Consider the following 72,089-nt stretch of genomic DNA (forward strand, 5'->3'; position numbering starts at 1 on the left):
CTTGCTGTTTTTGCCAATTTTTTAAACTATTATTTAGCCTAGTGTCAGCTGTACTTCTTACTCTTGAAACGAGTGAAATATCCGCTATTTTTTTCACAACCAAAACCACTCAACCTCGTTCCCAGGTCTTCTCGGTAACGGTGCCTCAATCTGTAGCGGGCTGCATTTTTGACTTCATTTCCTCGTTAAACACAAAATTCTCCAAATTTGGTCATCAGTAGCTGGTTATGGTGAATTATGCGTGTGCTTTTAGCCAATCAGAATTGGGGAAATATTTTGAATGAATAATAATAGCGCACTAATATTGCGAAGAATATAGCAAATAATGTGTATCGATTAATTCCATCATCTTTTTTTATGAACAGTTTATTAATTAATTAGTCAAGGTTTTTTTTATCTATCTGTCTCTTCTAGTAGACGTAGTAGCTGTATGAGTAGAAGAAGTTGTAATTTCTCTAATACTACTACTACTACTGCTACTACTACTTGAAATTGAGATCGTGTCAGAGATTTGCTAACCTAAAATTGCAAGCGTGAAATGCAATCGAAAATCATGGACAAAAGTGTTGGATGACAATGTGAGAGTTTGATTAAGCTGAACTCACAAAAACAGTTTTGAATTGCGAGAATCCTATCTGCGTGGAAATGTTCCTGAGCTAGTTGTGTGTCGTACACATTACCGATTTAAAAGCGCAAAACAAATAGTATAATACGAAACGCTATCACATGGGAAATGTTGATATGTAAAATTTCATTAAAAGTCAATATCTAGCTATATCTCGATAAGTGGTACAGTATTAGTGAGTGAAAAGCGATGCAGCTGCTCTTTTGAAATCCTGATATAGAACTATTTATATGAAGTAATCTCAACGGGAATTGCACTTCACTTTTTTTTTAAATCCAAGCGTCCTATTTTATGTTTGGCTTAAATTTAATATTTTTTCATTCCTAGCTGCAACATTGCCTGGCTCAGTAATTTAAGTTTAAATTTCATTTTCCCACGCTCAATCAAAGGCCAGCGCCGGCGTTTTAAATCAGTGGTATCAATACGACCTTTATGGGGGCACAGTTATTTAATTTCATGTTGCCCTTTGTTATGCCTTGTGTAAATATGTTATTTAACACAAGTCGATGAACCCCTATGTCTTTAGTAAATTAATTTTGTAGGCATACTCTTGTGTTTGTTTTCGAAAGTTACTTGAGCTTTTGATGGAAGCCGGATTTAGCCAAGACTAAATGCGAAGCTCTGTTAATATTTGAATGTTTACTTCAATTGCAAAGAAATTCATAAACTCTATACTTATCTATAGAGAAGGAAAATTTAATTTCTAAAGTAGGAGATGAGTGATTCATGGCAAAAAAATAATCTGCAAGCACACCTGGAACTCAAATATCTTGCATTAAATTTAAACCACAAAATAAGGATTAAAAAGAGGCCATAGTAGTAGGCTTGAAAGGTTTTTGCCCAAGGTAAATCTTATAATCCTCTTTCATCCTCCTGGTCTGTCGCTGACCTCAATGGCAAAAATCAGATGTTGCTTGCAGTACTCTTTTGCTCGTTCGTAGTCATACATTACTACCGTAAAAATACTAACTATAAATAGATCTACAAAATGGCTAAAAGCAGAATCTAAAACTAAAGCTATTTACAAAATTTACAAGCACTACACCTTAAGCCATGTGAGCTTTTTTTTAAGAGATCGCTTAAATGACGCAATGTCTTGTGAGTCTCTGACTTTTGGAGGTAACGCATTCCAAAGTTGCTGGCTAAAAATGTAAAGGATCGATGCATAAATTCCAGATTAAAGGGAGGTAGATCTAGCCTTGTGCTAAGCCCACGTAAGTTGTACGGTGCATCCTTAAAATTAAAAAAATTCACTGATATAAGGTGCCACCTTGTCATACAAGCATTTGTACAACATAACTAAAGATTGAAATTGCCTACGTTTCTCCAAGGACTTGATATCAGCCATCTTGAAGAGGAAGTTATATGACACAGACTTCGAATAGCCTAATTTAGTTCTTAATATAAAATAATTAGTTGTCTCTATTTAGGTGGTCAGATTCACCAGGTGGCGTATCTGAGGAGTGACCCTGGGAAGGGACTGGTCTCTTATCTTCACTTGTCTTCTCGGTGCGTGCCTGTCATGAATGCCATTGAATATGGTAACCCATGCCCAATAACTGTCATCGCGAGATCATCAAAAACAGAACCGTTTTTTATATCACGGATAAATTTAAGACTATTAAATCGATGTAAGATTTGTTAGACTGTTTGCAAATTATTTTTCTCTAAAATCACCTAGCCTTTTCCTAAAAAGTCACCTGAATGTTCCATAAAGTTAACTGATTTCTGGATTACAAGTTTACCGTAAAATTCCGAAAATAAGTCCCTCCAAATATAAGCCCCCCAAACTCTAACGCAAAAAAACCCTCCGATAAATCGCCCCTCCAAATATAAGCGCCCCCCGGGGGGGGGTTGTACTTGGAAATTGCCCTCAAATACATGGTAAAACAAAGCAAAAAGGGTAAATTTCCTTCAGACTATAGGATAGCCTAATTGATTTTGGAACGCAAATTTCCCTCTGTAGATAAGCCCCTCCAAAAATAAGTCCCCCCAAAATAAGCCCCTCAAAAAGGGCCTTTGAAAAATATTAATGAGAGCTTAGTTTACAAGCCCGTTACAAGTCCCCCACTGCGGAACCAAACCACGCCCGCCCCAAAGGTATCATCAAAGCGTGCAAAATTTGGTCAATTTAAAATAACATTAACATTAATAACATTGTTTTAAAAAACTATTCAAGAAAGGAACTATTTTTTCTAAGATGAGCTGAGATATGACATAGTGTATTTGGATTAACCCGTACCACAAAAACGGGGTAACCACCTTATTGTCGTGTCACCGTTGTTATTTAACATAAGCATAACACATATCTATTGACGAAAGCTAAAGGAAAAAGAATATTTCGCAAAAAGGAAATTCCTGACTGTGCAAAAACCAAGAAAACAGTTTTGTGACGTCATAAAATGTCACGTGATCGTTTTTTGTTTTGCTCAAATATGCGCTTTTGAGTCAAAAAACAAAAATATGAAATGAAAAATCATTGGGATCGTTTCTAAAGGAAAAAAAATGGTTCCGGGGTGTGCAGTTAAATATCTTTTAAGTCCGATGATAGTACTAGTTTTACGTGTGGTGGTGAACAACGTTTTGCAGTGTTTTTACCCCTTTTAAATCTCTTTCAGAAGATATAACACTTTGAAGTTCATTTAACCCATTTTGGTGACGTTAGCCTTTTTTTTCGTCAAGCAAAAACTTAAAATTACCCGGTCAACAATCTTAGTCTATCTGGCAGGTTTGGTCATGAAATAAAACTAATGTAAAAGATTTGTAAATTTAGGCTTAGTGATCCGTTTGAGGGGTGGTTTGGCCCCACCATGCTTAGCAATCACAATTCAATCTTATCCATAGTAGCATTTTCCCCTCTCCAGTTACTAATCGTTACCAACATAAAGATACCATTGGTGGCTTTTTAAATTTAATTCATGTCGCAGTGATCATCTGCAAAGGCAATATAGAGCTTGTTACTTCCACTTTTAAACTCCTCATCTTGTTGCGTTTCAAACCTACGTTTGAAGTAAATGATTTTGCGCGAATGATAATTAATGATTTTTGATTAAGGTTGTCAGGGTTTCAAACCAAAAGGCATTTATCTCACGATAGAGGCGGTTTCATTGCCTCAAGTTTTGCTTGCCCTTGAAAGGGCAATTAAAAGACATTTACCTTTTCATTGCTTCGATGGTACCATAAATGATAGTACAAATGAGGTATTTTAACATTGTAGGTACAGTAAAATGTCACTTGTGAAAACATTAGTGCCTTTTTACTCTTTATTTGTTCTTTGATATATTTTTAGGAGTGGAAGAAGTCAAAGTAGTCATTTCGGCATGTATGATTGTTTTACCGTTGGTTATTTCCGTAAACCTTTACGACTCATGTCAAGCTGAATTCTTGTTGTATAGGAATAACATGGTTTGTAGTGATATTTGGCATAAATACCACGAGTGATATTTCGAAATTGTTATACGTAATTTAACGAGCCGTTGTGCGAGTGAAATTTGAGACAATTTTGAAATATCACTCGTGGTATTTATACCAAATATCACGTACAAATCATGCAATTATTTTTTTGTACTACTACCCGCAAAAGTTTTGTAATTTTCACATGTGGGTACTTCAAATCAAGCTGAAATACCTCTGCTCTATAAGCCAATCAGTTGTAGAAAATTCTAACGTAGTAATATAACAAAAATATAATAACACTCTAAAACCAAAATTTTACCAAACAGCTTTAAGATATGTCTACCTATTCATATTTAGGTAGATATCTTCCGTAATTGATCATAAATTTTTTTTTCTTGCTCAACTGTACCGCTTCATTCATCGTTTTCAATCTGGAATGTAATAAACAAAGCATGGCGAACAATTTCGTACAGTCAGCGGTTCGATGCGTAGGCTCACACTATCATTAATAAATCTGGTAAAAACATCAGAAATTACCACAAAGCAACTAAAAAATATTATTTTACACACACTCAAACAAAAACAAACTCGAAAGAAGACAAAAACCCAAGTTTTCTTGTTATTACATTTTTGCACAATCAACAGCCGTAATGTCACATCACGTTGTCACGCGAAGTCACACGTACACGTACAATGCGAAGAAATACTGTTCCAAGCTTCTTGCCAAGCCGTACAGCGGACTTTCAAGTGAAATTCAAACTGTTTATGTAAGAGTAACATAAACGGAACACTTTCAACATGGCGACCGATGTTTTCTTCGGGAAAAAGATTTACAAACCTTTCATTTTGTCGGTATCTCCACATGTCACAAGAAGACTTCTTTCAACCCATTTTTCTCGTATTTTACATTAGCTGGGAACAGCGAAGAAAGGCTTACAGACCTCCTCATTTATTAGCTTAAAACGACCTTTGTTACCTGCACAATCGAACTGGATTTGTGGACTTCAAACAGAAGATTTTGATTTTGCCGTTCTGCGGGAGCACCTCGGCCCAGTTTTGAAAAGACTTATGGCGGATTTCCTCGAAATATAGCAAATTTTACACCACGTTAGGAATCTTCTGTCCACTGTGTATTTGGAAACTACACTGCTCAAAGGCAAAAGTATACATGCATTTTAAGAACTAGATTTGTGGACCCGAGATTAAACTTGCCCTTGAGGCGCTAGAGGACAATTTTTAACATGGTAAGGCAAATTCTCATACATTTCTTTGTAATTTTATTCACAGCGTTTTGAAAGCTAAGTCCAAAAAGTAGCGCTTTTCGCATGCGCGGCCGCCATGATGTACGAAATTGTTCGCCATGCTTTGGATAGCTCATATTAATATTAAGTTTCAATTCAATAAAATATCATCACATACGTAACAATTTCATCCCATTATAAAAATAGCAGTTTTCAGTTTGGAGTCAGAACCACTTCGATGTTATTCATTGTTGATACTATAGGCGAACGTCTTAAGCAATTCGCAAGACGTTTGCCTGTGGGAAGCACTCACGTTTTGGCATATATGATTGTTTTACCGTTGGTTACTTCCGTAAACTTTTACGACTCATGCCAAGCTGACTTCTTTTTAAAACTATAACAACACTATAAAATAAAAATTTTACCAGACAGCTTTAAGATATGTCTACCTATTCATATTTAGGCCCATCTAGCTTTTGACAACATATGCTCACTTTTAGATAACGGCAGTCACGTTGTTACCATCTACCTCTGGCGAAGGCCTTCGAATATGTTAGCCACAGACGCCTCGTCCACAAGCTAAGCTTAGCCGGCTTCGGTGGCAAGCTGCTTTTCTAGTCCTACCTATCGGGTCGCCGCCAATGCGTCACGGCACTCGGTGCCACTTCGAAGGATCTTCCTGTTACCTCTGCAGTTCCTCAGGGTTCTATACTTGGACCGGTCCTCTTCCCCCTATGCGTTAATAGTCTTCCCGATGTTATTTCTAGCAGTCGAGTGTTAATGTTGGCCGATGACACAAAAATATTCAAAGAGATTAGGACCTTAGGCGATGCCTCTTCCCTCCAGATTGACCTTGGAAGGCTTGAAACATGGTCCCAAACATCTGGTCTCGCCTTTAACGAAGCAAAGTGCAAGGCTCAGCGAATAACAAGGAGAACAAAGCCCAAAATGTCTACCTACAAACTTAACAACACCCTGCTCGGAACGAGCGCCGCAGAAAAAGACCCGGGTGTATGAATTATTTTAAACCTGCCTTATTCAATTCTCGTCTGCAAACTTTAAATCTTTAACCGATTTCCTACTGTCACGAACTATTGGACCTTATCTTCTTTTTCAAAATAACACATGGTTTGGTCAACTTAGACTCCTCTGTCCTACCTGATGTTTGCAAGTACAGACGGACAAGATCCACTATTACCAATATTAATAGATACATACCTAACAAATGCAAGACCACTACTTACCAGACATCTTTTTTCGTTTGAGCATGAAGATTTTGGAACTGTCTCGCTGACGAACTTGATTTTAGTTTAGTGTCCTTAACTTCATTTAAATCGGTTTTGTTTAATTATTACCAGACCTCGTTAGCCCCTTCTTCACTGCGATGACCCGCGTACGTTTAAGACTGTTTGTGTGAAATGTAATAGTGTCCGTCTGCTATCTCGTCCGATAACTTGTTGCATGTAGTTAGTCTCTTTTCTTGTATTTTGCCATTGTTAATAATGCACACTCTCTTTATTTTACCTGGGCCCGCTGTTAGGGCTGTTGCATTGTTGCCCGACCCCCTTCTTTTGTTTACTTACGTTCTATGTTTTGTCAGTTGTTTCTTCAGCGAAGCTAACAAAATAAAATAAAATTAAATAAAAATAAGTTTACATGAAGCACTCGATTTAGGATCAATTAGCAGTACATGTAGTAGCCCATTTGAAATAAAGTCAAACAACTCGGCAAAACTCTCTTAAACCCCTTCCGTCATAAAATAAAGATTACGGAGAGGGGAACCATGGATATTGCGCGCGTTTACCAATTTTGGAAAAACCCGGTAATTCTGGTGAGCATTCAATTGGAATGGTTCATTCCGGTGGATATATTACCTCTTTCCATCAAGAGAGAGCAAAAAACTCACCGGTATTATTTTTTAAATGGTACAACTCAATCCCATTCCTGTTTCCTATGCGAAAAAAAAAATACCAGTACCATATGTGAGAACGTTTTCACCCGAATTTCCGCACAAATAGTAAAAGATCATTGTTCTAAACAGATCATTGACTAAACAGGCCAATCTGAGGGAGACAGTCTTCGTCGCAGAAATGGCAACTGTATGTGGTTTCAGGTCTGATGGTGGGATCCTTTCTACGGGCTCGCTGCTCGTATGCGTTCACTATCAGGTTTTGTGGACGGAGGTTCTCCAACTGCCGCGGTCGACTGCTAGGTCTTCCCAGGACTCAGTCTTGATGTCGAAGGCCCTCATGTCTCTTACAGACATCCTTGAATCTCAGGTGCAGGCGGCCGATTCTTCTTTGTCCCGTAGCCAGCTTTCCACAGAGGATGTCTTTTGGATGCGGCGGCCGTCTTCCATGCGACGAAGAGAAAGTTGCCTAACCTACACAGCCGACGTTGTGTCAGAAGGGTGTACATTGTGGGGAGGCCAGCACGAGACAGGACTTCAACGTTGGTCACTTTGTCTTGCCAGGATATGCCCAAGATGTGGCGAATGCTTGTTAGGTATAAGGTTTTGAGCCTGGCATACGTGGTCCATGTCTCGCTGTATTAAGTGTCAGCATTTACGTTTTGTTATTTCTCTTTTTATACCGTCTCAGTGATAATGTACGGTTATGATTTAACATATCGTGTCTTCCGGCACTGTAATAGTAGAGTTCCTCGAGCGAATTGTCATAGCTAAGAAAACTTGGTAAACTATCCGTCCGAAAAATTTTTGTTATGACGTCAGCGTACACGGCACGTACGTACGTTGTTTGGGGGTGGGGGAAGGAAGCACCACAGGGAAATCAATGTTTAATCTACTTACACTTTCTAGCTACAGTTTGGAAGCCTTTAACCTGACATTGCACATCCATGTTGGGATCAATTAACGGCTGTCAAAACAGGGTATTCGCTGACCAGTAACACCTGACTGTATCATGGGCTCAGGTTTGACCCGTCGAGGTCGAGTATTTTTTTGAAGTTATCTGTGGGATTAGCCCTTATTCCTCTTACTTAGAAGCCACGCTCGACCTATATATCCTAATGTGATTGTACGATGAATCAGTTGACCTTAGGCCTTGCTCATGTAATCTCCTTGAATCATTAAATTATATATTCTTGAATATATATTGTCTTGCAAAATTGTGAAAAACTGCAGATTTTTAGGTTTAAATAGGGCAAAAAACAGCAAATTCTGTCCGACTTCTATATGAAAAACATCGCCTCGTAGTACTGTGTATTTCAGATGTGATGTATAAAAAGTACAAGAAGGCTGCTTTACACCACCAGATTTGTCGGCAAGATTTTGTAAAGTAAACTTGTCGAACACAAAAAAATCCGGCCTGATATAAAATATTCTGTCCTCCCTTTTAGACAGAGGAATGCAACCTTGAAACTACAACGTGTGAATTGGTTGCCATCCAGGACTATAGTGTCTAATAATCGGCCTTTGTAGCATAAAATTATATTTCCGGGGTGTCCAATTATTACTGAATTCATAAAATAAAGGTGGTGTAGGTGGGCGACTGGGTTATTTTGTTCAGAAAGAATTTGTTTTCCAGGCCTTACCCACTGTGATCGAAGATGATTGCTACGTTTGGGTGTACATACGATGTAAAATTTGTTTAACCCTTGAAGTGTTTGCTAATTCTTCTAATTCTTCTCTGAAACCACTTAGCCTTTCCCTCGAACTGAGTCACTATAAATGTCCCCTAAAGTTAACTGATTTGTGGATTATAAGTTTATTGTTTGATTTAAATTATAAATTAATTAACGGGAGCTTCGCTTTTATTACTGGTTAAATCTAATAACCGATATTACATTTTTGAGTTGCACGTTCACAAATTAACACTCAGGAAAATTCCCTTAGAGTATTTTGTAACGAAGAAAAAGAGAATATAGTTACCTTGGATTAAAAAAAATTTCACACCTCTTGGTTGACATCACTAATAATTCTCTTCTTTAATATTGAGTGACACGTAGAGAGTGGAATGCTTCGTACAGCGAGCGGATAGGCTGTTCTCGAAGAGGCCCTTTGTAGCTTGCCATTCACGTAGTACAAAACCGCTATGCTGGAGAGCAAACGTCGCACTGGGACAAGACAAACAAAGGAAATTACTATTCAAAATTATGTGTGCCTTTTGTTTTTCTTGTCCAAATGCGACTTTTCTTCTCCAGCACGGTGATTTCGTGAAAGACTAAGACCTGTTCCTTTTTTTTTTACTTAATCATAACTGGAAAGTGACAAGAGTGACAAGTAAGATTGCTCTGACTATTGGTCACTTGTATTTCTGCCTTTCTTACAACTGAAATGATAAAATTGTATCATGCGCGATGCTCGAACTGTCAAGCGATCTAGTAACGTTACTGTGACCTGTAAATTCGCGCTGCTAAATGTGCAAAGAAAAAGTTTAAGACCCTTTCAAAAAAGGTTTCTCATCGCTTATCTTCTAATTAAGGTTTTCTTCGTTGACAGGTAATCAAGTTTGTGTCAAAAGAGTCCACTTGTTATTACCCTTCTTAAAACGTACAGTTTCAGGCTTTGTATTTTTTAATGAGTGTCTGTATTGAGAAAAGCACTGAGGGAAGACTAACTTAAGCCTGGTACCTGCATGAAAGACACAACGAGTGACAGGTCATAGAAGACACCGTGTCGGTCAAGTTCTCCCATTGCTAAAACAAAATTGTCTTCTAGTACAAGCAAATATAAGGCGTTTCGGTTTTTATCCGTCTTACTGACACTCGTAACACCTGGTGGTAAATATATAATAATACATACTAGAACACAATAAAGTTTTTATGATTTAGTATTGCTATAACGTTTGCCTAGTGTTGTGTATATTGTTTAGCTCAGAAATGATGTTTCGAGTAGTGCAGTGATTGTCTTGGTATTAATGTATTGTTTCTTTATTATATTTTGTGAGTTTTTTTTTAAATTGGTGCACAAAAATTCTAAAACAATCTGAAAAAAACAACGTTAAAAGCAAACAAAGAAAACAAGAAAGTAGTTATAAAATGATGCCATCCCACTCACTCACTTTTATTTCTAACTCATCTCGCAAAATCGCTCGCTTGTTCACTCATTTCACATAACTTATTCGTCAAACTCACTTCATTCACTTCATTCAATTCGTTCAATTCGTTCAATTCGTTCGCTTTCGCTCACTCATTTCACTCATTTCACTCATTTCATTCAGTTCATTCAGTTCGTTCAACTCATTCGTTCTGTTCCATTCGTTCTCAAGTGTCGCTCTTATTGCTCGAAGATTTAGAAATAAAAGTGAGTGAGTGGGTTGTCATCATTTTATAACTACTGTATAATAAAGTAGTGAAAGTTGAAGTGAATCAGAAAAAAAAATTTAATTTATTGCTTAAAGATAAAAGAATAATTATACAAATGGGGTTCAAATCAATAAACAAACAAACAAGTCAATCAAATAATTGTAATACTTTCAAAGTTGGAGGATTATTATTTGATAGTAAAGAAGATTATCTTTTGTTTAAAAATATTGATAAAAATATCAACGACACAGTTAAATTAGTGAAAGATGGTAGCATTGATTTAAATAAAGTTTTTAATGATGTTAAACCAATAAGTGTAAAAGAATGTTATTATGATGCAAGGGAAGAATTGGATGGTTTGTTTGAAAATGCAACAGGTTTATTATGTTACGAAGGTACAAGATTTGTTATTGAGTATAAAGTTGGTTGTTGTTTTTTTGATAAGATTAATGTAATAGAATATTGTGATAGTGATAGTGATAGTGATGATTTCTAAACTTATAACATTTTATGTTACAAGTTTTTATACATATATATAGCTATAGTGATGTTTTCTAAACTTATAACATTTTTTAAAAATGTTTAAAGTTATGTTACTTAATAATAAGAAAATGACAACTATAGAAAAAATAAAAATAAATTTTGACAATTTTTTAGAAACTCGTGTTTACAACTATTACAGAGCAAAAAAGAAAAGTAAAGCTATTAATTCTGATAAAAGAAAATATATTTATTACTGTAATAGATTAAAGGAGATTAATAGTTTAAAAAAAATTTTAAATAGACAAATATTAATTAAAAATGAAATAAAAAAAAGTTTTATTGATTTACATTTTTTGAAAATGTTAGAATACTATATATATCTTAGATTTTATCATGAAAATATTAAAAAGTTATTGTATAATGAGAAACTATTACGTTATTTTGAAAAGGTTATTAGCACTAAAGGTTTTGATCCAACAGAATGGGACTCAGATTATAATTTAGTAAAATTAAAAGATAATATTATTTATTTATGATAGTGATGATGATTTCTAAACTTATAACATTTTATGTTACAAGTTTTACTTTAATATATTTAATATAATAAAATGTATTGTCGTTTAAATAACGAGTTTGATTGGTTGATGGAAATGTTAAAAAAAGGTGATTGTTTTTTTGATTGGGAAGATGTTGCTAATTTTATAGATGATTCTTTACTACATTTACGTTATATGAAAAAACGATTTGGTTATTTATTTTATGATGATTATAAATATATCAAAAAAGTTAATTATCGTAATGCTATTTTTGTTAATAAAGAGTATCAATATGTTTGTAGAAAGCCTGAAGAACCAACATATCATGGAATTGATGAAAATGGAAAAACTATTAATATTACCATTCCTATGGAAGACAAAGATCGTTATGAGATTAAGTTTTTAGACAACATAGATAGAGGAGATCCTTTTATTACAAACGATGAAAAATACCAAAATGAAAAAGTAAAACAAACTAAAAATATTCTTAAAAAGATTAAACTAGTACAACCTGAAATATTTAACAGTAAAGAATTTTATGAAGTGTTATATTCAGAAGAGTATGATAAAATCGAAATTGAAAAAGACAGAAAAAAGTTTTATGAACAAGTAAAGAAATTTGTATTAGAGAATTTTTCCTACAAGAATTAATATAACCAACTAATAAAAATGGAATCAAGTTCTAGAGAAACTACTCCTACAAAAGAGGATTTGGATTTTATAGTTGATGATAAGGATTCAGATTACATTCTTACAGGACAAGATTTTAAAATATTAACCAAAAATGCTAAAAAACTCGGTGCTGAATCACTTGATTATTCAACACGTAAAAATAACAAATACATGGCTACACTTCCAGGTGGAAAGAAAGTTCACTTTGGGTCTCCTAAATATCCAGACTTTACTATTCACAAGGATAAAGAGAGAAGAGATAAATATTTGTCTCGTGCTATGAAGATTAAAAATAAAAAGGGAGAATTAACCTATACTAATCCAGAATCTTCAAACTTCTGGTCAACAAGGCTTCTTTGGGGTGGAGGTAGCCAAAAAAAATGAAAATAGGCTTAAGAATTTTAATAAAAACAAAAAATGACTAAACAAATAGTTTTAATTGGTGCTAAGAAATATTATATTCATCCTTTGTTTACTAATTATGCCTCTTCAAAGGAAGGGGAAGTTATAAATATTAAAACTGGAAGAAAAATGAAAATGTGTAAAAATCATGCAGGGTATTACAGGTTTGATTTAAGACATAAAAAAAGAAGAAAAACAATATTTCAACATAGGTTTGTTTTTGAAGCAATTAAGGGATTCATTCCTGAAGGATTTGAAATTGATCACCGAAATGAAGTAAAAACTGATAATAGAATCAACAATTTACAATTATTAACACATCAGCAAAATATTGAGAAAAGTAAAAATAAACCAATTGTTTCGATTAATGTTGAGACAAGTAAGAAAAAAATATTTATAAGTAGTAAAGCAGCATCGATTGAGTTACAAATATTTCGTTCAACTATTTCTAATATTTGTAATAAAAAAAATTACTGTAAAACAGCTGCTTCCAAAAAAGATGGGAATAAATACAGATTTGAATTTTTATAATAAAAAATGATTTATGGCTTAAGGATTATCTAAATATTAATAAAATGCAGTTGTCAAGTTACGAAAATATTACTCAAGACAATATCATCTTTAATAATAGCAAAGAGTACAAAGTAAAAGATAGCAAAATCAAATACAAACGTATTCCAATTGAGATTAAGTATCCAAATAAGAAAAAAGGTCCTCTTGTAATAGAAACTCCAGTTCTTTTTTCTTTTGGAGTAAATGAGAAGAAAAACCAAGATACAAAAAAGTTAGTAGGTTACTCAATACCAGTATGTCTTTGGTCTCGCGATAGTGAACCTAATACTAAAGAAAAAGAATTTTTTGATGTTATTAATAATATAACAACTGCATCACAACAATATTTATGCTTCATGTTCCTTTACATATTACGAAAGTTATTGATGTTGGCGGAGTCTCGCTTTGGGTGAGCTCTGTTTGCTGGGACACAAATAATCACAAACCCATTATGGGATATTTTGGCCACGGGAGTGGCCGTTTATTAAATTAAAGCATATAAAGCTGGGAAAACCAGATACATAAGAACATTATACCAGCAAAGGTGAGGGCACACCCGCCACTCCCTAGGGTAAAATAAAGCTAACGGGAGGGAAGGGAGGGAAAAATGTTTCTGACTGTCTTGTAATGCGAGGAAGGAGGCCTTGTACCTCGCTTCTGTGACCTACATGACCCGTGACATAAATGACACTTTCGTGACAAATCACCCGGATGACAGGAAACCCTCCTTTGCTGGTAGCTGGAGAAATACAATAATGATCAGTCACATTAAGCATAAAACCATTTATTTCTTTTAGAAATAAATCTCATTTATGCTTCATGTTCCTTTACATATTACGAAAGTTATTGATGTTGGCGGAGTCTCGCTTTGGGTGAGCTCTGTTTGCTGGGACACAAATAATCACAAACCCATTATGGGATATTTTGGCCACGGGAGTGGCCGTTTATTAAATTAAAGCATATAAAGCTGGGAAAACCAGATACATAAGAACATTATACCAGCAAAGGTGAGGGCACACCCGCCACAGCCCAGAGCAAGGAACGAGTGAAAGGGCCGCCCCACCCGAGGCCAAAGCAAGACGACCGCCAACAGAAACTACTGGTACCTACAAATCAAAATGTACAATGGAAAAAGGTGTGCGCCGCCTGATACGAAAACCCGAAAAACCACATGGGAAAAATTGGGAACGTATCCCCCAACCAATGCAGTCACACAAAACCTCTGGGGGTTAAAGGTAAGAAAGATACCACATTAAAAATAAAAAAGGTCAATGTGCGAGAGCTGAGATGAATATACATGTATTATAATCATCCAACCGTGTACACCTTACAACAATAGCGTCAACTAGCGCCATAACGGCTCATGTGTGTCCATAGCAATAGGACATTGTATACATTCTTTGTCACTGTCACTCACAGCTTAGTTCCACCAGTTTAGTTCAGTGGAGGTTATGCACGTAAACATATAGAAATAGAATGGTAAGGCTGTTTACCAAGCCCTGCTTACTGAAATGGATCAGTGTAACCAACAGAAATGTACAAGTTTGAATGGCCCTTGCTCACACTGTCATTGAATCTGATACAGATTAAAAAGTGTGAATCACTTAAGTTAACTAACAGTTTAAAAGTGAAAATGAATGAGATAACTGTATGGCCCTTGTTCACACAGCCATCATAAATTGCACTTATTCACTAAGCACTGGACACTAGATGGGAATAAAATGGCCTATATAAGCAAATGAGTTTTAAGTAACGTTTTCCTAAGTCTTGGATACAGAAGTGGATTGATGTAACCAACAGAAATGGGCTACTGTAGCTAGAATAAAGGAAATGGCTGCATAGCCTGTCAGCTCACACAGTCAACTTATAATATCGGCCTCACTAATGCCACATCGATACGAAGCTCAAACGTGTTTAAAAGCTGTAAAGTTAAACCAGGTGGAAATGATTAGAAGTGAAAATTAATCAGTAAGATGGCTGTATGGCCCCTGCTAACACAGTCACCAGGAATTTAAATGATAACAATTTAGGCTGAATGGTCATAGCTCAGTGACATAATGAAATGATTTAATTTAAAAAACTGTGATCTGGCTGTATAGCCCCTGCTCCCTTATCAAAAAGCTGAAATAGCTTGTTAATGTAACTGATTAAAATGAAATCGGTAAGATGGCTGTATGGCCCCTGCTCACAGAGTAAACATGAATTTAAATAATAACAATTTACTCTAAATTGTCATAGCTCAGTGACATAATGGACGGATTAAATTTGGAAATCTGTGATATGGCTGTATGGCCCCTGCTCACACAGTCATGCAAAATTATACTTATCAAAAGTCTGAAATAGCTAACTGATGTAGCTGATTACAATAAATCTGTGCGATGGCTGTATGGCCCCTGCTCACACAGTCACCCTGAATGATACTAATAAAAAGTCTGACGTAACTCACTGATGTAACTGATTCAAATGAAAATCTGTGAGATGGCTGTATGGCCCCTGCTCACACAGTCACCCTGAATGATACTAATAAAAAGTCTGACGTAACTCACTGATGTAACTGATTCAAATGAAAATCTGTGAGATGGCTGTATGGCCCCTGCTCACACAGTCACCCTGAATGATACTAATAAAAAAGTCTGACGTAACTCACTGATGTAACTGATTCAAATGAAAATCTGTGAGATGGCTGTATGGCCCCTGCTCACACAGTCACCCTGAATGATACTAATAAAAAGTCTGACGTAACTCACTGATGTAACTGATTCAAATGAAAATCTGTGAGATGGCTGTATGGCCCCTGCTCACACAGTCACCTTGAAACTATACTGTAAGCAGAAATCACCTAGGAAACTAACAGGTGAATTTAAAAGTGAAAAAATCAATATACTGTAAGATGGCCGAATGACCCTGACTCATGTGGTGAGAATTCTACATATTACAATGTCACTGCCCATATGTCCTGCACATAAGTATCAAATGACATACATGTCCTATACACTTGAGCTACATGTATACCCAATCACAATGCCCAGCAAGCCAAAGTTGCCTGAGGAAAGTTCTGCCCAAGTAGATGTACACGTAGGTGCCACGTGCCAAGGGACGCAGCAGCTGCTCTTGAGTAGCCCGACACTAGAGATGCAACTCCTGGAAAAATGATCAGCAGAATGTGTACAACTCTTTGGAACATTTCTTGCATACTATGTTGAACTGAATTGAGGAACCAAAGAGAATGCAGAGCTATTGACTTTCTTAAGAGAGATGCCAAGGGAAAGCTGAAGATGGTTGGATAAAGCTGGTTGGTACTCTGCTCAAGACTGGCTTCATTCAAAAGGCGTTCATGAAAGGGAGCTGCATGTGTATACCTTAGCACCTGCAGTAAAATGAAAAAACTATAAAAACAACTTCTTTAAAAAAGCCAGAATGTGCTACCATTAAAGAACAATGTGTAACCAATTAATAAATCAATCAGGATCTCCCAAACAAAACAAATAAACCGTAAATTCCTCAGAAACAACAAAGCTAAAAGCACTGATGTGACGTGGAGAGTAAAGCATAAAGCAACGTATAACAGTGTCTCATCACAATAAATGCAGGACTGTAATGTCCACACATATCAAAACAGGGGAGCCAACAAAACCGGAGATTAAAGTTAATGTAGCTGCATGTAAACCAAAATAACGGATTGCATGAATAAAGACTAAAAAATAGACAAAAAAGGCAAAAAATGTGAATAGAAATTCAAACCAAATAATATTGGCATCTGGTTACCCTAGACAAAAATACAACAACAGAACCACACACATATCACTGCAAACAAATCAAATAAGCAGTACAAACAAAGGAACAGGGGCCTAGAACAATGAGGACCAAAGCCTCAAACTGAGGAACCTAGCCTCAACATAAAATAATGAGGACGAAACCTCAATATAAAATATGAGGACAAAGCCTCAAAATAAAATATGAGGACAAAGCCTCAATATAATACGAGGACGAAGCCTCAAAATAAAATATGAGGACAAAGCCTCAATATAATACGAGGCCAAAGCCTCAAAATAGAATATGAGGACAAAGCCTCAATGTAATAAATAAAAATAATGGACGAATCCACTATATAACACAATAAAAATGTGGCAGGGAAAGTCTGTCAGACATTAAGTCGACGCAAAAAACTCCCCTATAAATGCCAAAATAATAAATAATGTAATACGAGGCCAAAGCCTCAAAATAAAATATGAGGACGAAGCCTCAATATAAAAAACAAGGACAAAGCCTTGATACAACATGAGGACAAAACCTCAACAAAATGAGGTCAACGCCTCAAATACAACTGGAGGAACAAAGCCTCACACTGAAAAAACGGCCCAGAAGTAAGCACTGGCAGACAGAATGTCGCCGACAGCGACTAAAGGAAAACAACAGAACACAACGATACACAATGCAACAGGATAAAAACACAATATGCAGACAAAACTGACATATGAACAGCAAACGATAAACCTGATATGCTGATACAGTACACTGTACCTCTGAGGTAACTTTGTTAGAATGGTTGCAAGTGTTAGCCTGTAGGGTTTAATAACGCATCGTTTTGTTTGGCTTTGTTTTGTTGTTGCTGTTGCTGTTGTTGTTTTTTTTTTTGTATTTTTATAATACGGTAATATTAATTATACATATAAGCTGCGTCCAAAGGTCAAAAATGCTCAAATTGCATAAAGGTAAACTCAAAATAATTATAAATAAATAAAGTGTCTTTCCAAATCACAAAACAAGATCATAAACAAAGAGACCCAGCTCCAGGCAACTGAAGATCGGGCGAGTGTTACTGATTTCAAATATAGCGCCAGTTGGCACCAGCGATACAAGTAGCTGAAGAACACGAGGCACAACCGGTCTGAGGGACAACGAAACTGTGCTACGCACACCGAACGGACTAGCATACACGCCAGTGTAACTGAAAACATAAAAAATTAATGGTCGATCGGATGTAAAATTCGATGTTACCAATAAGCAATGGCATTTCATTAGCATAAACGACCGCAACGTGTATGAATTCCCGCAATCAACAAGACGATCATGTGCACGAACATGACTGTGGACATCAATACAGCACCGAGAGTAAGCGGTGAGCCATCGGGCAATCTTCACCACTTTACCATAAACAAATAGAATACACAGACAATAAAGGAAAAAAGAAAACAAAAGTTGATGATTCATCAGCACCAGTTCTTTACGCAAAACTTATTTATTCAGAAAAAACAAAAAAAATTTTATCTTTGTTTAAGGGAAAGGGTGGTCGTGATGTAAATCCTTTTAAATATCTTAATCAATACTGTAATGTTAAATTGGCTCTAATAATTGAAGGAATATTCATAAGTAAAACTGTAACATCTTTACAAATAAAAGTACATGAGTGCTATGTTAAACCACTCAAACCTAGAGAGTCTTTACTAGCAATTGAAGAGGAAGAGAGTGATAGTGAGAGTCTTGAAACATTACTTGAAAAAGTTAGTGATAGTGAGAGTCTTGAAACATTACTTGAAAAAGTTAGTGATGAAGAGTAATAATAGTATTTATTTTTAATACATTTTTTTTGTATTAAAAATCAACCAAATCTTTTAAACTTACCAATGAGTTAAATTTATCAGGATAACCACTCCATTTTACTAATGCCATTTTTTTCTTATTATCTCGTCTGATAATCTTTTCTATTCTATACGTCTGTTGTTTTGCTTTCTGTAATTCTTGTTCATAAAAAGAACCCTTGATCTCTTCTCCCATCAAATCAACAATGTTATACGTAATAGGGTTTGTTGGAAGAATTTTATCAATTACAAATATTTCCTCTGTCCAGTTTGGTGTATAACCTTTATCAAATACCTTTCTCTTATATTTTGAAATTCTAACATGATCACCAATTGCAAACTTTGGTTTACCAGGTTTCAAGTAAATCAAATCACCGTACAAATTAGACCAAACTTTACGCTCATTCTTTTTTTTACTTGCTTCAACAGGAGTCATTTTAATGCTAGAGTGTCTTGAATTATTGTAATCATTAACTAGTTTATCTATCTTATCCCAGTAAACAGTATTGTTATTTACAGTAAACATCTTCCACATTCTGTTTTTCATTGTTTTATTCCATCTCTCAACAACACTTGATTTCTCTTCATTTTCAGTGTGATACAACTTAATTCCCTCTTTTTTAAGAAAATTTTTAAACTTTTTACTTATAAACTCAGAACCTTTATCTGTCCATAACATTTGAGGTTTACGTTTACTTTTGAATATGTCATCAAATGCTTTACTTACAGTTTCAGTTTTCTTATCTTTTAAAGCTATAATCCATCCATACTTACTAAAAACATCAATAACCATTAACAAATATTTATTTCCTTTATTCCACTTACTATACTTTTGCATTTCAACTAAATCAGCAGCCCAGATATCATCAATTCCATTTGAAATTACTGATCTCTTTTGAAATTTTCGTGTGATTGGTTTGTGAAGTTCGTCAGCTAATTGTTGAGACCAATCACTACTCAACGCTGAATCGAGTTTAAACCAAGTCCAAGTTTTTGTTTTGTATTAATCAAGAATCTAGCAGTTGAACCCCACTTTGGCATTTCTCCATATGGTAAGTCGTCTAATGATTGTACCATCTCTTTATCACAATCACCTTTGCTTCTACCCATGTCGTAACAAATATCGTGATAAGCTGCTATTTCATCAACTTTGTTATAAGGTTTAACTTTCCAATCTGTCACTTTTCCAGTTTCAGGATCATAGCTTAATTGTTTTTCTAGAGGATTGTATGGACCCATATACTTATATTTTCCAGGAGTCCATCCTGCTTTTGGTTTTGGAAGTTTTCCAATCAATTTGTGAACATCAAATCCTTTTCCAGATCTACCATCTAATTCTAGTCTATCAGTTTTATACTTTTTATTCGGTCTAACTTTTGTTGACAGTTGATTCATTGCTGTTCCAACAGAATCTTGAATAAATGGTGTAAGTTTATTTATTCCGTAGTTTACAGCTTTCTTTTGAACGTTTTTATTTCTCATTAACTCACTTGCTCCATATTTACCCATTTCAACTGCTTTTTTACCCATCCAAGGTAAACCAAAATGTACAAATCCATCAACTGCTGTACCAACTACAGTATCAAAGACGCCCGCCCCTTCAGACGGGCTTACTAGTTTTTTGACTTTTTTTTAGTTTTTCTTTTTCCACTTCCAGTTTGAGTAGCTGTTCCAGTTTTTACGTATCTAACTTTTTTAATTCCACAAACTGCACAATGACAGAAGAATTGAGTTCTACCTCTTTTATCTTTTTGGTAACCACTTGGTTCTGTGCAAGGAGTTACTCTTTTATCTTTAATGCAATATGTTTCTTTCATTTAATATATGCTTAGATAAAATATGTCTATTAGATCTAATTTTATTAAAAGTGAGCTTGAAAAGATATATAGTAACCTTAATATGAGTTATGAATATGCTGATCATTCTAGATTGGAAAATGATAATAAGTTTATAAAGATATTTGAGTTGCTTATGGAAATAAGTGAGAAATCAATTACTCTTAACAAAGTTGTAAAAGGAAATTATCTGTTTATATAATAAATGGAGGCTAAATTCTTTTCTGAGATTGAGAAAAATATTGATGTTAAAACAATCAAGGATTTTGAAAAAGAAGTGAGAACAAAAATATATAATGAGATGGAGACACTTAGAAAGAAAAATGATAATCTTTCAAGAGTGCTAATGGTTAGTGAATGTGATATGTGGAAAAAAATTAGAAATGATGAATATTCATGGTTGAGTATAAATAGTGATAAAAAGAAGAAACTTTATAGACTTATTGACATTTACTCAAATTTTGTTGACATAGTTGATAGTGTTAGAGATTTAAACACAAAAGTTGAGAAGGTTAAATTACTAAAGAATACACCAGTTGATAGTGATTAAAATGTGTATAAATATAATATTTATTACAAATATTATATTATATTATTTATATTTATCCTCCAAAGTATGCTTTTATAAAATCACTATTGTCATCATCAAAATGAGGGTTATGTATTACATCTAGAATACTATTACCTCTCTGTCTCTCAAATAAGTAGTATAAACACCAATATCCACAAAGTACAGTATTTCGATTTTGTATTTCATCCATTGAGTAAACTATTTGTTTTCCAGAAGTATTAAAATATCTTAATGCTTCATTTGGCATTATTAGTCCAAATGGATCAAAATACTCAACTAAATTATCTATATTTCTATAACAAACCCAATGTGTTCCAGGTCCTGTAATATCATCTAGATTAATTATTCCACATTCTTTTCTAATTTTTTTTGGTAGTCTATCACGACTATATATTCCTCTGAAATGTTTAATACCAAGTCTTTTTATCCATTCCATAAGGTCAAAGTTGGATAAAGGTTTAATTACAAAATGGAGCCGAGAATGGGAATTGAGTTGAATGGGCTGTTTTTTCCTAGTAATATTCCTTTTCCCCTGGATTTGGGCTTTTTTTTTTTAACTCCCATTCCTATTGGGTTGTTCCATGTACCTATAAAAGGTGGTGAGTGATAAGGATAACCTTCACCATAAGTAGATGGAGGAGGTGGAACGTAAATATTAGACGTATTAGATGAATTACTTCTATCTACTTGTAGTCCAGAACCAAACATCTTAAATACTAAACTAATTGCCATTGGAATTCCAATAGATGCAAGTGTTCCAAGAAATCCTCCTTCTATTTGTTTACGAGTTGGTTTAATAATTAATCGTCCACCTGTTTGATGTGCTTTATTAATTTGGTTTATTTGTGATTGTGTAAATTCTCTTACAAAAGGTGGTAGCATTGGGAAAAATTTATGGGGGATTGTTATTCCTTTTCCAAATATTTTATTTAATCCAATTTCTCCAAGTGCAGTGGCAGCACCAGTAGCCAATGCAGGAACAACTTTTGATACTCCTTTTACCGCGTAAGGTAATACTTTTGCTCCAAGAGATGCGAGTGATGTAAATAAGTTTCCACCATGTTTTACAGAACGACTAATCTGTGTTTTACTTATCTTTATATCCGATCCGGTACCATTTGAAATAGATTTTTTTATTTTAGAAATTTGTCTTTTTGTCAGCATTAACTCATCAGAACCTCGAAGATGTTCATGTTTTAACCGAAGAGTTAGTGGTGATTTATTTAATATTGCAGAAGCCAATTTTGACTTTTGTCCATCTGTAAGTTTTACTCCGTATTCAATATAAGTTGACATTTTTATTATAATATTTATATTATTTTGTTTTGGTGGTTTTATGTACCTGCTGTAATATAAATATCGTATGACTTTTTTTTTATCATTCTTTTACGCTTGTATTTAATTTTGTGTAATCATAACAGCTTGTAGAAAATTCTGTGTAATTATAACAGCTTGTGTAAAATTCTGTGTAATCATATGCGGTGTAGTTAAGGGAGGGGTTATGCTCTTAATAATAGTTTTCCATCTTGTTGTGATATTTCTGCATCTCTTTCATGTAGGACTAAAGCGTATAAATTATAATCAGCGTTTGGATTAGCAGATAATTCGTAATGAAATGCTAATTTTGTAACACCATCTTTGATATCCATTTTTTGTTTTGTTAGGTCAAAATAAACAAAAGGAAATAAAGATTTGAAATTACTTATATTAAGTAATGTTCCACCTTGATAATCATTATTTGCATAGACGTATGACATTACATTTCTAAAAACTCTTGACAAATCTGTAGAAGGTTTAAAGTGAATATCTGGGTATTCGTTTCCATTTGCAACTTCTAGATAACATCTTGATATATTAGCATTATTTGGTAGATTAAAAGTGTCGTATAAAAATGGATTTGCTCCTTGTGCATCAATTCTTGCTGTATCAATTCCAAAAACAAATACATGCCTTGGTTTTGAAATAGCATTTGTAATTCTAAAATGTCCTGTCTGTTGCTGTGAATTATTTGATCGCTCTACTACTTCATTCAAATATGTCCATTTGTAAGGTTTAAGATAATTTTCCATGTACAACTTTTGTCCTTCTGAATTAAACGTAAGTTTTGGAATAAAAAGTTGTAGTCTTGTTATAATAACTCTACAATCATCAGCATTTTGAAAAATTAAATTTGCATCTTTTTCAATTTCGATATTTAGCTCAATTTTTGTATTTGGAAGTAGCTTGTCTTCCAATGCTTCAAAGAAAGAATATCTATTAAGAGGAATTTCACAGTTTACTTTGGCTGATGTACCTAATAGTAATTTTCTTTTATGAAAACCTTTATTATAAGTTGCTTGAGCAGGTCTTTCCTCTGCAGCTGTTGATGTATCAAGAAAATAAAATTCGTTTGTAGCAACACTCTCAGCATATGAAGGATTATACTCAAGAAGATTTTTAATATTTACAACATGATTTGCATAGTTACAACTGTAAACTTCTCTACCATTTGCTAGGATACTTAATTTTTCTATAAATGAGTTACTACCATTTACAATTCCGTTATGGTCAGCAACTGCAATATTTCCTCCATCTGCTAGCTTATTTACTTTAAAATCCATTGATAATCGTGCGTTATACCAATCATAAGGAGTAGCTTCTCCTGTATTATCAGCAACAAATCTAAGACCTGTTTTAGTTTGGTGTGCATCATTTGCTAGGTCTGTATTTAGAGCCTGTTCAAGGTCAAAAACAACATCTTCATATCTTTCTAAATAATGTGGATTTCTAAAAGACTTCATTTTATTTTAATAATTATATAATTTTCTCTTATGTGTTGAACCTCCACTAAGAAGGTTATTTAATGTTTGATCTATTTCTTTTTGAGTCATTGTTTCAACATTTTTATTAAAAGTAACTTTTTTTTTTGAAGGGGTTTTTTTGGTGGGTTTTACCTTTTCTTTTGATAACCTTGAACTATCTTATCACCAGCCTTTTTACCAGAATATTCACCAGTTTTTGTTGCAGTCATTTTTAGTAATTTATCACCACTTTTTTCAGCACTTTTTTTAGCAGTTTTTTTCATTGACTTTGCAAATGTTTTTTTTCCAAAAGATTTAAACCTATCCATCATTCCTTCTCCATAAATATGTTGTCTTGTATATTTACCCAATTCAGGGACAAGTTTCATTTTAAACTCTGATTGTCGCATCATTTTATTTTAATAGTTATATAAATATGAAGTATTACATCGAGTGAAGTATCAAAGTCATATACCAATCTATTCCATTAAAATTTACTGGTCTTCCAACTGAGTCTGTAACAAATATTCTCATTTCATCAATTTTAAACGCAGAAACGTCACAGTATAAAGGTCTTTTAGGTTCGAAAGTAAATGGAAAAGATCTTGTTAAATTATCAGTTGGTATTACAGCAATAGTATTTGTATTTATTCCATTTACAATACTATTAGTTATTGCGGTTGTGTTTATATTTAGTACATCAATAGAATTTGTTATATTGGGTAGTTTTGTTCCATACTCTGTTTTTGTAATAAGTTTCTTTTCAAATCCAATCAGGTCTCCAAATTCTGTTCCTCTTAGATCTAATTGATAATCTCCTTCAATTGATACTAACACTCGATAGGTGGAAAGAATAAATGTTATATTAATTGAATAAGTTTTATTTCCACTTGAACCTGATGAGTGAGATTTTTGATCCATATACTGATGAATATAATCATTGATATCTGAGTAGGAATACATTCCATCTGTAAAAGTAATTGTTTGCCAAGTGGATCCATCGTGAGTATATTTAATTTTATTATTTTTATAATCACTTCTAATGTTGTACCAAGAGTAAGTCATGGACAACCGATCAAGAGCAAGTTGATGTTTTTTTTCAGGATCAAGTTTTAAAGATGGATTAAACTTAATAGTAAAATCACCGGGTCTGCTTGTTCCTCTTTTTTCCCTATTTATTGAAGAAATATGAATAGCTCGTTCTTCCATTTATCTAATTGTTATATAAGTTTTTAGTAAATCATTCAGTTGTTTTTTTGTAATTACTTTCATTTGGTTTAAAAGATGTGCTATTTTAGAAAACTCAGGTATCACACCATTATTCCCAGCTAGAATTGATCCACCTAGTAATTCAAGTCTGTCTAGAAGTTGATGTGGGTTGTTAAAGAGAGTAATTCCTCTTCCAGTTTTCATAAGTTGTTCTTTTTTGTAACTATAAAGATCAGATAAATTTTTATAATATGTGGATAATACGTTAAAATCATTTATTTTTTCTAAAGTTAATTTATGCGGATTTTTATTTTTTGGTTGTTTTAAATCGTAACCTTGATAATTTTTTAACGGTAAAGAAGTGTTTAATAAATCAATAGCTAAATTAGATTTTAGTTTATAAACATCATCAATTATTCTAAAAAGATCATCATTTTTTTTTGTTATAAAATCAAGAGGTAGAATATCATACCCATATTTTTCTAATGTATCAATACTATTTTTATTTTGTAAATTATTATTAAAAAAATTTAAATCAAAATCAAAAATATTTTTATCCTTATCAGTTTGTATACTTTTTTCAGCTTTTTCTACACCTTCTGCTCCTTCTACACCTTCTACACCTTTATACTCTTCAATATCCATTTTTATATATTAAATATATAACTATTATATAAAAATGGAAATACCAAACTATGATAGTGTCGATGACCCGGATAAAAAATATAAACAGTTATTTCCTTATATGCCATCAGATACATTTCGAATGTTAATCTGTGGAAACAGTGGAAGTGGTAAAACTAATTTGCTTTATCACATGTTAATTAAACCACTGTTATACTATGATGAGATTTATCTTTATGCACGTAATCTAGAACAGGATAAGTATCAAAAGTTAATTCAAAAAATGAGAGAATTAAGTCATAAAATGGGATATGAAATACTAAATGTAAGTAATGATGAAATAATTCCAGTGACAGAAATGGAATATGAGGATAATCAAAAACTTGTAATATTTGATGATTACGTATGTGATAAAAATCAAGGAGAACTTATTGATTATTTCATCCAAGGTCGTCATAAAAATTGCTCTGTCATCTACCTAAGTCAATCATTTTACAAAACTCCAAAGGATATTAGATTAAATTGTTCTCACTACTGTCTGTACGAATTTCCATCATCGAGAGAAGCAAATCGTATATCATCAGAATTAGGAGTTGATAAAGAAACATATAGAACAGCAACAAAAAAACCATTTACATTTTTATACATTGATAAGCCTAAAAAACGTATTGCTAAAAACTTTACTAGTAGTCTAAACTAATAAATAAAATGGGAATATTTAACGAACAAAAAGATAACTCATTTGCTAAAGGAATTCAAGGAGCACCAGGAGTTGGATTTAATCTTACTTCTGATGGTGATTATGATATGATAAATAAAAAAATAAGAAATGTTGGTACACCAACTGCTAATACTGATGCTGCTACAAAGAAGTATGTTGATGATAATTCTAGCGGGGCACCCAAAACATCAAGATTAACAGTTGATTCAAACATAAATATGAAAGACCGATTTCGTATTTTAAACCTTAAACATCCAAATGATGCAGATGAGCCAGCAACAAAACAATATGCAGACAGTAATTTTCTTAACAGAGATGGTTCACGAACAATGATTGGCAATTTAAGTATGAATAATAATAAAATAACTAATGTTGGTAAACCAACAGCTAATAATGACGCAGCAAACAAAAAGTATGTGGATGATAAACCCACCTCAACAACAAACCTAACAATTGATTCAAACATTGATATGAGAAATACATACCGAATTAAAAATCTAAGCACACCACTGGACGCAAAAGAACCTCCTACAAAAGAATATGTAGACAACACATTTCTTGATAGAGATGGATCTTACCCAATGAAAGGTAATCTTAACATGGATAATCATAGAATTTTAAACCTACCAATTCCAATGGGTCCTAAACAACCAACACCATTAGCCTTTACAGATATAAAGTATCTACATGTTGGTGGAACAAATAAAATGTTAAACTCACTTAACATGAATAATAAACCTATAATTGGTCTAAGACCACCTTTTAATGATACAGATGCTGCAACCAAAAAGTATGTGGATGATAAAGGATTTACAACAGGTTACTTAAAAAAAGATGGAACGGATCGTATGACTGGAAACTTAAATATGAACAATAAAAAAATTATTAGATTAAGTAATCCAACCCAAGACAATGATGCTGTAAATAAAGATTACGCTGACAAACTAATTCATCACACTGCAGTTCAACCAAGTCATTACAACGATCAATTTACTTTTCTTATGTCTAATGCAGCACAATGGACTGATGAAATAGATACTGGAACTAGTTTTGTTATATCAAAAATAGCAGACTTACCTCCTTCAAAAGGTAATTTTCATAACTATAACCACAAAGTAATTTATGTAAAAATAAACAAAAATTCTCAAGGTGGATATAAGTACAAAATGTCAGTTAACTTTTACAGATTAACCGCTAATGTTGATTACACACTATGTTTGGAAATACTAAACACTGACTATCAACTTTGGCATAAATCTCAAATAAGTGTAGACAAAGGAACTTCAACAGGATTATCAATTGAAAATGTAAGTGTAAAAAAACTTAGTCATAGATATACAGATGCAACAAATCAAACACAATATATGTATTACCATAGAATAATAGTTAATTTTAAAAAGTTGTCAACTGGTAATAGGTTCTTTCTTCATTTTCTTGTTAATATACCACAAGAAGGAAGTGACCTGGCTGTTTATCCAAGACAGTTTTCAGGAGTTTATTTTGTTACTTATGGTATTGTGGGTAAAGTAAGCAATATCGACCCAGATAAAGTTTATGACTATCACACAGCATTTGATATCAAACCAACAGAAGTTACATACAATGTTGACATAAATGCAAATAATAAAAAAATATTAAACATTGATCTTGATAAAAATAATAATAATAGTGCAGCAACAGTTGGAATGGTAAATGAAATTAATACAGCAACAGTTGGAATTGTAAATAAAAATTTACCTTTTATAAAAAATTATGTTTATAGAAAATATTTTGAACATTTTTTTGACTTTAGCGATTCAAACTATTACGTTTTAAATAAAAGTTCAATTGGTGTTGTGTTTAATGCTTTGTCCTCTATTACAGGAAAATCTGCACAAAATATTACATTTCCAAGTAAAACAATGGATAACATAAAAGAAGGTGGATTAAGAATAAATAATTATAAGATATCTTTTAAACCACCAATTAAAAATACAAGTTACACTTTATGTATTGTTTTTTCTCATTTTAAAAGAAATAATTTTAGTATAAAGAAATATGATGTGTCTAATGCAAATTCAAAACAACAACTTTTATTTTTATACTATTTATCTATAACTAATTATCTAAACATAAGTATTGGTAATGTAAATAAAAATTTAGCAATACCATCTAGTTTTAGTGGAAAAAAAATAGTTTTATGGTTAACAGAAAGTATTAATGATAATATTACAAAAGTTAATATAAGTAACTATTCCGCAGACTTAGTCGCTAATATTGTAAGAACTTCATCTAACCTTGAATTTGAATTTTCGTGTAAAGATTCAGTGATAGAAAAATTTATGTACTCTCCAAACTTTTACGACATTGACTCTTCAGTACATCATCATATATTACTACAAGAAAAGATAAACGGAAATTATGTATTATAGACTAAACTAAGATTATATATATAAAATAATAAAATAATAAAATGAAGGATATCTTTGATTTTAATCACATAGATCCTAATATAACAAAAACAGAAATTAATACTATAAAAGACTTTTACAGTTACTACCATAAAAAATATTGGTGTTTTAAGAGATCTTATAAAAGTTATAAATTTCTTGATAATTGTTTTACAATCTCTGGAATATGTTTGGTAGCAATAGGAACTATTACTGGTGGAATTACACTTAATCCTGTTATTCTCGGAGTTGTAAATGGTGCTGGGGTTATTTTGACTGGAATTGGAAAAAAACAAAATTATAAGAGGAAAATTGAGATGACAAAAATTGCATACACTACTTATGAAAAAGTTCTTGTTGAACTTCGAGCTGTACTTAGAGGAGATGAATGGGATAAACAAAAATTCGTAGATAGAATGAAACTAATAGATGATATGATAATTGATCAATCTCCTGAACCAGATAGATTTGAGATTAAATATAATAATAAATTTAATATTTAAACTCGGATAATACTGTTTTTAATATTAAAATAATATTAAAACTCTTAAATTTAATAATAATATAATTTTTCCTTTATTAAAAGTTTTTTAAGCTTTTCAGGATCTTTTTTTGAAAATAAATCTTCCTTTTTCTTTTTCTGTTCTTCATTCATTGTAAGACCATATCCTTCAGCAAAATAAGCATCATAATCAATTTCTCTCTTGTTTAAATAAAATTGTTCTGGAGCTTTAGTCTTTTCAAGAGCTTGAATCAATTCTCTTACTTTTTTTCCTATTACAGGATCTTCAATCTCAATATTAATTTTAATTGGAATATATTCATATGTATCATGTTGAAGATATTTTAATAATCTATTAAAAACAAAAATATCTTCAGGATAATCTCCATCACCATGCATAAAATTAACTAATTTTTTAAAATCATCATCATCATCATCTGTTCTGTCTTCTTCAAGTTTTTTATCTTCATGAAATTTTTTATTATCATCTTTTTCATCAATTTTAAGCTCTGTTATTTTTTCTCTTTGTTCAAAAGATAAATTATTTAAATTATTAATACCAAGAATACAACCTGAACTTCTTTGCATATCAACCAAATAATCCAAAACTGATGGATGAAGTTTATATAAAATTTCACAAATTTGTTCTAAATTTAATAAAGATCTAGGATTGATTTCTATATGCATTATATTATATATATGTATATATTAAAATGATAAAAACAATAGTTCATTACGTTAACTTTTACTACCCCCCTCCTTTCAAAAATACTATTTTTTCAGAAGATGAGATAAAATCAGCATTAGTTTATAGATATTTATATGAGACTACTTTTAAAAAAAATATTTCATTAGAAAGAATTATCTATAAGCTAGAAGGTTTAACTATTAATACTGAAAGTAAAATATTACGAAATCATTTAATTTTCCATAGAGCTTTTAAATCTTTCTATAAACATTACAATCGAGGTAGAGGATGTGTATACGTATTTGATTCACCATTAAAGAGTGAAGTACTTGGTTATCTAACTGGAATATTATACTGGATTTTTCATAAAGGAATAATATAATTATATAATAAAAATGGCTGCTTGCATTATTCAAAAAAAAGATCTTGAAAATCTTGGTAAAAAATTAATGAAAGAATTTTACGGTCATGTACATAGCACATACTTTTTAAAAGAATTTGATGAAGTAAAATTAAAAAGAAAATTCTATGATGAAAATCTTACTAAAGAATTTTTATCGTTTTATGAAAAAAAAGAAAAAACCTTTATAAATTTATATTTTGATAATAAAAGATATGAAGATTTAGTTAAAATGAAAACTGAAGATTTATTAAAAAAAATAGAGGGAAAAATTAAGGATGAAACTCTTGATTATAAAATAATATTTAATTTTTTAGATAAAATGGATAGAGAATTAAAAATAGATAAAGATATAGAACATGAAATAGATGAAGATCTTTTTTATATGAAAAAAGCGTTTAAGCATATGTTTGAAGTATATCATTACGATTATTTATATTTAGAAGATTAAATTTTTATATTATTACTTTAATATAAAAATTTATTTTATCAGTTCTTTATAAGTTTTCCACCAAATATCATAATTTTCTAAAGTTTTAGGACTTATTTTAAGATCTATACTTTTATACTTTTTACACCCCATTTCATCCAAAATTTTTTTTATTACATAAGTAATATTTATCATTCTCTTTCTAAAATATTGTTTGTTAATATTTTCCATAATGTTATTATCTATTTTTAATAGTCTGTTGTAAAGTTCACATTTTTGTTCATCAGTAAGATTTATTAGTTTAGAAATCTGATTAACCTTTTTATCGTAGTAATACTTCCTATGATAAATACTCTTTTTTCTATAATGTACCCTATCATAATCTTTCGCATCATAAAATCCTAATACATGTCCGTTTATCATTCCACATTCATAACATATTTTTTGACCAAAATCAATAAAAAAAGATTCTGTATTTTTACATCCTAAACATGAAGCTACTGTTGACTTTTTAACCCCCTCACTTTTTTCTACTTTATAATTATGTAAAATATTGAGATATTTTTTTATTTCTTCTTCAGTATATGTCATTTATTATTTCTACTTATTAAATCTTAAATCTAATATTTTTCTCTAATAGCTAAAGTATGTATTTGGTCGTTTAAAACATGTCTCTTATCATCTTGATTACTAAGAGCTACTTTATTAACCTCTTTAGAATATATATCATGATTCTCACTTCTTATTATTTTCATATTTCTCATTTCTTTTTCACCAGAAAATAAACATCTAACATAATCATCAAAGTTTATTGATTTTTTTACAACATTTTTTTTTATTCCTTTACACTTCTTTAATTCTTTTTCACCCTCAACTTTATAGCTGTATAGTTTAGGACGTAATCCAACAAAATGAGTTATCTGTTTTCCTGATGCTTCATCCTTAAACATACCAATCACTTTTTTGTTAACTCCTGTAGTTATTCCAGAAGGATGATCTGATGGATAATCGCTAGTATCAAATTTATTTTTTATATCATTACATATATCTTTGTAAAAATCTTTTGTTTTAATCTGATACATTAGACTATCTGTATCTGTAAACAATAACTCAGCTTTTTTTCCATATTTACTTTTGATGTATTCATAATGAAAATCATACATTAAAGTTTTTGATAAGTCTAAAATTGCTTGACCAACATATACTGGTTTATTAAAATACACTTCTGTCTTTTTCATATGAATAGCAATAAGATTTCGATCAAATATTGTACATCTATCAAAGTTTGGACGACTTGATAGTTTTAATGCTTTTTTACGATCATCAATAATTTCTATATTTTGACGCTTTCTAATATTTTCTATTGTTTTACCAAAAACTGAATTGTTCATTAGTTTAAAAAAGTCTTTTTCAAAATTGTTTGCAGCACATTTTCGAAGTTCTGTATTTTTTCTTATATATGGTTCCATCCAAGAACTTTGGTAAAATGATATTCCTTTGTGAACAGCAGTAATCTTCATACCCAACTCAAGACATTGTCTAAGAGCTCTGTAATGAATAACATAATTTTTTCTTGGTTTAAAATGACATATTAATTTTTCAACTCCATTAACATTCATTAATTCAGGTGCAAGAGGATAGTCATTATGAAGATCCCATAAGTCTGGTGGATACTCCAAATCAACTTCAAAAATATATCCCTTCTTACCAGTATTTGCCATACTATCATTTGTTTTTTCTAAAATTTCCATTACCTTTTCCACTGTAATATTATTCATCCAATTAAAATTATGTGTTGGTAAATTTTGAGACATAGCCCAACCATAAAGATTGTTGGCGTCCAAATATTGTATAAATGATGATTTCTTTTCAGGATCGTAATTTTTCATATACTTATTATTTGCTTCTGCATATCTTTTTGATATATGTGTTATTCCACCACGAATTCCTTTTTCAATCATCATTAACATATCATAATCACTTAACAACTCTAAACGTTGTCCTGTTGTTTTTAGACATGCATCCCAAGCTAAACCAGGAGATGAAAAGTAATGAGCTGGATCTAATTTGTAATGTTTAAGACAAGTTTTCCTAAAGTTTTCAAACACATCTGCCAAAAGCATAACATCAGATTTTAGGTAAAGATCGTGATAGTCTCTTATTGTTTTACACCCAAATGTATTCCAGACTTTAATCGCATGTTGATAATCTTCATCACTTATATCTTCATCATTTAGATTTGAATAGAACCCCTGTTTTGGTGGAAGTTGTGTTTCTGATAATTTATCAATTGATGATACATAATCATAAGGATAAACTCCTTTACGAGTTAGTAATGAAGTATTATTCTTAAAAGTATGTTTTGTTATATGAAAGTCATCTTGGTTTAAATTTGAAACAAGATTGGCTAGTGATGTTTGAAGAAACTTAAATGAGTCCACAAATCTGATTTCAAATTTTATTGGAATAATATCACCATTAATATGTTTGTACTCACCAACTTTAATAGATTTAGAAAATGAAAGATATTTTTCTTCAGTAGATGGTATACAACTAAGATCACCATCTATTTTAGCAAGTTGTTTGATAAATAGATGTGCATCATAACCCTGAAGATTATGAAATATAACTGGTAATATTCTTGGTTTTTTACACAAAAGATTACATTTGTTATGTGCTGCTCCACGGTACTCACCTGTAAAATGGCAATGATCTCTAACTCTATCTTTACCTAATTCACCACCACAAATATGACAATTAACAGCATTATTAAAATCTTTATTTGATTTTTCACTCATTACTAAAGGTTTTGGTTTACGATAAAAATCTTCATATATCCCTTTAGTCATTTCTGTAAGTTTTTCTACAAATATTTTAGCAATATCTTCATCATCTGATTTTTTTGTATAAATGATTGGTTTAATTCTTTTATTAACAATACCCTTTGCATAAAAACAAAATCCTGATGGTTCATGTTTTTGATAGTTATAGTTATAAGAATCTTTAGGATCAGGACTACAACTATTCATTGGTTTAGTAAAACATTCAAAATCTGCATATACAACAAAAGGAACAGGAAGTTGTCTATCATAATTAGTAAAATGTAAAGTTTTGTTTTTTTCTGGCATTTTTACAAATGCTGTTTTATTACTAGAACAATATTTAATATGTTTGTCTAATAATTCTGGTTTTGTAAAATGACAAAAACATCTCTTACAAATATGAATTGGTTCATTTGTTCTTGAAGTAATTTGACTACGTACAAGACGAGAAAAGTTTTTAATTAGTGAATAATGAAATTTACCATCTTCTTCATACAAAAATAAATCAATAGTATTTTTACAATCTTTCTTTACCTCTCTCAAAGGATAAATAGTCTCTCCATCATTTGAAAAAACATTTATTCCTGGAAGATCTGGATTAAGTTTTTCAAATTTGTTAATGTCTTTTACTTTCATTGGAAATGTAATTCCTTTAGTATTAAGATCATTCTCATACTTTTTTAAATCTGCAAATCTACAATCATTCTTTTCTCTTGGATGAAGATAACGAAGTACTGACCAAATAAAACATTTATTATCTTTATTTCGAATACTAACAATTGCTTTTTTTCTCATAATCCAATCTGGAAGAGGAATATAAGAAGAACCCCTCATTGGTTTTAATTGAGTTGTATGAATATCTAGTTGTACAATTTTTTTAAAATACCACCCACTTCCATTTGCTTGATAAATAGATAATTTTTGTAAAATTTCTTCAATAATTTTAAATAATAAATCTACTTCATCAGTTGAAATAAAATTATTATGAGTACTAGAACTAAAATATGCTTTATGTTTAATAAAAAAAGTTGCATCACTATCATTCGATATTTTTTCTTCTTTTTCCATAATACAAATTAAAACAAACCTTATTTTAGTATTACGATGATTTTTAATAAATTTTTTAAGAGTTCTAAAATAATAATCAAAAAACTGATTAGGGAAAAATCCTGATTTCCCTTTTATAATATATTTTTTAGCAAATCCGTTTAGAGCTGATTTCTCAACTTCAATTCCTTGTTCATATTCTTTTATAGCTCTCTCAAGAGCTTTTCTTAAATAATAAGGAGTATCTTTAGGAATTTTTCTATTTTTTATACATTCCTCAAAATAATCCTCAAATGTTTTTATCTTTTTAGAATGAGGTTTTTTAACAACTTTTGGTTTAACAACTTTTGGTTTAACAACTTTTGGTTTAACAACTTTTGGTTTAACAACTTTTGGTTTAACAACTTTGGGATTAACTTTTCCTTGATTAATTTTTGTTCTAATGTTTCTCATTTTTTGATATTTTTCAATCAATATTCTCTTTTTTTGCAATATCTTATAATCTTTTCTAAGATCTTTTTTTTCTTGTGATACAATCTTTTTTAATTCGTCCAAAGACAAACTCTGAAGTTGTTTATCGGTAAAAATTGGTTGAGACATAACTTATATAATAATTATTTTATCTTTAACCTTTAAATCAAATTTATTTTTTCTGATTCACTTTAACCTTCACTACTTTATTATATAGTAATATATCTATAAAAACTTGTAACATAAAATGTTATAAGTTTAGAAATAATAACTATCACTAACTCTATCTCTATCACTACCACTATAATTATCACTAATTCTAACTCTATCATCATCACTATCACTATCACTATCACAATATTCTATTACATTAATCTTATCAAAAAAACAACAACCAACTTTATACTCAGTAACTAATGTTGTACCTTCATAACATAATAAACCTGTTGCATTTATAAACAAACCATCCAATTCTTCCCTTGCATCATAATAACATTCTTTTACATTTATTGGTTTAACATTATTAAAAACTTTATTTAAATCAATGCTACCATCTTTCACTAATTTAACTGTGTCGTTGATATTTTTATCAATATTTTTAAACAAAAGATAATCTTCTTTACTATCAAATAATAATCCTCCAACTTTGAAAGTATTACAATTATTTGATTGACTTGTTTGTTTGTTTATTGATTTGAACCCCATTTGTATAATTATTCTTTTATCTTTAAGCAATAAATTAAATTTTTTTTTCTGATTCACTTCAACTTTCACTACTTTATTATACAGTAGTTATAAAATGATGACAACCCACTCACTCACTTTTATTTCTAAATCTTCGAGCAATAAGAGCGACACTTGAGAACGAATGGAACAGAACGAATGAGTTGAACGAACTGAATGAACTGAATGAAATGAGTGAAATGAGTGAAATGAGTGAGCGAAAGCGAACGAATTGAACGAATTGAACGAATTGAATGAAGTGAATGAAGTGAGTTTGACGAATAAGTTATGTGAAATGAGTGAACAAGCGAGCGATTTTGCGAGATGAGTTAGAAATAAAAGTGAGTGAGTGGGATGGCATCATTTTATAACTACTCAAGAATAAGACAACCTGTAACCTGGTAACTGCCTAAGCTATCATGGCCATTTTAATTGAAAGAGCCTTAGCTGAAAACAGTTAAATTCAGGTTTGTTTGTTTTTAACCTTGCTTGTTTTTTCATTATTATTGATAAAATATATTACATATATATTTACGGCTAAGTGTTACGAAAGGCAGTTCACGGATAAGTCGCACTGGGACAAGACAACAAAAGACACATAATTTTAAATGGTAATTTCCTATGTTTGTCTTTGTCAGTGCGACTTTTGCTCTCTAACATGGTGGTGTAGGTGGTCTTCTGTACCACTTGAATGACAAGTTACAAAGCCGGGCCACCCAACGATGTTCGAAAACACTTTTTAGGCTATCCAGAGTACAGTTGCACTTTTAGAAATCTAGAAATGCATTCAAAGCGGCGCTATAAAATTTGTACCCGTTCGGTTATCCTAGGGGAACTTATAAGTCTTTTCGAAATTACAAGGACTTGAGTATTAATTTTTTTTGTTTGTTTTTTTTTTAACTTAAGAAAATCGTAGGGAATTTATAAGATAAGCTTCGAAAGTTGTACGTGAATGGAACGGTCATCTAGGAATTTTTTGCCGTTCTCAAGTAAAAGAAAATTCTAGGCAATATGTGCTTTTCCGAACAGATGTTTTACAGAAAACAGTCGTTGGGTGCCCCTGACAAAGGGCCTATTCGAGAACAGCCTATCCGCTCGCTGCACGAAGCATTCCACACTGTACGTGTCACTCAATTAGAGGAGAATTATCAGTGATGTCAACCGTGGAAAAGGCTTTTAAGAGATCAGATTAAACAAGAATTTTAATAAATCTCATTCAACGACTCAAGAGGTGTGAAAATTTTCATTAGCCAAGGTAATTATATTCCCTTTTTCGTTGTTACAAGATACTCTAAGGGAATTCTTGTGTGTGTATGTAAATGTGCAACATAAAAATGTAATATCGGTTATTATATTACTGTACACGATAGGTTAAATAATAACCGTAGATTTCACTGAGAATGTCAAAGACTTTAGTTAGGTTTTAACGTTAAAAAGAAAAGAAATGACCAACGTAAATGCTGACACTAAATGCAACGTCTCAAAGGGGTAAAGCGTTAGCCGCAAAGCCGCTAAGTGTAATAGAGGTAACAACGTTAGTCGTGAAAGAAGATAACCGAAAAAGACATTCTCGCCGGTTTTTGAAGAGATCGCTTCAGTGTTAAGGCTTCCTCCATGACCTTTCTCGTGATGAATCATGATCTGATTATAAGTAAGTTGTTATGTTTAGTTTTTCTTTTAAAGTTAATCGAAAGAAAAAAAAATCGTTAGCTATAGCCAGCGGGTAAAAACGTCAAAGCCACCTGAGCCCATAAATACAGTCAACTCCCTTTATAGCAGACACTGTAGGGACCTCGAGTTAAGCGTCCTCTTTAGCGAGAGTCAGTAATAGCGGGAGTTTATTTCAGTCAAACGTCTGTAATTTGTTTTTGCCGGGGATTTAGCTACTGTCCGTGTTATCAGGGTGTCCGTTAGAGCGGGATGTCCGCAAGGCGAAAGTTAACCGGTACTCTCAAGAATGTACTATCAGGTGCTATCAAAAGGTACTATTGTTTTAAACAGGTCGTAATATGAAGGCTCTGTTATTTGCATCACTTTTGGTGTTTTGCGGTTCAGCTCATGCAGCAGTTTTTGGTAGAGGACCCGTTCGTAAGTATTACTATCATTCGATGCAAAGTTTTCTTTCCTTTCGTTGGATGAGAGCCCACCACGTAACCTGCCAATGACATCCTTTCACCGGCGAAAAATATCTGATTGGTCGACGCGCGACCACTTGACATTACCAAATTCAAAATTGCGGCAATACCTCCATCGATTGTTTATTCCAGTGGAAAGAAGATTAATTGTTGCGGCTTCATATGAGTTGCAAATGCATATACGGATATTTTTAGAATAGCCTAGACTTTTTATTATCCTTTTTCACCTATTCCTTTGGGATTCGTTCCCTGCGATGCTCGCGTTTTGGCCGGTTTACCGGATTCCAACTTTGGACTCTTTACGATCACGAAGGTCAACAATATTTCTGATGAAAGCCGGGTCACTAGAAAGAACGGCCTTTGTTCACAGCTCTATGCAGCGGAGAAATAAGACACCATGGGTCCTTTGAAATTGCTTAGACAGCTGGAAGTTATTTTATTATTTTTTTTTACCGAAAAGATAAAGCAAAATTATGTTTTCTCCAGCAACACGTTTCGAACTACGCACTTTAGAAAACTGCCGCAACTTTCGATACACTAGCCACAAGACAATTAACATAGCAAGACAATCGCTAAGAATATTTCTTTACCTTCTTTATAATTTCCGTTTGTACCGAGTGACACGAGATAAAGTTGAACCAAGCGTAAGCGTATTTTTGTGCCATAAACAGTGTGCCAAAGAGTGTAAACATGCGGAGATTAATCATCTAAATATAGTTTTCCATCAACAAAGTACACGCTAAGTCATATTAACAAACAAAGCCCAAAAATGTCTGTCCCTCTACTTTTTTTGTTGAATCCGTGATAAGAAACTTGATCTAAACGACACAAACATTTTGGATAGCATTGTTATACGCTCTTCGATCAACACTCGAATGTTATCGAATGTTAGATTCACAATTAAAGTCGAATTTTGACACAAAAACGGGATACACATTTAACAAAACTGTCGCTTCCGTGCAACTCGGTACAAGTAATTTATATACCAAAACAAAGCCCAATAATTTTTCTTCCACTACTTTATAATTTCTTTTTGTACCGAGTTGCACGGAACATACAGTAAACAAAAAGAGCAAAAATTACCCACCTTTTCGGCATGTCTTCCACATGCAAACCAGCGATCTCAACGTCAATAACACTGAATCAGACCATGCCAATGCGATTTTTCGTCAGTTTCAGGACGCTATATTCTCCAGACAACACACTTATGTCAAAACTTTGACCAAAATAAGTTTTGATCTCTTACAGTGGCAAGAAATTGCAAAGCTGTCACTGCCAAAAAAAGCTGCCATCGCTTCTTTCATCTGAACAACATTTCGCGGGCATTTTTGCCTCGGAGCCAATGACATTACCCGAAATCGATCACGTGTCATTTTTTGCAGAGCATGCGTAGACATTTTTCGCCGGTGAAATGACATCCTACAAATAATGGTCTGCTCATGCGCAATGTCGTTTGACTGTTTTTGGTTGCAAATAATGTACTTCCCATGCGTAAATGAAACCATGCTTTTCTCCTTCTTGCGATCACTCTTGCGTGAAGATGGCAGCTTCCCGAAGATGTTCATTAAAAAAACAAACTCGGTGACTGAATGATAAAACAATGATTGAACTCGGTTATCTCAAAATATCATGATTTCTCAACGTCTTGCAGACCTGTTTCTTGCCTCAACCGATCTGCTCGCCACTGACAAATCACGATATTTTACTCAACTTCGTCTGTAATTGATAATTATTTTTCTTATGCTTCACAAGTGAGATATCTGTGTGATTTTGCTAAAAAGTGCCCACCAAGTTTTCGCTTGAACACGGGACAATTTGAGATTTTGTCACTTTGGTAAGAGTCTCGAGTCAGACAGCAGTGCAAAGTCAAGGAATTTTCCCTGTGGGCTACCCCGTGTTCTGACTCATAATCATAATGTTACTAGCAGAGCTTGGGAAGAGTGATTGTCTAGTCATAAGTGTTATGGGTGGGAAGGGTAAGTTCTTGCTCCTTCGACTTGGCTGTCTAGAGACTTGGGACAGGCACCTTGTATTATATGTTAGTTTGTCTCAATCAGTTGACGTTTTCTGGCTGATTGTTCTCTTTTCTAACCCCTCCTCCTCCTTGACAAACCATTATCCTCTAATCCCAGGTGATGCATTCTTTTCACTTTACAGTTTACAAAGTGAGGATAAAAACATGTAGCGGATTGGGTGCTGGCACAAATGCAGAAGTGATGTTCAAAATTCGTGGTCATTTGCTTAATAGTAATGGTGCACAGTTTGTTTCAACAACTCCTGTCAAGCTGGACACCCCTAATCATGATGACTTTGAGCGAGGAAAGTAAGCTTTCACTTATCTTGAGTTAGTATGAAATGAAGGAAGCCATGAATTTTTGACCAGTCAATGACAATGACGAAGCGTACATTTTCTTCCAATAGAGAAACGCGGCTTCTTACATTTAGAAAAGTATACTGCACTCCTGGAAAAGGTGCTCGGGAAAAATATCTTGCGTTTCCCCTCCCCCCACACTGTACTATACACACCTCAACGGAGTGGAGGAGGGGATGGAAGTAAGGAAGCCCCCAAAACGCCAACTGTCCCACGAATTTTCCCCATGATTGTAGATGGCATTTCACGCTTGCAATTTCACGCTAGCAAAAAAACGTTGACTAATCATGACCTAAATGACATTCTAATGAGCTTCTAAAAAGAAACGAATGACTTCTCTTGTTTTCTTTGGCCTTCTTACAAATGATATTAACATGGTAATCCCAGTTTAGTTTTTATCTATCAGTATCCCTATGCCCTTGCTAGGAGTACAATGGCACCGCTGGTTAGTGCGCTACTTTCAGTGCGCGAGGTCCCGTTCGATCCCCTGTGACATCACATCCTCGTTTCAAATTCTCTCTCTTTTTTATTTAGCTTCAGCTTAACACTTCACTCAAATAAACAGATCTCCGATAATCTTTGAATTTGCTCGGGTTATCGAAGTGAAAAATGCTTGATTTACCTTTTTTACTTATGTGTGCTTGCTCGTGATGCAGGTTGATTACAACGATTCAATTACCTTTTTTACCGGGTTCACCTCTACGGCATTCTTTTTACTTCGACCCTTTCGATTCATTCCAGGGATATCGAGGCGGATCGAAATTAAAGCACTAACAAGTAACATGGCCCATGGACTTTATTCCTTTACTGTCAGCATTTTAAAACTAGTAAGGCATGCTATCTGCCAAGCATTGATTCAAATTTTTAACATCTGGGTCTCGACTGGCTCATTTCCTGCAAAGCTAAAAACCGCTTAAGGTGGCCCTACTGGATTTTTTAGGGGTGATACCTCCCAAGTTTGAGCATTAACTACGTCGGCACGAGTAAAGATATGGGAAAAAGGTTACCACAACTGTATTATACAAAGATGAAAATTTCTTATGATCTGGGTTTTATTGCAATCGGAGTCGCCGTGGCAACGTAATGACGCCTTACATTTTTTATTTATCTTTGTGTTTCTCTGTACCATGAATTTTTTTAAGAAATCGCTTAAGGGAGTATGTACCTGCCATAATTGCCTCAATTATGGCAAAGTTTGAACAAATTCTATGAGAGCGTTTTGGAAATATTTTGAAACAAAGTTTTAAGAATCATGAAAACAGTGAAATAGCATGCTATCCACACAATTAGCTAATATGTTAGGAAAATGATAAGCTTTGGAAACGCGGCTTCATCTCATAGTGGTTTGATTCCATTGAACTGACTGCGTACAAAAAAAGAGGGGAATTGCCCTGGACGATCGCGAGTTAGAAGAATTTTATTAACCTGCAGGCTTTCTTTACCGGTACGTCTTCGTTGAGAAATAAAATGCGCGCAATTCAACTATAAATTTAATTCAATATAATAATGCCAGTAAGATTGTGTTTTGAAAATAAGAAATTCTATCATGTAGTTATACAAAGGAAACAAATTACAGGAATCGGTTTGATTCCTGACTTTTTCCACCTTATTTTGATGGTACATTGTTTGTTTTATACATTTCATTATGCAATTAATTAGGGCGTTTTAAAGAAAATCTAGCCTAACTCCCCACCCCAAAATAGCGCGTAATGAAACGTTATCAATAGTCCTTTTAAATAAATCCTTCAATTATTTAAATTGCATTTATTCCTAATTGATACCATTTTGTGGATACTACATTTGTTGATATGCTAATTTCTGAAACTTTTCCTCCACAAAGGATGTCTACTGAGACCAGCTTCTCCTCTGTATTGAACCACATTCTTGTTTAATGCGTCAGTATTGATAATTCTTCCCATAGGGGTTCATCTGGATACAGTAAAAAGCTTCTAATAGAAACAATTAGCACAGACAAATTCACCCATTCATTTCTGTCAGTTGTTGTCGCATCCCAACTCATTTGGGTCCTTTGGCAGTAGTATTCTTTTTTGAGGAAACAACATTATAGCACTCCTCTAACAAAGGTCCTGTGTTATGTTTAAAGCGGGTGCCAATGGGGTCAGCAGTTAACTGACATTAGACCAAAAAACAGTGTAGTTAACTGATAAATTGTCTAAAAATTAGTAGTTAACTGAGAAACAAAAAGTTAACTGTTGAGTGACATTTTATTAATTTTACTGAATACGATCGTTGATGTTGATGAAAGCAGCAAATTTTTACAAATGGAAACGCTATTTTCTGACTTTTTTCTGTCCCGCTGATGACCCGGTGGCACATTAATTGATATTTTCTGGCTCAACGAAATCAGCCTCTTTCTTTTAAGTAAATGGAATTTGTACTTACGAGAAATCATTTTTGTATTTGATGTTGCAGTTGTAACTATTGAGACTATTCGTGTTTAACGAAATAGGTTCATTTCTTAAAACCGTTGGATATCTTTATGACGCTTTTGAAATAGGCGAAAAAGGTAACATTGAGGCACGAGAAAGAGGATGTAGACAAAGCCCGTATCGAGGTACAAAAAACTTCTGACAACGCAGGTGGAAAACCTTCATGCGGTTTCTCACTTCAACACAAGACATTAATTTTTAGTGCTTTGAACTACGCCCAAGAATTTGGAAGGAATCGCTTAAAGAACTTTAGTACCAATTCGAAGTGGGCTACACTCACGAAAAGTCAAATTGCCCCGTGTTAAATTCTTTCGTGCTTTTGTTAGCACTCTCAACTATGTCTCTCGCATCAGAGCAAACAGTGACAAAAGAAGATGAAGTTGCGTTGTTGACAACGAGCTATAACGGGAAGAGAATCCACTGAAGATAATGCGGCTTCTTTACCACCCGGGTCACGGGACTGTATTATACTATTTGCCATATATCTGTTATAAAAAAAAGCTAAAACGTTTTTTTCGCATCAATCGAATTACAAAACAATAATGGTCCAGTTTCTTTATAGCGGAGCTCGCGTGCGAAGCGCGCGCAGCGGAGCAACATGGGTAAGAAAATTTGGCAAACTATCCATCCGAAAAAATTTGGTTATGACGTAGCGTACGAACGACCGTCCGTAAATCCACTACATGTAAGCCGATGGCAAGTGTAACATTGGATCTTGCTCAAATATTAACACTAGCCTGTCAGTTATGTAAGCCATCCGTATGAGGATGAATTGACAGCTGTCAAAATCAGACATCCGCTGACAAATCGCGGGCTCAGATGAAAAACTAGTCGTTTTGCCCCCACATGTAAGCTGATATAATATAACACCCTTACCAAAATATTAACGAAACTACACTTACCCAGGGCAGGGCTGTCAGTAGTTTAAAGTTATATGCGCAAGCCAAATTAAGGTTAATGGACAGCTGTCAAAATGGGACATGTGCAGACCACTATCAGAAAACTAATAACGTGGGCTCAGGTACACGATCTGGCATTTCGCCACTACAAGCCGGGCTGAAATGTCTTACTCACACTCACAGTCGACAGTCCGTTTTTGTTCGAATATTCGCCATCCCAAGGAAGGTCAATTGACAGCTGTCAAAATAGAGCATCCGCTGGCCGTCATCACCTGACTGTATCACGTACGGGCTCATTTTTCTACCCATTGACGTCACGTATTTTTTAAGTTTTCCAGTAATATTTCATTTGATCACGGACTCTATCCACCTAGGAAATTTGGCAATCACGTGGCCGTACACCGACCGCCTGACCGTCCGCACCACAGGTATACCAATGTTTAATCTCACACTTTCCAGCTAGTTTGGGAGCCTGCAGCCTGATATTGTACAACCATGTCACCATCCATGTTGTGATCAGTTGACAGCTGTCAAAACAGTATATCCGCTGACCAGTATCGCCTCACCGTATCGCGGGCTCAGGTATCGACCCACTGAGTTCGAGTACATTTTTGAAATTATCCGTTGACAAGTAACTAGTTTTCAAATGATCGTAGGCTCAAGTTCAATTTTTTTAAATGCATGAGAAATAAGTTATGTTCATGAGCTGCACCATCAAATTTTGATTTCAAACTGACCTCGGACGCGAAAATTCAGCCGGCTTTTACATGCAGTCCCTTTTGACTTTTTTCACCATGGTCACACTCTTCGTCTAATTGTTATGCTCTGATTGGTCAAAATTTGACAGGTGAGTTCATGGGGAAAATGTATGCAGCATCTGGAACTTGTTTTCTGATAGCTGAAGCTGACAGAGTTTTGTGTCGCCAACTTGTCATGTTTTTAACTATCTTTTTCCACTGGATTTACAAAATGAATACAGCTGCTATCAAGATTCTTCTGTAATTCATTGCTGGTTTGTTTATTGGATTTATGGTTGAGAAATGCGTCGCTTGTCAAAATCATCAGAAATCCAATTTCACATGGCATTGTTTTCGTTTTTCACCTTGCTTGATGAGTAAGAGGGTTTAAAAGGCTCAGGTGATTCTGGCCTTACTTGATGGCCTTTAGGAGCTGCATCTCGACTGGTAAGCCTGAGTAATTATTGTATTTGATGTGCATGGTTTTCTTTTAGGTTTCATTAAGTGTACTTAAGTCGAGCGTAGTTTATGCGGCTAGTGTATGCACGAAACAAAGATCTGACTTACAATAGTATCAGGTTTGATATAAGCTTACAGAACTTTAAAAAGCCTTTAGACATTTTCTCACCGCAACTAAATACAAAAAAAAAAGTTCCGAAGAATATTTAGTTACGATTTTGGCTGTAAAAAGAAAGCTCTGAGCGATTTTCATGCCTCGAGTTCACCTTGAAAAATAGCAAACACCGGGAAGCCGGCTTAAAACATAAATATGCCAGGTTTTTTATAAAGTTTATAAGGTTATGCTTACCTGACTCATGATTTTCAGAGGCACCTTACCCACAATACTTGTCTTCGTTTATGAAAATTGTTGTCTCTGTACACGTTTAACTCAATTATATTTATTTTATTGATTGTTAGTAGTCTCTCTCGCAATTTTAATCGCTGCGCCGCTTGTTTTCAGTCGTACATAAACATCGCAGGAAGGAGTACTCAAAATGACGCGCGTAAATATCAAACGCTTTTAAAGATTGCACATAACAAACCATAAATAAAGAGAAACAAAACTTAAACATAATAAATTCTCTATCATGTTGAAGCGTAACTCTATTAATGTTCATTTACTTACAAGACAGACGGGTCTGGAAGTCTGGTGCTTGTCAAAAGTGAGAACACGTGCGGCTGGCCGTATAGGTGATTTTAGGAATCTTTTGATCGTTTTTACTAAAAGCCCATACTTATTACCCTACATATATATGACATAAGAGCATTTTTGACTGACTAAACACTCGCTGTGAATTATGCTGAATTCTCTTCATGAAAACGTTTTATAGTGTGATCAGTTCTATAATTTGTTGTGCAAAGGAAGCGCGTACTTCGATCCTCCTGGACTGATTGAATGAGTGCAATTTGTCTTGCAAAATTGTGAAAAACTGCAGAATTGTAGTTTTAAATAGGGCAAAAAAAAAATTCTGTCCGAGGTCTGTATGATAAAAAAAACAGCGCCTCATTGTACTGTTAACCTCAGACGATATGTATAAAAAGTATGTTTAAAAGGCTGGTTTACACGCCACCAGATTTGCCACCAAGATTTACTTGCATTAAAAGGGGTGGGAAGGGGGTGCAAAACCTGAAGAGTCTGTAATATTGAGAAATCAAAATCAAACGCTTTTATCAATATGAATATCAGCAGCTGTCTTTATCAGCGTTATTCATTTGTTTATCCTCCCACTTAACAATTCGTTACTATTTCATTTTTCCTCAAAAATGCAAGAGTTTACAGTACTTTTTACATTTGCTTGGCTGAATCTCTAAGTAAAGTACATGTAAGTAACAACAGGTCAAACACTGACTATGATCCTCAGGATATTCTTTTGCACTGTAGGATGGTGAATGAAATTGGCTAAAAATTGGGTTATCTGAAAAGTTTAAGCGCCGCGTATCACTTTAAACCCTTATAGGAGGCAGCGTGGCCGAGTGGTCAGCGCGTCGGACTCGCAATCCGGCGGTCCCAGGTTCGAGTCCCGCTCTGGCCACTTGCTGGATTTGTGCTCGGTCGTCCCGAGGTCAAATTCTCGGCCACGCTTGTCAATAGCCAACTGGTTGTCTCCTGCCAGTTGGGGTTTTTAATCCTGTTAAGTTGTATTTGAATTATTTGTTTCTAATATTTGAGTGGAGTGCCTGTAAATTAGCTGGACAAGCTAAGTGCTCTTTCCACTATAAACAAGCCTTTAACCTTTAACCCTTAACCTTGTTACGTGACACTAGACTAACACGACTCACCTACTTAGCACTGTTTTCAAAATACAACGCACCCGGAATTAGTGAGATAAAAAGGTCAACGTTTCACTGTTCAACTTCTTGTATATTTTTCAAAAATGGTGACAAACAAAAGCAAATACAACGCTGTAAGATGTAATTTGCACTGGTCGATCTAAGCTGATCTTGCTTGAATTCATAAAAACAAATACAGTGTGCAGAACACATTGTTAACATAACATCTACATATCCGATTATCCTAGAATGGAAATTTTCCTATATAAAAAAACTTAATTGAAAACCGTGAGAAAAACTATAAACAAACCTGTAGTAAACAGAAAATCGCCAACGTTTCATCTGTGAACGAGTGTTACAAAATAGATACCAGCTCCCGCACGAGAAAAACTGAACACATGAGATCGAGGCAAAATGTGCCAGGCCGGTCCAAGATGGCGTCCAAAACCAAACCATGAATTCGCATGGCATACGGAACGGTTACTACATCATGTACGGTACACGAATAGTAAGCGTTCTCCTTCGTCGAACGCAATAAAGGTTTCGGAGGGCGACTGGGTTATTATGTTTGGGACGAATTTGTTTTCCAGGCCTAATCTACTGTGATCAAAGATGATCGCTATTTTTGGGTGTACATGTAAGACTATTAACTTGATGTAAAACTGATTTCTTTGACTCTTGGACTGTCAAATTATTTTTCTCTAAAATCAGTTAGCCTAGCACTGGCTAAGTCTATATACCGTAAAATTCCGAAAATAAGCCCCTCCATGTATAAGCCCCTCCAAATATAAGCTCCCCAAACCGGTATCGCAAAAAACCCTCCGTTAAATTGCCCCTCCAAATATAAGTTCCCGGGGGCTTGTACTTGGAAAATTGCCTTCAAATACAAAGTAAAACAAAGCAAAAACGGTAAATTTACTTCCAACTATAAGGCTAGCCCAATCGATTTTGAAACGCAAATTTCCCTCCGTAGATAAGCCCCTCTGAATATAAGCCCCTCCAAAAATAAGCCCCTCAAAAAGGGCCTTTGAAAAATATAAGCCCCGGGGCTTATTTTCGGAATTTTACAGTATTTTAAGACTATATTTTGGCATTGATGTTGTTTCCCGTCGTCTGTTGCAATGGATTGCAAGGATTGAAAATGGATTGAAACTTAAGCCAACAACAAGATACAGGACATACGGCAAGTGAACCAGATAAATACGAGACTGATTCAGATAATGAAAGTGACGAAAAAGGTGACTTTGAAGTAGTTTATGGCAGGACATGCATGGCCAGGTCGTGAGGATCAGTACGAGATGGTGCGTCTGGATCTGTGAAAATAGTGCCCTAGAGCTGATAAAACCAGCTACTTAGTAAATGTCTCGGAAAATAATGGAGGCCATTCTGGTTACTAATATTGCAGTATTTCAATGTAACATGAGTAAGGTATAACATACTTCATTTTATAAAAGGTAGTTTTAGTGATCGACGAAATTTTTAGCGAAGAATAAATGGGAAAGAACTTTAGAAACACCCTGTACATGTTTATGGTTTTTAATACAGCAAAAGTTAATCCTCTAAACACGGCTGTATTAGGGTGGCATTTGAATTATTATTATTATCTTATTATTTAAGTTTTTAGACTTCCTCAAAAAAATTCCTTTAATTTCCAGCGTGGATAGCTTTGACGTGAGAGGCATAGATGTAGGAAGTGTGGTATCTGTAAGTGTGAGAATAGACAGCACTGGCGGATCGTCTCTTTGGCACTGGTGCTTGCTTTGGGTGAGAAAAATGAGCGTTTACGTTATCCCGGTAAAAACTTTTCCAAGTGTTACTGGTATTTTTTTGCATCGAAAACAGGAATGGGATTGGGTTGTACCATTTATATAATACAGATGAATTTATTGCTCCCTCTCGGTGGGAAAAAGGTAATATGTCCATGTACACATGGTTCCTCTCTTAATGGATGCAGTGGCTAATATAGTCTTTACTTTATGACGAAAGGGGTTGTAAGAGAACTGGTCCAGTTCTGATCCCAACAAAATGCTTCATGTAAGCCGGTTAGGTGAGGCCAGAAGGCCTGGCCTGGTACTGGTAACCTGAAAAACCGGTACCACGTGTCTCAGCGTCGGGTTGTCGGCGACTAAACCGTCACCCCACCAAATTCTAGGGGGAGTAGGGTGAGGAGGATGGCTGGACACCCTGTTGGAATTAGAAACAAAATCCATCTCTAAGGGTGTACGAGCTCATCTGAGCCACCGGCCATCCAGCAAACATTGTCGAACCTGCTGCCTTGCAGGTTGTGCTTCTTTAGGAAAAGGCTAAGGGAAGGAACCCTGATAGAAAATACCTCGGTAAAACGCAGTGCCAGACGTGGCGAGTATGGCAAACCCCCTGGAAAACATCATCGACAGGATTGATCCAGGGAGGGGGTTTCTCTGTCATGAGTGAATGAAAACCCTGATGATGATGATCTTTGTTCTTGGAATGAACTCCACTTGCAATGGCCATAGAAGCTGATGTATTGCACGTGTAAATCATGCACAGAACAATACATAATGCAAAAGTCAGGTTTACATGAAGTATTACCCTAACAGAAAGTTTATAGAATATGGTGGAATTTTGCCCAATGACCTAATATTAAATTTAGAAAATGCCTTCATCTTTTATTAAATCCTTTCAGTTACTTATTTAAGTAAGCCTGATTTCTAGCCATGGGGCGGTGTATGTGTGTGTGTGGGGTATTGAACAAAGTTTTATACGGATAGGCTCCGGCCAGAGGTTCAACCCTTTACCCTTTTATATACCATTTTTGACAGAAAAAGGTCCCGCTTTCGTATTAATACCTTCTATTGACAAACGGTGTCTCTTTCATAACCTAGTTTGCAACTTTGCACCCCTGGTAACTGTAAATGCACTGAGTAAATCACAAAACCAGAATGTTTTCTCGACTTTTTCATAGCTATAAAAAACGCCTATTAACCGTTTTGGTACTTCTTATAAATGGAAATCACAGATTCTCTCCCCTTTCATATACTTCAATTAGCGAACCTTTCATATCTGAAACCCGAAAAAGGGTACGCCCGCTTTCGGGGGTAGCATCCCCGTGTAGGGCTTGATAGTGATTGATAGGGCTGTTCTTTCAAAAAAAGAGAAAAAAACTACTTAGTTTTCAATAATCTACTTAGCGTTAAACAATACTTTTTCAGGCATCTAAGACTTAGCAACCAGTTTTAACCCAGTGACGAGCTTCCAAGGAACATGGATAAAGTTTAGTTAATAGATTAATATGTAGTGTTAATGAAAAAAAAATACTTGGCGGTTGATCATGAGATTTTATCAAGGAAACTAATCTTCAGTGAATCTTGGCTGAATTCATCTTTGTCATTCCTCCCGTTGTCATAAAATGGTTATTAGACAGGCTTCGTCTTCCACTCGCAGAGTGACTGTCATAGTGTTCAAGGATCCGAATTTCTGGACCGTTAATCTTTTCGATTACATTAATGATCTACCTAATGTCCTTGGGTATCGTAGTATCGCTTCCGAAACGATACTTCGATACTACTACTCAGTAACGCTGACAATACTGCAAAGATTTAGACAGGCTTGCACAATGGATTTACACGAATAAACTAAATGTAAATGTAGCGAGAACAAAAACTATTACAATTAAATTGGTGTTATGAAGTGACTTTGACAACCAAGGACAATCAATCAACCAATCAAAAACGTTAGTTTCTAAGCTTCTAGCGCACCATAAGTGGTGCACTAATCGGGGACACCTAAAATTTTTAAATAACATTGAATTAAAAATACTAATACTAATATTTATAATATATATAAAGCATACAATTATCCAAAAGTGCTAGTTAATTTCCATAAAGACATCTAATAAAGCCTTAATACATTTACAATATGTACACCTATCTACAAGAGATTAAATTATCAAAATAAATAAATAGTTAAATAATAATAATAATAATAATAATAATATTAACAACTTAGTCTATGATAAACTAAATTAAGATTAAATCAAATGATTAACCAAATAAAACCCATTAAAACAAAAGCACAAGAATGACGCACATAAAAAAACACCCTAGTGGACAGACTCTTTAAACAGGTTCCATGAAATTTTGTTTCCTTATCTTATTCTTTAAAACTAAAAAGTGTACTAGAATTCCTTAAAGTGGATGATACTTTGCTTCATAAAAATGGACCATAACACCGCAAGGAGCGTTCTCCAAATCTAATTGCCTTAAATCGAGGCAAAATAAAGTCGGCTCCTCTTAAATTATAATTTCTTCTGTGTACTGTAAATAAATCTGATATATATTTCGGCACGAGCTTATTTTTGACCTTGAACTGATAAAAATTGTGATATCCTGAAGACGCCCGTTATATAGAATTGTCAGTTTCGCTCTACAGTTCATTGTATGGGGAACTCCAATCTAGCCCTCTTTCGTTCTCTCTCACTATCAGACCTCCTACAAAAATGTCACTTTAAGCAGCAATATGTAACGTAGGGGAGGACAGCAGCCTTGTGTATTTGCAGTTTAGCCTTGATCGGTATAAACTTACAGAGGCGCATCATTACTCCAATCCCCGAACTTGCCTTACACGCAGCTGATATGTGCCCAGAGGTCCTGTTGCGATTAATAGTGACACCCAGCTATGTTAGATAGTCAGTAACTTTAATTGTCATCTCTTCTCGTATGATTATTTCCTGTATTGCTTGATCCGGTTCTCTACAAGAGAAGTATAGCTGATGATCATCGGCATATGCAGGTAGCTGACTCCTTCTGTCAACATATAGATTTCAGACGAAATTTTGTGTAGCGGTATGTGGGTCTATACATAAATGACTGAGACTCTGCCTTGGTCAGGCCATGATTTCTAACATAGCCGTAACAAAGACGTGCAAAGGCTGAACCGTGTTTTTTTACATGAGACTAACCTGGGAAGACGATCATAAGCCAATTTTTAGAATAAGCGGACGATACTTGATGAGACAAAACGGATATGATTATGACCAAAAAAATATCCTAACAATGCAAATGAAAATACAGTTGCAAAAACTGTACTCCTAGTAAGTTGTAACATTCTTCAGCTAACTAACACTGGATGAATCTAGCTGAGGGAACATGGCAAAAAGAAGAAGATTCTCAATTGTCTAATTTGATTCTCGTGGCTTTAAACCGCTTTAAAAATTGACCGGGAAAGGGGAAAGTAAATGTCATGCCATTATAACATTTATAGTAAAATGCGAGTTTGTAGACAAAGAAAAGTCGTTACTAGTGCGTTATTTAAGACTCTACCATTTTTCAGGCTTCAGGTATACTGATGGAAGTTAAGGGTATAGGGAATTTCTGGCTGTAGTGTATGAAAAATGGGTACCGACATCTGTCATTAATTTCGGTTAAAGGAACAAAAAGGGCTAACAGTCGCATCTTACATCTGTATAAAGGACAAGAAGACTTCTTGGTTTAGTGATTTATTCATAATAAAAAAGATCACGCATTTACAGTATTTAAAAGGAGTGTAGTGTTCTTACAAGGAATGGGGTACCATTTAGCACAAGTAGAAGGTGCACGAAAGGGGTAAAACATCTTTTCTGTCAAAAATTGATATAAAAACTAAAAAGGGTTGGACCTCAGGGAGATACCTCTCTGGATAAAACTTACTTATAGCCAAATTCGTTGCATCGCGCTGCGCGTTTTGCAAACTTCAAAGGAATTTTGGGTTTTTCTGTTCCGTCAATCATCTTAGCGGACCTCTTAGGAAACACATCTTTACTTGTGATTGGTGCATTTCGATCCACTTTGTTTGTTTCTGTGTTTTAAGGTTCGTTGCTTGTGCCCTTTTTCGGGCAATAATCGACTAGTTTTCTTGGAAGATTTTTCTGATCATTCTTATTCTTGTCTCTTGCCCTCGACAAAAAGTCCCCTCATCATCGCGATTTCCTTTGCTATTCTTGAGCAGTCTAGAGTCATTCTCAGTTTTGTTTTTGCAGGCCAAACTAGGCGAGTGCTTTGCATTGTGATTTGCATTAACTCCGCCCCCACTCAAATGATTGACGGAACAGAAAAACCCATTCGAAGTTTGCAAACTCGCAGTGCGATACAACGAATTTGGCTGTAAGTGTTCCCCGGGGCGACCTCCTTGCGAAGTGCACAAGACGTTTGCCTATAGTTTCAACAAATTACGTTTATGAATAACATTGAAGTGGTTCTGACTCCAAACAAGAGCCATTATGGCACTTGCTTCAAACTGAAAACTGCTTTTTTTATGATGAAATGAATGGGCCACTTCCGAGTTCCAAAAACCCTCACTTTCAAAATGAGGCCAAGTGCACAACCTTTCTTGTGAAAATGAGTTTTATTTTCATGAGAATAAAAAATCATTTCCATGTCAAAGGCTGAGCACTTAATCTCGTTTTGATACAGAGGCCCGGGGAACTCGTAAATGGCCTATTTGTTTCGTGCGAAACGAAATATTTTAATGAATTGAAACTTTATCAATATCAGCTACCCAAAACTTTGTTTATTATATTCCAGATTGAAGTGAAAAAGATGAAGGGAGACGGCGCAATTCAACAAACAGAAAAATACTATTACGAAGAATATCTACCTCGTGAACATGGATGGGTAGAAGTGTATCACTCCTCACCAAAGGGATAAACCTGGTAAAATTGGAATTTTATAGCGCTAATATAGTTTAAAAAGGAATTCAGCTTGGCATGAGTCGTAGAGGTTTACGAAGATGCCCGATGGTATCACGATCATATTTGCCAAAATCAGTACTTATGACTTCTTCCCATTCGTAAAATTATATCAAACAACAAGGGCGCGGCCTCTTATAGTACCTACAATATAAAAAATACCTTCGTGTTTTGCTATCATTTATGGTTGCATGAGACCACCTGTATCGTGAGTTTAATTTTTTGTTTGACACTTTGATAAACTTAATATTATCATTTGCGCAAAGTCATTTATTCCATCTTTTTTCGTATTTATATAGGTCTGATGCAACGCAACAAGATGACGAGTCTGGGAGTGGAAGTAACCATCACTAGCGCTTAATTGCCTTCACTTATGATCACTGCCGACAGAAGAAAACGTTACAATTAACAGAATAGTTTAAGATGACACGTGTAGAAGGCCTAAATGTACGTAATAAACGTCCCTAAACATAATAAAGCCCTAGATGTAAGAAACTCTTAACAGTGATAAATTAGGCCTTTAAATTGTTTTGACGTCATGCTAACGTCATCAATGACGTGAATAATTCGTCACTAAAGGGGCTGTGTAATGGCTGGCTGTTTCATTATGATAATTTTGCCAATTATCGTATTTACTCGAATTAGCGCCGCTCCTGACTTAGCGCCCACCGCCCCCGATTAAGCGCCGCATTCGGGAGAAAAAAAGTTTATAAGCCCCCCCAAATAATCGCCACGGCCCTAATATAATCAAATAAAAAGAGTTAATTCTGTTACTGTTAATGCGGAAAGTCGGTAGTTTATATTGTCGCGTCCAACTTTCAAATAAACACCGCTCTCAAATAAGCGCCGCACTAAAGCATGAGAAATTAATAAGCCACGGAGCTTATTGAAGAACACGTTGCACTTCCTTTTACACCTAGTTTAATATTACAGATAGTTTTCTTTGTCCGTGGGGAAAGCCCTTACATTTTCTCTACATTCAACCCGCGGATAACGGACACTTGTTTCTTGCCCAATCAAGAGATTCTCATGGAAAGTCTACCTCGCTAATGCGAACACTTCATCGTCAACTGTTTTCTGTAATAAACCTTTCCTTCACGAAGCTTAAAATACCCAGATGTCGTTGTTTCTAGCGCTACTGAACAGTAGACAGGATAGGATGGATTGTAGACGTCAAAAGCCTTATGCATGATTTCGTCAGATGAGTAAATTTCACCACCAAGCCTCGTTTGAACAGATTTTTTGCATTTGCACTTTTTTGTCCGTGGGTATTATTTTCAACTCTACTGCCTTGGGAATTCATTACAGTGAAACTTCGCTAATTCTTAATTTCATAACGAGGCTTGGTGGTGAATTTTGCTTGTATGACGTAAACATTGCATAAGAGCTATTACAGACTATTCTGGTATCAAACGAGTTATGACTCTCGGAAAGTTAGAGAGATTTTTCTGTTAGTGTCCTGTTTAATACGCACACTTTCTTTGGCCTCCTCAGTGTATTTGACTGTACTTATCAGGTATTATATCAAACGTCGCAAACAACAAAAATAAGCTATGAAAAACTCTTAGGCTAACAAGTTGTTAAAAAAAATTAACCCACAATTTAAATCCTTTTTAATCTTCTTTGTTCATCTATAAAAAAAAAAGTTAGCTTCAAAGTTTAGCAGCTCCTGCAATGGAGCTTTTGGCGCCAACATGCAAATTATCTATTTCTGCGCGTGAAAGCTTGAAAGCTTGATAGTAGGCTTGATGCAGTAGAAAGGATTCTATTTACAACCGCAAAACATTGTTTAAAAATTAAGAACATTAAAAAACGATATACTAGATTATCTTCCGTTTCTTCTAACAAAAAATGGTTTGATAAAGAATGTAGTCTTAAGAGACACGAATTGAGGAAACTTGCTTATCTAAAACACAGAGATCCTCTCAATATTACGTTTAGGGAAAAATATTACGTACACTGTCTAAAAACAGTACAAATACGTTCTGAAACCGAAGACAAAAGATTACTATTATACCAAGATTTCGGAACTGGAAAACATGGTAGACAACTCAAACAGCCGAAATTTTTGGGACTGCTTATAAAATCGATGGATGATTCTATGAAGGAAACTAGTACCCCGCCAATCTCAGAAGAAAGTTGGTTGTCTCACTTACAGTCACTACACTCAAACGAGCCCCCTTAATTCGCACCAAGAAGCGATTATCGATGAGTTAAAACGATTAGAAGATGCAACAACACAATGGCATTCCCTGGACAACCTAATAACTGAACTCAAAACATGCACAGCAGCTAACAAACTCAAAAACAACAAATCTCCGTACTGCATCAAAAATGAAATGGTCAAATCCAGCTTAAACGAGCTAATGCCTATTTATTTGCAGTTATTTAACGCTGTTCTGAAGTCGGGCATGGCCATTTTATAGGGAACTGGGGCGAGTTTGAATTTAAACTGATCGATAAACTAATACAACCATATAAAAGGTCATGTTGAGATTGGTTATTTGACCAAGTTTGGTGGTCTAAGGTTGAACAGGGATCAAGTTATCACTCTTGAAACATGGTTAAGATCCATACAAACGTCTGTAATTTTGTGACAGCATCCCCCAAAACCATATAAACTCTTAATTTTTTTCACGATTTCTCTGCCGGATATTTCTGAAAATGGGCAAAGCAATTTTAACCTACAATGGTGAAGTTTGGGGTGCCTTTGTGAAATCAGATTTTAAGTCATGGGATATAGCTCCGGGATCGAAAAAACTCATTTACACCTTTGTAAAGGATATTTAGCTGTCAGTAGTCCATAATAAGTCATCCAATGTTGTATGCGGAGCTGAACTTGGCAGATTCCCTTTGATCATTGATAGCGGAGCTCCACGCGCGCGCGTGGGCGGAGCCCCATTGCTAAGTAAATCTACCTATCCCAGAAAATTGGTAATCATGTGACCGTACACCGACCGCCCGCCGTCCGTCCCCACCACAGGAAAACCAATGTTTACTCTCACACTTTTAGCTAGTTTGGGAGCCAAGAGAAAACTAATTGCACAGGCTGCACATCAATGTTGTGATCAATTGACAGCTATCAAAACAGGGCATCCGCTGACAAGTATCACCTGACCGTACCGCGGGCCCAAGTGTCGACCCATCGAGGTCGAGTATTTTTTAAAGTTATCCGCTGACAAATTACCAGTTTCAAATGATCGCAGGCTCAAGTTTATTTTTTCCAAGGATTCATATCAAATATGTTGTGTTTATGTCACTATGGCCCCGCACTATTAGGATTTTGATTTCAAACTGACCTCGGAAGCGAAAATTCATCCACTTTTTTTAAAAGTACAGGCGGGGAAGACCTTATCTTACCATGGTCACGCGTTGGTCACGCTCTACGTCCAATTTTTATACTCTGATTGGTCAAAATTTGACAGGTGAGTTTATGCGGAAAAATTATGCAGCATCTTGAAAGTAGTTTACTTTGACAGCTGAAGCTGACAGAGTTTTGTGTCAACTTGTGATGTTTTTTAACTGTCTTTTTCTTCTGGATGTACAAAATGAAATACAGCTGCTATCAAGAGTCTTCTGTTATTCATGGCTGGTTTGTTTACTGGGTTTTGGATGAGAAATGCGTCGCTTGTCAAAATTCGGTAATTCGATTTTGGATGGCATCGTTTTCGTTTTTCACCTTGCTTAATGCGTAAAAGGGTTTAAAAGTCTCAAGCAACTGTGGCCTCCCCTGATAGCTTTCAGGAACTGAATCTCGAATGGTAAGCCTAAGTAATTATTGTATTTGATGTTTGTGTTTCATGAAGTCTTGCACAATTCACGCTGACAGTTTATGCGGCAAGTTTATGCACGTTTGCAGGATTTGAGTCAATGATCTGACCTAGTATCAGGTTTGATATAAGCTTACAGAATTTTAAAAAGCCTTCAGATATATTTGCTCACCACAAATAGAAAGAAAACTTTCCGAAGGATATTTAGTTATAAATTTGGCTGTAGAAAGAAAACTTTGAGCGATTTTCTTGCTTCGAGTAGTTCACCTTCGAAAACACTAAACACCGCGCTGGGAAGCCGGCTAAAACATAAACTTAAGCTTTACGCTTAAAGACTCAGGATTTTTAGAGACACTTTAATACTTGTCTTCGTAAATGAAAATTGTTGGGTCTGTAAATGTTTCACGGAATTATATCTCTTTTTTTGATTGTTAGTAGTCTCTCTTGCAATTTTAATCGCTTGTCCGTGTCGTTTGTTTTCATCGTTCATGACCATCGCTTGCAGGAGTACTCAAAAATGTCGCGCGTATCAAACGCTTTATAAGATTACACATCGTTATAACTGAAACCATTAAATAACAAAACAAATAATAATAAATTCGCTATTATGTTGAAGCGTAACTCTGTTAAAGTTCATTCAAACACTCGACCACACTGACAGCTCGCACTATAGAAACGAGAACCAGCTGGTCGTATGGGTGATTTTGGAAATTTTCTGAAATTTTTGAACGGTTTGGCTCGTCCTGAATATTGACTGAGTGCAATTTGTCTTGAAAAATTATGAAATACCACATTCTGTCCGAGCTCTGTATGATAAATAGTACTGTTTCACCTCAAATGTGGTGTATAAAAATTATAAAAGGTTGGTTTAAACACCACCAGATTTGTTGGCAAGAATTTGTAAGGTAAACCTGTCGAACGCAAAAAAATTTGGCGTGATTTGTTTTCCAAGAATTTGTTTTCGAGGCCTAATCTACTGTGATCTTGAATGTGATCGAAGATGTTTGCTATTTTTTGGGTGTACATATAAGGTTATCAATTCGATGTAAGATGTTTCACTCTAAAATAACTTAGCCTTTCCCTCAAAAGTCACATGAATGTGCCCTTAAGTTAAATGATTTGTGGTTTAAAAGTTTATTAGCTGGCTAAATCTATATATTATAAATAAAAAGATACTTCCTTACTTAAACTATCTCCACGAAAAAGACGAAAATTCTATAGCTAAACAATCTTTAAGAATATCTGCTGAGCTTCATAGCGGAGCTCCACGCGCGCGCGCGTGGGCAGAGCCCCATAGCTAAGTAAATCTACCCATCCCAGAAAATTTGGTTATCACGTGACCGTACACCGAACGAACGTACGACCGCCCGTCCGCACCACAGGCATACCAATGTTTACTCTCGCACTTTCTAGCTAGTTTGGGAACCCAGGAGAAAACTGATTGCACATCAATGTTGTGATCAATTGACAGCTGTCAAAAGAGGGTATCCGCTGACCAGTATCACCTGACCGTATCGCGGGCTCAGGTGCTCAGGTCGAGTATTTTTTAGAAGTTATGCGCTGACAAGTTACTAGTTTTCAAATGATCGCAGGCTCAAGTCTAAAAATTTATATGAAATATGTCGTGTTTATGTCACTATAGCCCAGCACTATTAATACTTTGATTTCAAAGTTACCTCGGATACGAAAATTCAGCCAGTTATTTAAAAATACAGGCGGGGAAGACCTTTTCTTGCCATGGTCACGCGTTGGTCACGCTCTACGTCCAATTTTTATGCTCTGATTGGTCAAAATTTGAAAGGTGAGTTCATGCGGAAAATTTTTGCAGCATCTTGAAACTTGTTTACTTTGACAGCTGAAGCTGACGGAGTTTTCAGTCAACTTGTGATGTCTTTTAATGTCTTTTTCCACTGGATGTACAAAATGAAATACAGCTGCTATCAAGAGTCTTCTGTTATTCATGGCTGGTTTGTTTATTGGGTTTTTGGTTGAGAAATGTGTCGCTTGTCAAAGTCGGAAATCGGATTTCGGATGGTATCGTTTTCGTTTTTCACCTTTCTTAATACGTAAGAGGAGTTTAAAAGTCTCAAGCGATTCTGGCCTTACTTGATAGCTTTCAGGAGGTGCATCTCGAATGGTAAGCCTGAGTAATTGTTGTATCTGATGTTTGTTTTTTTATATATAACCTCATGAAGTCGAGCACAGTTTATGCGGCAAGTTAATTGTGCACGGTTGTAAGATTTGAGACAATGAACTGGCCTAGTATCAGGTCTGATATAAGCTTACAGAACTTTAAAAAGCTTTTAGATATATTTTCTCACCGCAAATAGAAAGAAAACGTCCCAAAGAATTTAGAATTTAGAAGAATTTAGTTATAAATTTGCTTGTAGAAAGAAAACTTTGAGCCGTTTTCTTGCCTCGAGTTCATCTTTGAAAAAAGCAAACACCGGGAAGCCGGCTTAAAACATAACCTTAAAGACTCCGGATTTTTAGAGACACTTTAATACTTGTCTTCGTGAATGAAAATTGCTGTCTCTTTAAATGTTTCACCGAATTATATTTCTTTTATTGATTGTTAGAAGTTTCTTTTGCAATTTTAATCGCTGTGCCGTTTGTTTTCAGTCTTTCATGAACATCGCTTGCAGGAGACTCAAAATGTCGCGCGTATCAAACGCTTTTCAAGATTACACATCGTTATAAAGCCATTAAATAAAAAAAATTAACATAGTAAATTCGTTATTATGTTGAAGCGTAACTCTATTCATGTTCATTCACACACTCGACCGCTTGTCAAAAGCCGAGAACCGGCTGGCCGTATAGGTGATTCTGGAAATTTTTTGAATGGTTTCGCTAAAAGCCAACGATTGATCGTCCTGAATATTGACTGAGTACAATTGTTTTGAAAAACAGTGAAATACTGCATTCTGTCCGAGGTCTGTATGATAAATACAGCGCCTCATTCACCTCAGATGTGATGTATAAAAAGTATAAAAGGTTGGTTTACACACCTCCAGATTTGTTGGCAAGATTTTGTAAAGTAAACTTATCGAACGCAAAAGATTCAGCCTGATTTGTTTTCCAGGCCTAATCTACTGTGATAATGGCTCTTGAATGTGATCGAAGATGATTGCTATTTTTTGGGTGAACATATAAGTCAACTTGATGTGAGATGTTTCACTCTAAAATCACTTAGCTTTTCCCTCAAAAGCCACATGAATGTGCCCTTAAGTTAACTGATTTGTGGATTACAAGTTTATTGTTTGATTGAAATTATATATTTATTAATGGGAGCTTCGCTCTTTAGCCCTGGCTAAATCTATATATTATCATAATGGTCAAAATAGTCTTTACTCCAGTCTCAAGAAGATGACTGACTACTATAATTTCCTAGGCTTCAATTGTAATTTACTGAATGAATGTAAAATTAAGTAATATGTAGATCTTATGCAAAAAAAAGTATCTCTTACTGGAATCATACCCTTCAACATTCACAAAAAACTTAACTTTTATTACAAAATCAAAACGAATTATAGCCCCCCCTGCCTACCTAGATGTAACAAGAGAGAACCCCTCTAGGAAAACATTAGTGAAACTGACAATAAGCAGTCACAAACTTAGGCGTGATTGAGACAGGTAGATACGACGATATACCACGTGATGAAGGGTTATGCAGTCTCTGCAATTGCAACAGAATTAAAGATGAAACTCACTTTTTATTAGATTGTCCAAGTTTCTCTTCGATACTGAGTAATGCTCTTCTTTAAACTAGAACCTAAAATACCGTTTCTACGACTACAATCAAATGAGACCCAGCCAGTATTATCACATCTAATGCACTCTACTGACTATTTTATTAACATCCAATTTATTATAATTTTATTTATATCCATCTTGCTTTGAATTAAGTCCGGAATAATAAATCCTACTGGTGGTTGAAAATAAGCAATGATTATTATATTAAAAGTTAAATGAGTTATTTTAAATAACTAATTTAAAAAGGAATCATTTATTAAATTCAAGTTTATTTTGCAGTACTGTTATACTTTGTCATATATAGTCATGCAAATAAAGCTTATTGTTGTCTATTTCAGTTGATCTTCACGGACTTCTGGCTCCTGAGCAATCCCTAAATTAGAAAAACCAGTTCCTATCTTCTCGAGACCACACTGAACTTTTTTTTGTTTATTTTTATTTTTTTATTTTTATTGCAAGTAAAACACAAAGAAAAAAAGAAAAAAATTACACGGAATAAATAAATGAATAAAAAGAAAAAAATAGCGAATTTACAGACTTACAATATGGCAATACTTAACAATTATTGGACGAGGTTGAGCAGAATATCGTGATTTGTCTGTGGCGAGCAGATCAATTATTTGCCGAAGCCGAAGGCTGAGGCAAATAATTGATTTGCGAGACACTGACAAATCACGATATTTTGCGATAACCGAGTTCAATAATTGTTTTATCATTCGATCACCGAGTTTATTTTTTTAATGAATATTCTCGGGAAGCGAAGCGATCTGCCATTTTCACGCAAGAGCGATCGCAAGAAGGAGAAAAGCACGGTTTCCTTTACGCATGTGCAGAATATTATTTGCCGCCAAACACAGTTGGACGGCATTGCGCATGAGCAGACCATTATTTGTAGGCAGTTATTTGCAGGTCACGTGGTGAGCTCTCGGCTAATGAAAAGAAAGAAAAATTTGCTTCGAATGATAATTACAAATATTAAACTAGATTACAGCAGTGCTAGTTCCATATATTACTGTACTTAGTATAATCTATAATTAATTTTCACAATAGACCATTGTACTCATCCTCCACTGAGGCATTAGCCGTTCTCAAGTGGCTGCCTCTAGAGAAAAGGCGATTTCAAAGAAGGTGTGTACACGTATACAAATGTATCAATGGCCAAATTAATCTCGATATGGACTTGATTAGACAAGACGTACTTCATAGGCATAATACACATAACAAAGGCAATTTTAGATTACCACGTGTTAAAAGAAATTGGGGGAAGCAAAGAACACAACATCATGCCGTTTCCGATTTTAACGCCCTCAGTCAGACGATCAAAGACTCAAGGAATGTAAATAGTTTTAAACGTAATGTTTTTAAGTTTTTAATATAGCTACTTACGTTTAATTTTTACTTATTCTTATTTTTGATTTTTTATGCATTTTTTGTATCTTTTTAATCCCTTTGCAATTTTATAGCTTTCTTTGTTTTTATAATATATATCTAGTTTTGAGGTCCTTTTTGAAAACCACATCTTTTATGAAAAAGTTTCCTCAATAAAGATGATGATGATGATTATTATTTTGCTTTCTTTCTGCACCTGGTAGGTGCAGATATTACTAATTTATGTTTTTTGGAGTTAGGAGACAAGACTCAGCGAGGAAAAGAAAGGTTATATTGCTCGGTATCTTATTTTCTAATTGGCATATACATGTATGTCTCAGATAAAACAAGAAATTGCTGTGAATTGGGAAACATTCTTTTGATCTGCATATCCAGATAAACTTCTTAGCTATAAGATAACAGAAGTTTATATGACGCTTAAAGGAAGAGCTGTCTGGCGTTAGGCCCAAAGCGGTGGTCGTGTCTACTGGTCGTGTCCAACTGCCTGGTTGGAGGATCTGGCACGACTGAAGCCATATCGAGAAATTAGCCCAAAAATTTTTGGTTTTTTGGCATTTCCAAAATAGAACTGAACTTGCTTATATCTGAGAATATTTCGAAATTTTAATTATTAGTGCCACTAATAAAATTTCGGTAAGGTAACCTCTAAACCACAATAGTTAATATTTATTTAATGCACAAGTTAACATTTACTTATTAATAAACTCTTGGACTATATTTCCACTTTATAACCGTCAACCGTCCAAATTTCCAACTAAATTTCAGAAATTTTACCTTCAACCGTCAAAGCTACCACCCCATGCCATGCATTGAGACCCTCGAAGAGTATAAACAAATTTTTACTTTACTGCAGGCATCAGGGATCATCTATTTCTATCGTGGTAAAATTAAAGTTTGTGTGGGACCAAAGTATATTTAGGATTTTGGTTAGCTATAGCAATCAACCTCCAAGCAGTCGTAACGAATCACAATGTCTGTCGTGTCAGAAAGGCTTCCTTGTGTAAAAACGAACAAATACGAGCTTGCATTTATCTCATACCATTTACGTTTGCCGCTCAAGTATATTTATTAGTCTTCTATGGAAAACGCCCACATCGGGGACCGCACTATTCTTAGGATTTTAAAATCTGAAAGCCCGGGTCTACAACATATGTTTCTTGGAAAAAAGGAAACTTCACTATGTTGTGATGAAAGATGTATGCAGAGCAGTTTAACTTATCGTCGCCTAGAATGCCATTGTATTTTGCGACATGTACATTTGTAGTTTCAGCCCCTAAATTTGTGGCGAGGGGAGCAAACTGACTCCCCGAGGTAAAAGAATATTGTCTTCACGTTTAATAGTGATTATTCAAATTGAGACCGGTAAGTTATTTTTCCCCGGAAATTCGAAACAAGTACGCCTTTGTCAGACAAGTTTCGGAGACGAAGGTATGGTATACCATGTATATACTCATTTTATATCTGTTTTTTCCTATTGTTTTAGTGTCTCCAATAGCTTTTATAAGCTAAAGACATGGACATTTAAATATAGCAAAAAAATGAATTTCGCGAACTCTTTAATTTCTACTCATATTTTTCCGGAATCTTGGCAGAAAAAGCTTTCTAAGTAAAGAGAAATTTCAAAAATAAAAGCCATATGCAAACTAGTGTGAAGACAACTTTCGCGGAGAAAAAGGCACAATCGAAATATTTCTTGATGCTGTTTCCAAACAAAAGAATCCTTTAAAATAGACCAAAATTTGCGACTCCTTGTATTTGAAAAAAGTCATATTTGGAAGCGACTGTGTGAAAGTCGTCAGCTAGAAGAACGCAAGCGTTGTTGACGATTATGTTCGATTTTTAAAGTTTTTGATTACCGAACGTTCGATTGCCTACGCCGGGCTTCCATCAGATCCGGAAACGGGATTCACATATCATAAAATCGCTAAGCTTAAATATAAAATCATTCAATATTCATCTCTGTAAACGGGTAAACAAATAGTGTTATTTACCTGTCTGTTTTATTGCACACAGACATTTGGGATTCATTTTCCCTAATTTCAAAATAAAGCCTTTCATTAATATTTTCATTATCTCCACTGCGGATGTTGGTAGCTGTGATGTCACTTTCTGCAAGAGGTAATTTTTGAAACTAATTGACTTTTTAAAATTCAAACTATTTGGCAGCACTTAGGAGACTTTATTACTTCTTTATTTATTCAAACTGTTTTAGTCAAATTATTGTGGGCCCCAAAATAGTTCATATGGCCTTGCCAAAGTATTTCTCGGCAACCCTATTTCCCTTTTGCAAATTCGTTAAAAGTTGTGGCTTGCAGCTTTTGCAAAATATTACTGCGTAAGGCGATCACATTCTGTTTAGTTAGTTAAGAAAAAATCGCACCGGAGTAAATATAAATAAAGCAGTTTTACAGCAAGTGCTGCCCGCTGGTTAAAAATGTTTCTAGATATCAGCAAACATTGACTGGGCTGCCAGTCGTGCAAAAATAGGAAAAAAATAGATCCCTGAGTATTTTGTTGTTTTTGCTGCCGCAGTGAGTGAGCCTGAAGCGAACGAACGAGGCAGCTCTCTAATCGGTAAAAAATTGCATTATAAGGGCATTCAATCACTTTTTCTTGCCAGACGCAAAGAAATTGTAGTTATGCGCGAATGTCAGTGTTTTCTTTTTGTTTCCCCGATTTGTGGCTCAATACACGCTTTTTATAAGTCTGGGCGTCATCTTAAATTTTAAATGAATGATGTCATTCGCGGAAAGATTTTAGCAACTCGCAGTTAAATTCTCCGACGATAAAGAAATTTTTACATTTCAGCCATAGTTTCTCAAGGGTCTGATGGAAATTAAGGTTAATTCAAAGAAGAAGCCCCAGGGGGCCATAACTAGTTCCAACAATAAACGTATTTTTATCATATTTATTTCATTTTGAATTATCATTCACACAAGTTTGACTACTACTGAAATGAGCACATACTTTATACGCCCTTTACAAGTCCCTCACTGCCGAGGCAAACCATCCCCCAAAGGGATCATTAAAGCGTGGCAAATTTGGTTACTTTAAAATGACTTTGTTGGCTTTAATTGTTTCAGTCTTATTACTAAACTTGGCCTGAAAATAATTATAAAATATTGAGCCAATCAAATTGGCATATGTTTAAACACCAAAATGTCAAATTATGGCGTCACATTATACTAAGTTGACGTCATTCATACATAAATTTTTAACTTTTGAATCTCTCATTTTTTATAGCATTTTTAAAAGATTTATTCAAGGAAGTAAAAAGCTGCGTTTTTTTTCTAATATTAGCTGAGATACGGTACCCCCTTGAAAAATAAGACCAAGTTTTAGTGTTTTATTGTCGTGTCGCCATTGTTATTTAAGATAAACATAACACATATTTATTGACGAAAGCTAAACAAGAAAACAGTTTTGTGACGTCATAAAATGTCCCGTGATCATTTTTTTTTGCTTAAATGAGTGCTTTTCAGTCAAAAAACAAAAATATAAAATGATACGATTTCGAGCTACAAGAAAAGGTTTATGTTAATGTAAAATCAGCTTATATTGCAAAGAATGTAAAACAAAAATCACAGGGATCGTTTCGTAAGGAAAAAAATGGTTTTGGGGGAGAGGGGGTACTTAATAATATGAGTTTTATGTGTCGTAGGGAGAAGCGCTCTTCAGTGTTTTCATCCCTTCTAAATCTCTTTTAGATGGCATGAGACTTTTAACCCATTTTGGTGACGTTAGCCGTTGTGACGTCATAACTTGACATTCGTTTCCGTCAAACAAAAACTTAAAATTGCCTGGTCAACAATCTAAGTCTATCTGGCAGGTGTGACCATGAAATAAAAATAATGTAAAAGATCTGTAAATTTAGCCTTAATCAATGATCCATTTAAGGGGTGTTTCATGGCCCAACCATGCTTAGCAATCACAATTCAATCTTATCCATAGTAACGTTTTCCCCTCTCCAGATACTAATTGTTACCAACATAAATATACCATTGGTGACTTTTTAAATTGAAATGTCGCAGTGATCATCAGCAAAGGCAAACTAGTGATTGATACTTCCACTCCAAAAACTTCTCATCTTGTCGCGTTTCATTAAACCTACATACGAAAAACGTTTGAATAAATGATTTTGCACGATTGATAATTAATGATTTTTGATTAAGGTTGCCAGGGTGTCAAAAGAAAACGCATTTATCTCACGATAGAGGTGGTTTCATCGCCTCAAGTTCTACTTGCCCTTGAAAATGGTGATTAAAACAAATTTACCTTTTCATTGCTTCGATGATACCATAAATGGTAGCAAAAATGGGGTATTTTAACATTGTAGGTAATTTTCACTTGTAAAAACGGTCGTGCCTTTTTACTCTTTACTTGTTCTTTGATATATTTCTACGGGTGGAAAGAAGTCAAAAGTACTGATTTTGGCATGTATGATTGTTTTACTGTCGGTCATTTCCGTAAACCTTTACGACTCGTGCCAAGCTGAATTTTTTTTATAAACTATGATTTATAACATTACAAAAATCAACTTTTTACCAGACAGATTTAAGCTATGTCTACCCATTCATATTTAGGTAGGTATCTTCCGTAATCGAATGTCTTTTCCTGCTCAACTGTACCGTCTTCATTCATCTTTTTCACTTTAATCTGGAATATAATAAGCAAAGTTTTGGGTAGCTGATATTAATAAGTTGCTATTCAATAAAATATCATAATAATACGTAACAAACTCACTCCATCATAAAAGAGCAGTTTTCATTTGGTGTCAGAACCACTTCCATGTTATTCATAAACTTAATTTGTTGACACCTTAGGCGAACGTCTTATGCACTTTGCAAGAAGTTCGCCAATGGGAAGCACTCAAGTAAGTTTTATCCAGAGAGGCTCCGCCCTGAGGTTTTTTGCTGTGGGTTTTTTTTTCTACTCTTCAATTGCTGCCGAGGTTCCTGTACCGAAATTGAAATTTCACCATCAGGATCACTGTCCGTGGACTTCAATTCCTCCTAAAAACTGATATATCATCTAGCAAATCAGTCAAATCCAACGAGATCGTGGAATCTAGCTCCCATTCGGGACAATCTTTTAAGATATGAAAAACCATTTCCTTTGTTTACAAAATTGCTTTTGTCTATGAAACGCACCTACACGCGGGACACCATTATCTTGACAGCGCTGAATAAACCGAGAGAAATGACAGATTTCCCTACCCTTTCATATGCTCCAACCAGTGAATTCTCTAGCTACCCTTCCTTATACCTGAAGCCTAAAAAAGGTACACTCTTAAATACCGCACTAGTGACTTGACTTTTCTTAGTCTACCCGGCCAGTCACTCGCTTTTTCCTAGCCGTTGGAACTGAAACCCATGAAACCGACTTAAATTAAACCTAGACCAGTAGAGGACGCAAAACGACAAACAAAGGTCTTTTATCTCATATCTTAGAATATATTTAAATAAAGAAAAAAATATTAACGTTGATCGAAATTTGGCCGCGGTGTGAAATGCTATATTATTATCCCACACAAATCCTTATATTTTCGCTATTGACATCGACGCGACGCCCCGGAGCCTGGAAGGTGACTTTCAATAGACATATAAAAGGCTTGGGCTACCTGCGTTCTAACTTCTATGAATGTTTTAAGGGCAAAAAAATTTATTTCCCGATCAATTCTCAAAGCGGCTTAAAGCCATTAGAATCAAAATTAGATAACAAAGAATCTTCTTCTGTTCGCCTTGTTCTCGCAGCTAGGCTGCTCCAGTGCATCGTTAGCAGAAGAATGTTGCAGCTTACTAGGAGTACGATCTTTGCAAACTGTATTTTGCATTATTAGGATATTTTTTTTACCATAAACATATATCTGTTCTGTGTCATCAAGTATTAGGGATATGTTATAAATCGTGGTCTGACCAAGGCAGAGTCTCATTTACGATTAGTCCCACATACCGCTACACAAAATTTCAGCTGAAATTTACTCTGTCCATCTTCTTGTCCTTGGTTGTCAAAGTGAGTTTGATAGTAACACCAATATAATGACAGTAGTTTTTGTATTCGCAACATTTACATTGATCGAGTTCATTCTTGTAAAGCCATTGTGCAAGCCTTACGTCTAAATCTTGGCAGTATCCGGTCAGCGTTACTGAGTGGTACTTCAGAAGCGATACTACGATAGGCAAGGACATTAGGTAAATCGTTAATGTAGATGGGGAAACATTAACGGTCCAGGAATTCGGATCCTTAAACACCAACTGCCACTATTCGAGTCGAAGACAAAGCCTGTCTAATCTGAACCATTTTTTAACAACGAAAAGAATTATAAAGATGAATTCAGGCAAGATTGGTTTCCTTAATAAAGTCTCTTGATCAACTGCCAAGTATTTTCTTTAACTGACTTTGCATTCCTGTTAACTGCTGTATATGCAAATGCACTGAGAAAATCACAAAACCAGAAAGATTTCTCGACTTTTTCACAGCCATAAAATACGCCTGTTAGCCCTTTTTGGGACTTTTTATAAATGGAATCTGATCTCTACCAGTTTAATTCAGTTTAACGAGGAGCTTCCAAGGAAGATGGATAAAGGTTTAGTTAACATGCAGTGACAGTGTTAGTTAAAGAAAATACTTGGCAGTTGATCATGAGACTTTATTAAGGAAACCAATCTTGCCTGAATTCATCTTTAACTAACACTGTCACTGCATGTTAACTAAACCTTTATCCATCTTCCTATCCGTATAAAACTTGTTGAATACCGCCCTGACGTTCTGGTTTTGTGATTTACTCAGTGCATTTACATATACAGCAGTTAACAGGAATGCAAAGTTATGTCAATAGAAAGTATACCTTTTCTGTCAAAACTGGCAAATAAAAGGGAAAGGAGGTGGACCTCGGGCTGGAGCCTATCCGTATAAAACTTGTTGAATACCGCCCCTCACTTTTTAATCACAAGAAGTAGGTTCCTGAGCAAAATTCCTACACGTACCTTGAATTTCAATGTGTCGTTCTAACAAAGAAGGCTATAATGATAACGCTTCGCTTGGTATTAAAGATTACTATGGATTGTTTTGAAAATCGGCCATTGTAAGTGGAGTTCATGCCAAGAACAAATCAACGCAAAAGACCTGTTTACATGAAGCGCTCTGTTAGGATCTGTTAGCAGTAGTAGCCCATTTCAAATAAAGGCAAACAACTTGATCCTTTGGTGGTCAGCAGGCAAGATGGTCACGTTTTCTGTCAGCTAAGAACAAAATAGTTTTGCTGTTCTAAGTATTATATCTATACTGTATCTATTTTTCTTTCTCATAATATAAAATTCTTCTAAGAGGGACAATATTAGTCTACCTGAGGGGAACCACGTTTACCATTTTTTGGAAAACCCGGTATAGCTCCAGTCAAAATTCAAATGGAATGGTTCATTCCGGTACGTGGAAATATTACTTTTTTTCCCAACGAGATAGAGCAGGAAAATCATTGGTATTATGTAAATGGTACAACTCAATCCCAATCCTGTTTTCGAGGAGAAAAAAGAGGAAACTTTTCACCGGAATTTCCGCACAAATAGTAAACGATTACTGTTCTCACCCAATCTGCGCACCACGGCCAATCAAACGATCCAGCGTTGTCTAGTCTCAGACTTACATGTACCATACTTCCTACATCCATGCCTCTCACGTCAAAGCTATCCACGCTGAGAATTGAAGGAATTTTTAGAGAAAGTAAAAAACAATTATAATTCAAATGCCACCCTAATACAGCGGTGTTTGCTGTCAGTAAAACCATAAGCTTGACTGTACAGGGTGTTTCAAAGTTCGTTCCGATTATTTCTTCGCTAAAATTTCATTGATTACTAAAACTTCCTTTTGTAAAATTAAGTATGTTATACCTCAGTCAGTTTACATTGAATAACTGCAATATTAGTAACCAGAATTCATTTTCTCTAAAATTTTGTTAGCGGCGGAGTATAGAATGTGCGGACTTCGTAAGTGTGTCATAAGTCACATTTTCCCAGGCAAAGTGAAGTCGCCCTTCTCAGCTCGTTCAGTGTTTTGGGGGCTTTGTCTTTGTAGGTTGCATTGTCTCGTCAACGACACTCCACATGTTCAGATCAGGTGAGCTTGCTGCCCAGTCATCCTTTAGTATAAAGTTTGGCAGATTCTTCTGATACCCGGCATATCTGAGCCACTTCTGAAGTGTGCGCCTTCTTTCTCTTGAGGGCTTTCCACCCTTTGTTGGTCATACATACCGTTGTGTTGATATTGTAAAGTTAAAGTTTTTTTCGCCATCACTGTTGTTAAATAAATATATTTCTTACTATTGAATTTCTCGCAAAGTTCGTCAAAACGAACGACTGTCCACTACTTGGTTTAGCCTTTTGACCCCTTTTTAACCCCTCGTTCGGGCTACGATTTGGCATTTTCTTTGACTGAATAGCCAGATGACCGCAAAAAAGCTGCCTGTGCTCTAGCACAAACAATTTCAGCTTTCAATTCCGTGAAAGAGCAGAGAAAATAAAAGAAACGTCAGTAAATACGAAAAAAGAACCCACAAAATGAGCTAAAATGCGCAGGAAAAATATGGCGGGAAAAAGCACGCACGCCTGAACATTTGGCGCAAAAATTCAAATGTGAGTTAAACATTGCTTTGAACAATTATCTACAGTAGATAACTTTCTTTAATTATTATAACTGAATCAGTTTAAATTTGACTAACGGAGCATTAAATGCAGTAATCTTTTTAAATCGGAACAAAACTTTTGAAACACCCCGTATATGTTGTTGTTGTCAAATGCCCTTATAAATATACGTTTTTAGGAACTGCAAGACATTTTCCAAAAGGTTGCCATGTTTCATAGGGGCACCTAGAAATTGCAGAAAATTACGAATACCGATCACTGTCCCAAGCACTTCACGCAGCTTCATGCAGTACACGAAGTCACTTTTCCCTATTTGAAGAGAGTCTGCACTTCCTCATTGCCATAAATTAACTTGTCAAAAATTCATTGCTTCCTTAATTACTTACTAACTTAATTATAACGAGTGAAAGCTTACTTTCCTTGCTCAAAGTCATCATGATTAGGGGTATCCAGCTTAACAGAAGCTGTTGAAACGTAACGTGCACCATTACGAACCAAATATCCAGTTATTAGGAACTTCACGTCTGCATCCGTGCCAGCCCCCAATTCGTTACATGTTTTAATCCTCACTTTGTAAACTGTTAAGTGCGGAAAAGAATGCATCAGCTGGGATTAGGGAATTTAGCTTGAAAATGTCAATTGATTGAAACCTGCGGTTGCTAAAATTTCAAACAAATATTTCTTTGATCAGGTTAATTCGACTTTACAGCTGAGTAAATAGGTTTCCATCTAGATGAACATTCTCGTCTCTTTACCTAATATGCTTTTGTCACGCGACTAAATGCAACGAAATTCCCTGTTAATTCACAACAAAGTTTTGTTGTATAGGAAGATATGCTTTGTTGTATGCCGATTTTTTGAAAAAAAAACCTAACAAAACGTTGCAGTCATTTGAGTGAAAAAGCGTGAAAAGTCAGGCTTTTTGGGCCCGATAAGCTTCAAAATCACGTTAACGAAGGAAAAGGAAAGGAG

At 34.6% G+C, this 72,089-nt stretch overlaps 1 protein-coding gene and 1 long non-coding RNA gene across 2 annotated transcripts; both read right to left on the reverse strand.

The window, feature by feature from the left end:
• Positions 1 to 13,621: 13,621 nt before the first annotated feature.
• LOC140924321 (uncharacterized) lies at positions 13,622 to 17,483 on the reverse strand. The gene is made up of 2 exons (XR_012164240.1): positions 16,155 to 17,483; positions 13,622 to 15,093 (listed from the first exon to the last, which is right to left on the reverse strand). It is a non-coding gene; the product is annotated as an uncharacterized lncRNA (long non-coding RNA).
• Positions 17,484 to 31,560: 14,077 nt separating this feature from the next.
• Positions 31,561 to 33,789, reverse strand: LOC140923918 (uncharacterized). Its single transcript, XM_073373935.1, has 3 exons — positions 33,636 to 33,789; positions 32,463 to 33,215; positions 31,561 to 32,144 (listed from the first exon to the last, which is right to left on the reverse strand). The coding sequence occupies exons 1-3, from the start codon at positions 33,787 to 33,789 to the stop codon at positions 31,561 to 31,563; spliced, it is 1,491 nt and encodes a 496-aa protein (XP_073230036.1).
• Positions 33,790 to 72,089: the final 38,300 nt, after the last annotated feature.

Source organism: Porites lutea, chromosome 14, assembly GCF_958299795.1.
Source record: "Porites lutea chromosome 14, jaPorLute2.1, whole genome shotgun sequence".
Lineage (NCBI taxonomy): Eukaryota > Metazoa > Cnidaria > Anthozoa > Scleractinia > Poritidae > Porites > Porites lutea.

Bases quoted from the DNA above. Each gene is read 5' to 3' on its own strand.
- LOC140923918 (XM_073373935.1), bottom strand. From the start codon at position 33,789: ATGACTAAAGGGATATATGAAGATTTTTATCGTAAACCAAAACCTTTA. The intron at 33,216-33,635 runs GTGAGTACCGTG...ATAAATTATCAG, and splicing joins AGATCATTGCCATTTTACAG to AAACACAACTTCCACCAAAA. The intron at 32,145-32,462 runs GTATGAAGATTA...TTAATAAACCAG, and splicing joins TAGACAATGTCTTGAGTTGG to TATATGTTGGTCAAGCAATT.